Below are 72,089 nucleotides of genomic sequence, written 5' to 3' on the forward strand. Positions count from 1 at the left end.
ATGTTTGTTGGCCACGAATGGTAGAGGTCCAAACTCTGTCGCGAGAAAGACGATTTGCATGGCGGCTTGCAGTTGGTGCGATTTCACGAGCTGACGTGGTGGAAAAGTGTGATATCTGATAAGTACTTCTCTGATAGCCACAACGGTTTGGTAAGCTTCAAAGAGATTCATTGTTGGCTGATAGGAAGGTGTTGTGGTGGCTGTGGTGCGAGTCCAGGCGACGAAGTGTTATAGGGCTGACTTTAGACTAAAAGGAGCCTGAGGATTAACTCTTATGTGTTTCTTTTAGGGTAAAATTTTCTTTTAAGAAAAACTGACTTGAGAAATTTTTTTTTTCTTTTAGGGTTATCAGTTTTTGTTTTAATAAAAAATCATAAATGAAAGAGAGTTTTAATAAAAATAAGAGGGAAAGATGGGCGTGGGGAAATATAAGTGCAAGATCTGACAAAATTAGTATAATATATAATAATGGCATTTATAAATGTCACAATTTGCATACAAAATGTGGCGGTTATAAAAATGTCGTATTATAGATCAAATTATGGCAGTCTTTTGGAACCACCATATTAAAACTACCACATTTACTTCAATTTTTTGTAGTGTGGATATGCCTTGGTTCTTAAAACTAAGCGAAATGGCCAAAATAACTGCGGCCAAAACCCTTTCCTGCACTGGTGTCTGTCACTCAAGTAAAATATTCTAAAATAGTAGTGACATTTTTAAAATCATTAGCAACCTATAAGTATTGATTTGTAGACAACCAAAGCCTATTTAAAGTATAGGCTTCAATTTTACAGAGAACTGAAGTCTATACCTCTATTAATTAGATAAATATTTAAAAAAAAAATGAGATTTTTGAAATTATTGAGAACCTATAAGCAGCGATTCCCAAACATCTGAATGTTATTCATATCAGACTTTGATTTTCTAGAAAATCAAACTCTATATGTTCCAAATAAATTCAAAACTGTCATCTCATTTCTATAAACTTTGTTTTTAATAAATCCAAGGCATGTTAGACAAAAATGGTCTCTTTGCAGTAGTGAATGAATCCTCCCTTGAAAGACATTAATTTTTAGAGTTTTGTAGATATATGAATGAGCTTCCTTTGAACCTTAATTAGACATTGATTTAGACTTGAAAATCGGCCAAAGAACCTTAGAAAATTTTGGCCAAATCATGGATCAATGTAAAAAGAAGATGTTTGAAGCATGGAGTCTCACGTCTAAGAGTGCTTTTAGTCCCACATCCTTTGTGTAACCAAATAATCTCGGACAAGGTATGTATAAATAGACCCTCTAGTTCATATAACACTAAACTACGTCTGTTTTCTTTTTGTTCTTGAAGTTATTAAAATGAGAATAATCTTCTCCTCATTCTTTCCTAAGAAATCTTCTCCTTGTAGAACAATGTTCTTTCTATTAAATATAAATTATAAGCCTTTTTAGTCTAAGTTGAGATTTAGAAATGGCCATAAGTTTATATATATACAATGGCGGAACATGGTTATGACTAAGGGGAGCCATGACTCCCCCAAAAGTCTTTAATTTTATTTTTTTATATGTAATTTATATATTTTTAAATTATAATACTTATATATATATATATATATATATTTTATATATTATTATATTATATTATATTATATTATATTATATAAATATATATATATATATATATATATATATATATATATATTTATTAAGTTTTGAAATTTTTTTATCATTTTATTTATTTACATTATTTATTTCTGTATTTTTATTGTTTATAAAATAAAATAAAAATCAATTTGATGAATGTTTGTGAATAAAAAGAAATAGGATTTTGTCTCTGTATATAAGGTTCTTTTTCAGTAAATTATTAAAAAATATGAAAGTAAAAAAAAAAAGATAAAAAGATAATCGATAATCGTAGAAGAGATTGAAGAACAAATAGATTGAAAAAATGTATTATTACAATATATCTCATAAATCAATATTAATAGTCTATTATAATTTATGTATCTTAAATTTATGATTCTCTTATTCCTATTACGATGTTTCCCCAACTTAAGTTTTTCCCATATTAGTATGAACCCTAATCAAGATTTTAGGAATTCTTGTATGAAATTGGCATGAACACTGATTATTGTTTTTCTCATATTAGTATAATTATAAATTATGAAATTTAGGGATTTTGTATTTTCAATTTAAATTTGTAAAATTTTATGAATGTATTTGGGTTTCATTACAAATTTTATTACTCATAATAAATTAGTTGAATAGTCTTAAATTGGAATAGAAAGCAAAAACATTAGAAATTGAAAAGTACAACCATGAATCAATGTGAAAAAATAATTCAAGTAGCGGAAATGAAAAGTTCATTTATTTAATTAATAAAAATAATCTATATATAAAAAAGAAATTAATTTGGCACTCCTAAAAAATTTGTATCCATATTATATATATATATATATATATATATATATATATATATATATATATATATATATATATATATATATATATATATATATATATATATATATATATATATATATATATATATATATATATATCATTTCTTTTCTTTAAACAAGAAAAACAAAACATATTAGAAGATAGGATTTTCCATTGCCCTTTTATTTTAAAAAAAATATTCTGAAAACTAAAGTATAAGTTGTGATGAGATACATTACATTAATACATGGACAATATATAAGTATATGTAGAGATGAAGCAGGGAGAATAACACTACTAACAAACGAAACAAAAAGTGCAACTCATAATTAATGGTGGTTGAAGGCTTGTTGAGTCCTACTTTGTTGTTCATCTTTTTCTTCACATTTGGACAACCTTGTGTGTTGAAGAGGCTCTAAAGTGTTTGATGAGGGTGTTGTGTCCATTGCAAGGTCAAAAGCAGCAGGGTTATTGTTGAAGCTGCTCAAGTTCATAAGGTTAGTGGAAGCACATGAGTTGTTGGAATATGCTGGTTGTAGTGTTGTTGCATTCATGTTATTTGGTTGCTGTAGTTGTGTGGTCTGAAGAGCACTTGCATAGGCAAACTTACTATTCATCACTTGAGTTTGCAACATAGCTAGCTCTGCTTGCAGAGATGCTACCTGAATTGGACAAAGCTTATAGCTATTTGATGGAAGAAAATGAAGAACTACTTAAAAATATTAGAAGTGTAAATTAATTTAATAATTTTAGAGTATGGTGTGTTTAAAAGACTTTTTCCTCCAAAATGTTTCATCCTATCTGGAGATCAATTTAGACACCAAATACCTTGATAACTAATGTTAGTGATAAATTTAGAGACTAATTATATTTTTTTTTTAAACTATTTTAGTTACCAATAACTTTTAATTTATAAATTGGTTACTTTAAGGTTTAATTATTTTTTGTCCCTAAAATTATCATTATTTAGAGATTTTTTTTAGTGTTTAAACCTAGTTTTAACTATCAAATTCATTATCATGTTGATTTTTTTTTTCGTTTAGAAGAGATGTAGAGAGATTCCAACTCTAATGAGATGTAAGAAAAATCATAAAATCACCTATAATTTAAAATTTTAAGATAATAATTTTGTAGGCTTATATATATATATATATATATATATATATATATATATATATATATATATATATATATATATTGTTTGTTCTTTTTATTGATTTATACACACTACTATTCATTTCATATTTCTCAGCCACATATGATATTAATATTTTAATCGAAAGTTTGATTACATTTAGTTTTTCAACATTTATAAAATGTGTAATGCAATTCAAACCATGCTAGTATTTCTTAGAAGTTTAGTGTAGGTTGTGAATTAAGGGACAGTTATTGGGTAGGGTTATTTATGAAACCATTCTTTTTATTTCTACTTTTAATTAGAAAATCATTACCTTTATTTATACTTTAAATTCTGGTTTCCAAAGTGTGTACACAAAATACAAGAAGAACTTTTGTAAGTAGAATATAAAAGAAAATTAGAGGGATTTTTCGTATTTGAAAAGAAAATTATGTTTTATATTTTAAACTACATAAAATAAAATTTCAAGTAATTAAAGACAAAAAAATTAAAAAATAGCACCCCCATTTTTGCATTGATCTATTTAAAAGGGTAAGAAGATGCGTAATATCATTTGCGATCCAACCGCTAAATGATAACACGATCTTGACCCATCCTTTAATAAAGGAACTAAAGAAACGTTTTTTTCACAATTTACTTAAGAAAATATATTAATAATTTAATACATATAAACTGAAAATAGAAAGAATTAAACTTACTGTGACTTATATATAATTTATTTATTGTATTACCTATGTCCTTTTAATTGAAAGATCAAACTTTTGGGAAATAGAAATAACATATCGTCAACAACGAAAGAAACAAACGCATGTAATATATATTAGAGAAAAGCCACAATGAATTTTACGTGATATTGAATAAACTAAACTGAAAACGGATTTTCACGACGACTTACAGAATAAAAACGACAAATAAATGGAAACTGTAGTAACCATATTCTTGAATTCTTTTTCTAACATTTAGCAGTTTTATGAATAAAAAAATATATCCCCAACAAATAATAAATAATTATGTTTCTTTAGAGAATAAATATTTTTGTCAATGTATAAAGTTAGTTTCTATAAAAATTAATATTACATTTTACTTTTCAATTTTTCAAAATTAAACAAAAAACATTAACGTGCTTTTAGTTATAATAATACTATGCATGATGATACATGACACTCTCATTTCTATCTACTCCTAGGCCTACACACAATACCAATAAAAGTATATTTTTATTTTAAAATATAAAATAATTTTAAAAATTAAATAAAAAAGTAAAAATATTGGGGTAGAAATATTTAATGGTGTTCACATAGAATTTTCCATTTTCGTAATACTTATTAAGGGCGAAACCTAATTGCTTAATTTTAAAATAGTAAAACATTAAATACATAATTAAACTTTTATGCAGACTAAAAATAAGTATTCAAAATATGGAAAACAACAATTAAATTTAGTCCTGATAATACATACACAAGTTAATATACATGTTAAAATATCTTTTTTAATCTTTAAATATTAATGTAAAATTAAAATTCATTTATACTGAATTTTAATATTATTTGGTCCCATACTTTAAAATTAAATGTTTATAGAGTTTTTTTAACTTTGTTAAATTAACGTGTAAAACAAGTTTCTTGTTAACATTGACAAGTATCATTTCAAATGTAAACATAAGAACATCATTTAACAATGTGTTTAAAGAAACTAATGTCGTTTAGTTAAAAAGATTATTAAAATGTATTAAAGTTGGAAAGAGGAGCGAGTTTTAATTTGATGTTTACGTATGTTTAGGATTGAAACTTGTTTAACATCTATATATTTATATATTAAAACATGGTTTAGTGAGATTTAAAAGTAAAAAAGAAAAGGATACCTGTTGTTGCATAGCAAGGATGGTGGAGACACAACCATAAACCGGATCGGAGAGCCTGGCTTGAGCCTCATAGGATATGGTTGTTGCTGCTTCATGGCGGCGGTTGGATGGAATGTTAGACAAGAGCTTTGACACATTGCTAGCGCCAAAAACCTTGTGCACAGCTGCAAATTTGGCTGCCCCTTGGTCTGTGCCAAAGTGGGGTGCAAAGATGCACCCTCCAATGCACTTCCTCCTCAAGAATTTGCAAGCCCCACATGGTGTTGCAGGTGAAGACCCCTTCATTGCTTCATCTTGCGTTTGTGTTGCCATGGCACGCCTCAAAACAGGTCCTTTACGTCTGTTTCCTGATCCACCATTACTATTTCGAGCCTTTGCCTCAGCCATTCTAGTTGTTAGTTGGAGTATTATGGTAATAGATAGTAAAAGGGAATGGGATGACGTTGATGCTTATATGGTGTGTTGTGGAAGTGTGGGGGAAGTGCACGTTGGTCTTGTGAGTGGGTTATGGTTTGAGAAAGAAGACGTTTGAGGTTGGTTAGGGAGAGTATGAGAGGGACCACGTGCATGTGATGAAAATCTTGTTACTATTTGCATGTTTGTTACATTTATATTTATAATATTGTCTTAAGGATGAAATATTAGCTGTGTGAAACTTCAAAAGGTTGTCTTTGTGAAGAAAACACAAGAACTACGCTGTATTTTTTATTATTATTATTATTTTTATATTATTACTATTATTATTATCAATTATTACTATAATTATTATTATTATCAACTCTAACTATAATTATTATAATCATTATTACTATCAACTATAAGTATTATTATCATTATTATTAACTATAATTATTTTTATTATATTATTATTATTAAGAACTATAATTATTAGAATTATTTTTATTATTTTTATTGTTTTTATTATTATGGTTATTTACACATTTTACTTTTACTTATTATGTATGGATCATGTTTCAATTACTTGTCTTTTTTATTTGTTCATTTATCTTTACATTTGAACAATTATTTTATTTCAAAAAAATAGTTACTAAAATTAGTAAAATAATAAAACTGAAAAAATATTTTTTTATTATAAATAACTATTTATATTTAAAACATAATAGTTAAGAGGATAAAATTGAAAAAAATACAACCACTAATTTTGGGTAAGCCAAAATAATATATTTAAAATTTGTATATTTTATCATTACTACTAATATAACAAAACTAATATGTATTTTTTATATAACTATAACTATAAAACACACACACACACACACACACACACATATATATATATATATATATATATATAATAGATAAATTTCTTTTCTTTTAAATTATTTGAATCCATGAGTAACTAAATCAAATTCTGAAATTTTCAGCTATTTCTTTTTTAATGTAAACAACCATATTGTGTGCATGAAATTTATCTCCCTTTTTTAGATCTTGTTTCGATAAATAACTGCAAATAAAATTCTATCCAAGTAAAATATAATTCTTATTTTTGTTAAAGATTAACATAATTGAATATGGTTTATATAAATTCTTCAAATTTAAATGGTTATGACACTAGTGCAGTAAAGGCTTTTGGTCCCGGTTATTTTCAATATTCTGCCCCAGTTCCATAATTGAGGCAAAAAGGGGTAGTTTTTGGTCCCGGGTGTTAACCGAAGCATAAAACACCCCCTTTCTGCCTTGGCTCTAATCAACCCGAGGCCATATGGTCAAAAAAATTTAACAAGATCTGTCGTCCACGGATCTGTCGTTTGAACTTTTGTTCCCTTTTCCAAACCATTGATCTTCCCCTCACACTGTTAAGTGCCACCCAAAATTCCCCTTTTGCATTCCTCTTTATGTTATCTGGGGAATGCGGAACCTCCATTTACATGTGCTTGTACTCCAGAATACACACAACAACAAATTTTGCCACCATCAACATACCCACTCTAATCTTCTCCTTCTCCATATTTCGTTTTTCACCTTTTATCATACATTAACAGAGCCACCGTCTCCTTATAGGCTTCGGTTCCACTATAACTGAGGCCTATAAAGCGATGTAAAATGTCAAATCTGCACTAGTGTGAGCATCAATAATAAAATAATTAATATTTTAAAATGATTTTCTCTTAAATATGATATTGGTAACTTAGTAACAAAATTGTTAAATAATACCAAGTAAGCAAGTAAGTAAAAAATTCATAATAAATACTTTTATATGTGTTGGTGTTTTCAAATTTAATAGTTATTTGAGTTTTATTTAAATTTTTTTTTAATACTCATATTTTAAAAGAATAAAAGTATATTCTTATATATTAATGAGCAATGTATATTAAAACAATAAAAATATATTATTATATATTAAGGATTATATATATTAAAACAATAAAAGTATATTATTATATATTAATGAGCAATGTATATTAAAACAATAAAAATATTTTATATATATATATATATATATATTATATTTAAAAAAATAAAAATATGTTATTATATATTAATGAGCAACGTGAAAAAAAAAAGGGGGTCAAGGCCCTCTTATAAATCAACATAGATTCGTCATTGTAGACAATGTTAGATATATTGTGTCTTATGCTACGATGCACGAATATGATACGTGTATTAGTAACAACACATATCGGATACGTCGTTTCATTTATTTTTAAAATAATAGATACGACATATAATATATGTATATTGAAAAATATACAATAATTCTTAAAAACATGATAAATATATGAATGTCAGTGTGTGAATCCAAATTAAAATTATATGTATTAAAGCTGACAAAGATTTAGTTGCATAGTAATTTGGATAGGTCAATTCTTGTTTGTGCCAATCATATATGTTAGTATTATGGAGCTTGATTTAGTCTCACATCCTTGGTATTATGAGATGTGGTTCTCTATTTTTCTATATAAGCAACCCTGTGTAAAGCTTGATATACACACAAAAATAAAATACTTCCTAGTGTAGTCGTGGATGTAGGCATACATATTGTACATTGAACCATGTTAAATTCTTATGTCGTTTATTTTTCTCTCCTTTATTCTTTTCTTTATTGTCTTGTTCTTAACAATTGGTATCAAGAGCCAATTTCTTAGTATGCTTTATGGTTGCAGCTTTGTTTGCTCTTCCACATCAGAAAAGATTTGGCCTTTATTTTCTTGGGAATCTCAGTCTAGAGAATTAGTGGGAGCTTTGTTCGAAAGCAGCAAGAACAATGGCATTGGAAGAAGGGAAAGTAAGGATTGAGAAGTTCAATGGCATTGACTTTGGATTTTGGAAGATGTAGATAGAAGACTACCCATATCAAAAGAAGTTGTATCTACCTTTAATAGGTAGAAGCCAAATGACATGGAATAGTCAGAATGGGAATTGTTTTAGATCGGTATACACTCGATGTGATCTGCTGACATTAGCAAAGAATGTTGTATTCAACATCATGAATGAGAAAAAAAATCATAGATTTGATGAAAGCATTGTCAAATATGTATAAGAAGCCATCTGCAATTGAAAAAAATATATTTGATTTGCAAGCTACTCAACCTAAAAATTGGTTAAGGTAACTCGGTTACTAATCATATTAGTGAAATTAATACAATTATTGTGCAATTAACATTAGTGCAGGTAACATTTAATGATGAGGTGAAAGCATTAATTTTAATGATGAGGTGAAAGCATTACTTGGTCCAAAATACAAAGCCCTAAAATAAATCCTAATCTAGTATTTACAAGCAAAGAGTCTTAGCCTAGGTCTTCACATCTTTCTTGGTCCATGTGAAGTTCATCTTAGGCCTTGCATGCTTAGATGTGGCTCATTCTTCTTGTATCCACCTAGCCACTGCTCTTGTTGTAGGTCCCTTGACTAAAGGTATCTCATCAAATGTCTAAAGGGAGATCACAAACAAAAGTCCAGAATGATATCACTTGTTGGAATTGTCAGAAAAAGGGTCACTTTACAAATCAATGCAGGGCTCCAAGAAAGCACAACAAGAAAAAGAAGCAAGATGGTGATCAATCAGCAAATGCAACAACTAATGAAATTGAAGATGTACTATTATGTACTTTAGATAATTCTATTGACTCATGCATTATGGACTCGAAAGTGTGTCATTTTTATACTATACCTTCCTTAGAACTATTATCTAACTATGTTTCAGGAAAGTTTGGGAAGGTCTACCTTGTAGATGGAAAATATCTTGATATTATAGGAAGAGGTGATATTAATATCAAAACTTGTAATGGAAGCGTGTGGACTTTGAATAATGTTAGACATATTCCTGCCTTAAAGAGAAACTTAATATCTATAGGGTAGTTGGATGATGAGAGGCATTAAACCACTTTTGGAGATGGACATTAGAAGGTAATGAAAGGTAATTTTGTTTATGCTCGTGAAAAGAAGCAAAGATCTCCTTACATGATTGTAGATGATGATATGATATCAGTTGTAGAAGTTGGCAATAATTCCTCTTTGTGGCATCATAGGTTTGGGCATATGAGAGTGAGAAAGGAGTAAAGCTCGTGATTTCAAAAGGTAAAATACCTAACTTGAAGCATGTTGACCTTGGACCTTGCAAACATTATATCTTTAGAAAACAGAAAAAGGTTAGCTTCTCCAAAACAAGTAAGACGTCTAAAGTTGAAAGACTACAACTATTACGTACAGATGTTTCGGGGCCAACTCTAGTGAATTCCCTTGGAGATTCATAGTATTATTTAACTTCATTGATGACTCTACTAGAAAAGGTATTAGTTTATTTGCTTAAAAGAAAATCTCATGTTTTTTGCGTTCAAATGGTGGAAAAAAGAGATTGAGACTCAAACAGGTTTAAAGGTTAAATGTTTGAAGTCTGATAATGGAGAAGAATATGACAGTAGTCAATTCAAGGAGTTTTGTTCAGAGAATGAGATCAGAATGATCAAGACAGTTCTAGGAACACCAGAACAAAACGATGTGGCAGAAAGAATGACCATACCTTAAATGAGAGAGCAAGATTTATGATAATCCAGTCAGGACTATCCAAGGTATTTTGGGCAGACACAATAAGCATAGCAGCCTATCTCACAAATAGAGGACCATCAGTTCCTTTAGACTATTAGTTACCTAAAGAAGTATGGTCTAGAAATGAGGTAAATCTTGCACATCTAAAAGTTTTTTGTTGTGCTTCATATATTTTATTAGACTCTAATAGTAGAGATAAATTGGATCCTAAGGTAAAGCGATGTTATTTCATTGGCTATGGATCTGATATGTATGACTACAGGTTTCGAGATACCAAAACAAGAAAATTATTAGAAAGTAGAAATGTTACTTTTAATGAAAACATGTTCTATAAGGACAGGACTGCAGAATCTGTAAATGAAAATAAACAGCCAGAGCAAGTATCATTACAAGAAATTTCAAAAAGTGATGTAGTCAATAGAAGACAAAATATAGAAATAGAGTTTGTGCCAGAGCGTGAGTCAAAACCTGAACAAATAGTAGAGTCAGCAACTCGTCAAATCTTGATTAGAAGATCTAGTAGAACAATTATAGCACCACAAAGGTATTCTCCTTCATTACATTACTTGTTGTTGATAGATGTCGGTGAGCCATAGCATTTTATTGAGGCTATGTAGAGAGATGAATCTATTAAGTGGGAGCTAGCAATGGAAGATGGGATAAAGTCTCTTCAGAAGAATAAAGCATGGTCTTTAACAAAGCTACCACAAGGAAATAAGGTTTTACAAAACATGTGGGTCTGTAGGTTAAAAGAAGAACCAGATGGCGACAAAAGATATAAGGCTAGACTCGTAGTAAAAGGATTCCAACATAAACAAGGATTTGACTTCACAGAAATTTTCTCTCATGTTGTCAAGATGACTACCATCAAAGTTATGTTGAGTATAGTAGCTGTAGAAAATCTTCATTTAGAGCAGTTAGATGCCAAAATTGCATTCTTACATGGGAATCTTGAGGAGGAAATCTTTATGACACAACCAAAAAGTTTTGAAGTACAAGACAAAAAGAATCTTGTATGCAAGCTTCATAAAAGTTTGTATGGATTGAAACAAGCATCAAGACAATGGTACAAGAAGTTTAATAAGTTTACGAGAAACTCAGGATTTATGTGAAGATATATGTTGATATTTATATCATGTTTGCCTTATATGTTGACAGCATGTTGATTATTGGAGTTAATATGGCAGAAATTGATAGGTTGAAGAAACAATTGTCAAAAAATTCTGAAATGAAGGATCTTAGTCTAGCCAAACAAATTCTTAGTATGAGAATCTCCAAGAATAGATCTGAAGGTATTCTGAACTTATCCTAGGAAATATGTATAGAAAAAATGCTTAGTAGATTTAATGTTGGAAATGCTAAAACTAGGAATACACTTTTTAGAACTCACTTAAAGTTTTCAAAAAAACAAAACTTCTCAAACAAATGAAGAAGAAAGTAACATGTCTAAAGTGTCATATGCATCTATAGTAGGGAGCTTGATGTATGCTATGGTTTGCACCAGACCTTACATATCACATGTAGTGGGAGTTATGAGTAGGTTTCTATCAGATCCCGAAAAGGAGCATTCGGAAGGTGTGAAATGGATATTGAAATATTTGAAGGGTACTTCAAAGATGCATTTGTCTTTTAAAAGAAGTAATCTCACTTTACAAGGGTTTTCTAATGTAGACTTGGGAGGTGATCTGAATGGTAGAAAGAGCATAACAAGTGTCATTTTTACATTGGGTGGTACAACTATCAGTTGGAAGTCTAAACTTCAAGGAAGAGTTTCCCTTTCAACTACTGAAGTTGAGTATGTAGTTATCTCAGAAGCAACAAAGGAGATCACATGGTTGAAGAACCTTTTAAAAAAATTAGAAAGAGAACAAGATGAATCTTTGTTGTTCAGTGATAGCCAAAGTGTTATATGTCTTGCTAAAAATCCAATTCTTCAATCTAGATGCAAGCAAATTGAATTGAAGTGTTCATTTTATCAGAAACCTGAGAAATCATGGAAACTTGTTTTTGTTAAAGATTCCAAGTGCAAAGAATCCAACTAATATGTTAACCAAGATTGTCACAACAACTAAGTTGAGGCTTTATATCAAGAAAATTGATGATGAAAGCACTACACTAAGTGGTAATGTAAATCAAACTCCAAGTGAGAGAATTGAGAGTATTATGGAGCTTGATTTAGTCCCACGTCACTTAGTATTGTGAGATGTGAATCTCTATTTTTCTATATAAGCAACCGTATGTAAAACTTGATATACACACAAAAATAAAATACTTCCTAGTATAATCATAGATGTAGCCATACACCTCGTTAAATTTTTATGTCGTCTATTTGTCTCTCCTTTATTTTTTTTTTATTGTCTTGTTGCTAACAATATGTACCCTTAAGACGGTTATGAATCATGACACAATCGTTTCAATATTGTTGTTGATCTTACTTTTAATATACCATCCATTTCCACTATCAAGTATTACTTCCCTCTCGAATTTACAATAAAAAAATTATATAAGTAATCTCTCAATATTAAATATCTATTACTTTTAGTCCCTAAATTGATATATAATATAATTTAAGAATCAATTTGAAGGGTACTTTAATATTTGGCATCTAGCATTATTTCTAGTATTAAAGAAATAAACTATATAGTTTTTTTCTATATTTGGAATTATTTAGGACAGAAGATAATAGTTTAAGAATGATGTTGGTAATTTATTTTAAATTTTTCTTCTTTTTTGCTTTTGTTTTCTTCTGATAAAAGATCAAGTACATAATTTCATTTCCTTTAGTTAACACGATTTAAGCAACAAGTCACTACAAATAGTTTTTTTTTTTTCTTTAGAAGCTCAGATATTTTAGGGAAAAAATGTTACAACAAGAACTTACACTATTTTGATGCTGTAAACTGCAAACTCACCCTGTGCAAATAACTAAACATGAACCTTTGAGGCACACATCAAAACCAAAAAAGTGAAAACCTTTGTATTGACACTAATGGAAGGTCATTCGTATAGATGCTAGAGGTGAGATGGGTGAGCCATCACTACTACTTTGCGAGTCTCCTACCCATGCATCTTGGACTTGAGTTGCAAACTGCAGATTCCACAAAACATCCTCAATAGAGGGTCTCTCTGCTGGTTCTTTGACTAGGCACCTCACACAAATTTCCATCACTGTCTTCAACGATTGATCTAAGCACACCTTGCGAACTTCTGGATCTATAATGCTCCTCCTAGCTTCACCATCAGCTGTTATGCTTGCTTGCAACTATCACATGGTCCAAAGTGGAAACGAAATCATAAAAGTGCAAAGTAATGAAAAGTACTTAGCTTAATTGTGCTTTTAACCCTTCATGTTTTGTACTTTAGGTATTGAGAAAGAGCAATATTAAATTAAGTCATATTAACAAGGTGTAAAGTAAAGTTGTCAATTTAGCATAATATGTTAAGGCTGAATAGCATTTTTTGTTCTTATATTTGTAGCAATGATCCAATGCTTTCCCTTTATTTATTTTGTGTCAATGTTCTATACCTTTTAAAAAGACTCAATGTGATTTCTTTTGTTAAATTCATGTTGGGTTGTTTAGAAATAATGAATTGACATATACTAATACAATCATCCACTTTTTTGCACGTTCCTTGTTCAATCCCAAAGACAAAATTAGAGGAAAGACTTCAAGGTTGATCTAACCAAGAAATCACATTGAATCTTTTTCAAAAATATAGTCTTTTTCAAAAATATAAGGACCACGTTGAGTAAAAAATAATGAAAAGGAAAACATTAAATCATTGCTGTATATAGAGGACCAAAAATGCTATTAAGTCTATATTAAAAGTATAATTAAAAAACTTTCAGAGACCAAATTCACTATTTTGAAGGACTCAAGTTGCACAATTAAAACTTCAAGGATCAAAATGGCAGAATTACACTATCCGAAGTAAAGGTGCACTTAAGTTAAACTATTATTATCTTGCAAAGTAATAGTTTACCTTGATACCCTATGAACATGTGAAGTCAAGTTAGATGTCTAATTATTCTAAAATCCTTATTCATCCATAGTTAATTTATATATCCAAAGTCCTGATTCTTGTGAGTGAACATTTTCTTCTATATTTAATTAATATCTTAGTTATCAAATGTATTCGAATACGATAAATTCATATTAATGGGAAGCACAAGTAGGCTTGTTTAGAAATATTAAATTGATATTGTTAATGAAACCTGATGTAATCTTACAATTTAATCATTTAGTTTGATACCCTCCGGGCATGAGATTGTAAGTCTGGACTCTGCTTATTCCAGAAAACCCCTTTTCTGTTCATAACTAATTTATATCTTAAATTTTCCTCCCTGCTTTACAGTGATTTTTTTCCTTTTTTTACATTTGATTAATATCTGTGAGATCATGTGGAAAGGGTGGGTTTTACATAAAGTCTTGAGGTTTTATGTTGGATGTGTTTTCAAGTCTCTTATATGGACAATTCCGACCTTAAAGATAGTCGATCTCTCCAGTTTATTCCAGTAAAAAAATTCCAACACTTATAAGGATGTTTGCTGGATCATACCAAAGTTCTCTAATTTTGAATGATTAAAGAGAAAATAAAACTGGAAAATGTTGAATAAACCAAAATCTCCTTCATTACCAGATCCTTTAAAGTGTCCACATTCCTTGACTTTATTGTCCTTCCTAGAATGAGTTCCAGCAGGATTACTCCAAAGTCATATACATCAGACTCGTCTACCTGTTTTACACTGCAACAACATGTTTTAAATCAATGTTTTTCATAATTATGTTCGCATCAGTATCACAACACGACTTTTTTCATGCACGTAGAAAAATAAAGCAAGATGAATCCTCTTTTCCATTAACAGAAGCTGAGTACATGTAGCTCAAAACCAAGTTAAATTTCCCTACTCACTTTTTGTTAGTGCTAGGACTTTTTAATTCTCTAGAAGGATTACCTTGCCCAACCTGAAAGAATAATAAAGGTTGATTAACTGAAATCAATTTTATCAAGCAAATAAAGGACCAAACATAATGGTAGAACATGATTTCTTTTTCCTAAAAAAATGTTAAAGAAGTGGATTTTAAACTTAATTAAACTTTATAAAATCAGCTTGTAAAGTGAGGTTTCTACCCACTTATATATTGTGAATTGATCTTATCTCTAGTGGACGTAGTACTTCTAACAGAAAAGAACACAAATAATCCATACCTTCCTCATAAGAGATAACAAAGGCGGGTCATAAATTTTGATTTTTGCAACAAAATTTTGGTCAAGTAAAACATCTGAGATTTTGAGATTATTTGAGTATACACTAGGTACAATTCCTGTATGCAAATATTGGATGCCTTTTGCTACTCCAATAGCAGCTTCTATGCGTTGCGTCCACGTCAGGGATTTTTTGTAATGCCTATCTGCCACATAACATGTTAAAGAGGTGGTTGTGAGAAATGCCATTATTGTATCAATCTTCCATTGTGACTGAAATAAATGGTTTAACAAGAAAAAACATGTTAAATTTAGAACATCATGAAAGTCATATACAGATATTTTACTAACAGAATTTCATCAAGAGAAACTTCCATATCCATTCTATTTCTTGTTGGAACAATACCAGTTTTACACTATCCGAGAAACAAGTTTTAATGAATCACCTGAAATCCAGCTCTTGAGTGTGCCATTAGGAATATACTCAAACACAATAAATATGCTACTGACACTTGAATCATCCAAATAACATTCAATGCAGTGTCCAAGAACACTGACTAAATGACGATGCCTGTATTTGAATATCTGCTCTATGTAATGCACAAAATCTTGAGTGCTGAAGCTTTTGGTGACTTTTACACTTCTAATGGCAACAAGTAAGCCATCCTTTAGTTGACCTCTGTGCATCTGAAGCACATAAGAAAAAAAAAAATTATGATGAAACATAAATCAAATTACTTTCCTCGTGTCATGCAAGCTGATGGGCATGTTATGACATGAACATGTATTAGCCGCAGTATATTTGTCAAGACACTAGTGTTTCATAACTTTTAAGCTATCAAACAGATTCATTCTTTAATATGACATAACACCCTCCCCTGACTGAACCTTTTCAACTGGCTCTACATTTAAGGCAGACTAGGGTAAATAGGTTACTGAAGTGCTTATCTAAAAAGAGCTTCGTAACGCTTAATCCAATAGGCTTATGAAGAGCAAGAGAGAACTTATACCGGTCCATTAGTCCTTATCATAAGCTTAACTACCCATGTTAAATTTTAAACTAAGTGCTTATCCTATAATTGATAGACTGAAGAAAGAAACCTTTTTTCCATCTTAATTCATGAAAAACCAGAGAGCAATGCGAGAGCATATTTCCTAAATCTTATGGCTTAAAAGAATAGTTTTCTATAATAAACATAGACATTATATTTAAAGCATGGGACGTACCTTTCCCTGAGAACCTTCACCCATAAAACAAGCCGAGTCAAAGTTGTTTGTAGCTGCTACAATCTCATCAAGTGAGAAAGCTCGATAAGGAGGCAGATCCACTGTTCCGAATTTCATTGTTTGAGATATATACCCTTTAGTATAGGAAATGTAAATAGTTGTCATCTATCTTTTATATGTAAGGATAGAAAGGAATTCATGAATCAAATTTAATTCTTCTGTATGATGGAACTAAACATTTTTTTTTGAAGTTCTAGTGCATGTAATTTTCTTTTCTATTCATAACTAGAGTTTCATTTTCTGCTATATTCCATTAATGACTGCATCTCTGTTCTAAATTCTTGTCATCCTAATCTTCTAATATTTGTTACTGGTGGATTCTGATTTTTTGAATATCAAAGGCTCAAGGATGCCACACAAGGACAAAAAAAAGATGCAATAGTTTATATTTTCATTGAGGCAAGAATTGAATAAAACTCAAGCATCTAAAGTCTAAACTGAATCACCCAATTTGCTTCCAATAACAAAGTTTTAAGCATTTACAAATATAGAGTATTTTTACTTTTTATGGTGATAATATAACTTCAGCACTTTGTCTACACAAATTCCTATTCCCCATGGTAGTAGGCTATATATATATATATATATATATATATATATATATATATATAGGCTAGATACTATGTCAAAGTTCTCAAGATACTATGCAAGTTGAAAAATGCAAATATTGTATAAGGAATGTGCCTGTGTGCAAACACATACAAATGTATGCAATTCAGAGTGAGGTAGTTACTTGCATCAGAGAGTAACTTAGAGGTATATCCTGAAGCTGCATTCTCTGATATTAATTTTGTTGGAGGAGGATTCTTGGTTTTTCTTTTGACATTTTCTCTTCTGATAATAAAAAAAAGCAGTGCAATAATTGCTACTCCTCCAAAAGTTCCACATACTATCCCAAGGGAAAGAACTGCCTTAGATACTCGTTTGTGCTTCTTTCCCTCGGGTACTACTCCCACAGCTATGGCTTCAGTGTGGCAAAAGGGTAGTGCATGCTGATTTTGATTTGTCTCCTCTAGACAATTTCTGGCATACAAGGCAGTCCTATCATTGGCATTTGAGATTAAACATTTTGGTAAGATCCCAGTCAAAAGATTTGAGGACAAATCCACTGCTTGAAGTCCAGGATTGCAAGACAGATTCTCCAAAAGCATTCCTGTTAATTTGTTCCCGGAAATGTTGAGGTAAGTAATAGAAGGGAGTGACATTAGTGCTAGTTGGAATGGTCCAACAAATGTGTTTGCTGAAATGTCAAGTCTCTCAAGTTGATAGCATGAGCTCATTTCATCAGGGATGCTAGACCTGAACTTGTTGTTTCTTAGTACTAGAGTAACAAGTTTGTCACCAAGCTGGGGAAACCGGGGTCCAAAACCATTATCATCCAATTCCAGCACTTGGAGATTCGTCAAACGGTGCAAATCAGGCACTGGTCCATAAAAGTGGTTATGAGAAAGTGAAAGAATTCTCATATTCTCCAAGCTACTCAGAGAATCCGGAAGTGAACCATTGAACAAGTTGTGTTTCAAACTTAACACAGTTAAAGCTGGAAAGGAATCAAACCATTCAGGAAGATGGCCAGAAAACATGTTGTGATCTAGAATGAGTGTTTGGAGATGTGACAGTAATGAGAACTCTGGAGGGATGGAACCATATAGGAAATTTGAACTAGCATTGAAAATTTCCAGTGATGACAAATGAGCAATCTTACCAGGCAATGGACCCCATATGCCAAGAGAAACCAAAGTGAGGACTTTCAGATTGGGAAGCCTAACCAGTGTTGTGAAAAAGGAATTTATTGAGAAATTTTTAGCGAGAAGTGGAGCTCTTGATTCACCAACAATGTGCAGCTGGGTTATGGTACCATCATAGCATACAACAGTGAGAGAAGATGTTGAATCTGTGCTGCAAAAGTCTGTGTTGTTGTTCCAGCTGCTTAAAACAGCTGGAAAGTTCAATAGCCGTTGAATTCTTAGCAGGGTCTGAGAGTGAGAGGATAGTTGCTCCGAGTGAAAGATTGAAACTAAAACTGTTACCAAAACCAGAAGCACCGAAAGATGAACCCTATTTCCCATTACAGGCAGAGGAGATTTTGTTATACTCTCTAATGTGCTCTAGATCACACTCTTTTCAGAACTGAAGCTTGGTTCTCCTTTACATATCCACAGGCAGATTCTGTGCAATTCCAGGAAGGCAAGAATAAGAAAGTGGCAACAATATGTTGAACTGAAAAAATAAATGGTATATTACAATCTTTTTGCGAATGAACGAAATGATTTGAGTGAATTCACTGCAAAATTTCTGCAAGGTTGTTCAAGCCATGATATAACTCAACATTAAAAAAAAAAAGTTTACCCCCAACAAAGTAAATAAACAAATGAACGAGAGTAATGAGGGTAGCAGTGTTAAGAATACAATAGCTATCACATACGCTGCTTCTATTTTAATCCAAATCAAGCAAATCTGATTATTGCACTTTCACACATTTTCATAAGCTTCTTCCAAAAGTTTTCATTGAGTCCTCCATAACCAACTAAGAACCCGTTGATAAAATCTGAAAAATATTTCATCACATCTCATTTTTTTTTTTCAGCCAAATTCAAAATCTGAAGAACAAGCAAATCAAACAAACATACAGGGACAAAAATAGAACGAAGACAGAAATCAATAGTTTTAATTACCTTAATAACTTGCACAATCGACCCAATTGAATAGAAAAAAATAAAAAAATTCTGCCATATATTCAGAAACTCATCTATTACAAATTTCCAAAACTTGCAGTTCACACAGAAACCATTTTTCCAGGTGTCACCGTTTCTCTGCACACACCAAGACAAACAGGGGACACGGGTTGTGAAAGAAAAATGGAAATGCCAAAACTCACACTCTGCATCACTTCACAAACCAGCAGTTCATTATTAATCAACGAGTGTACAGAATTTTCTTCCATTTTTCTTCTCTTTTGTTTTATGGTCATAAAGTGAAGTCGTATCTCTTCACAAAGAAAAGATAAAGAGAAGATTCTCTGCAGAGAAGGTATATGTCCCTTTATTCCTCACCATGATAGTTTAACATGTCATGTGAGTGTTGTTGAAACAACACTTTTTTTGTAATTGCATACACTTTGAGCATATGGTAATTCATGGATAAAAAAAGTTAAAAATAGAAAAAAATTCATAGGTTAAAACTAGTCATAAATTAAAAATCATTGTTGTACAAATTATAGAAAAAAATATTTTCTTACTTTTAAAAATTTGATCATTATAAGTTTGTATAAAGGGTAAACAAATTTTTAATTACTCCATGTGGGTTTTAGTATAAAGCATTGTAATTTCTATAAAATATTAACTTTGTCTAAGGTTATTAAATTTTATAAATATTTAGAATAAAGTCTTAACAAGCATTAGTAATGAGATCGATTGTAGTATATTAATAACATTCTTTCAAAAGATTAATTAAATTAATCATGTTTCTTGTAATTCTGTGGTTAGATTTTTGTAATTTTGAGGGTAGATTTTACGAAGATGGGGTTGGACGAGAGTACTGTAACGTAAACTTTGACTGACTTTATTGTTATCGCACTTCAACTTTATGCATGACCTTTATGCATGACCCTTCATTTTACATGTACATGCTGCTTTTGGCGCTTTTTTTCTTTTTTTAATTTGTAACCGTTGGTGGAGAATCAATCAGCTGGTTTTGTATAACTGTCTAATCATTTATCATTTATATGGATATAAAAAGCAAAGAGTAAAGGATACAAACAAATCAATGGAAGATTTTATTTTTCTGATTTTAGCTGTTTCTAAGATAAAAATCTGTTTTTGATAATTTCAGGTATTTGTTTTGAACTAAAATTTTTAAATAAATCTTAACTGTAATATATCTTTTATATGTTTAATAGCTTAACATATGAACACTTATGTTCTTCCTGATTCTAGAATCATTTTGAAGATTATATGCTGCAGGAATTTGGTTTGGCCAAGAGCTTCTAAGTTGTTTAAAAAAAAAAGAAAAATTGTGCAAAAAGTTACATGTTGCATCTAGAATTAGATCATCTAAGTGTGTTGATAAGTATGACAAAATTAGTTCCATCATTCTAGGTTCTTAATCTTCTCTTCTTGACATGTGTAGTTTAGCTACATTATTATTTATATGTTTAAGTGTTTTCCTTTGTGTCTTCTTTCTAGATTTTCTTCTTTTAGTCTTCATAAAAGTTGTCTACAACATCTTTTCTTTAGTGTGCAATTTCTTGCTTTTGTGTTTCTCTTGCTTAGGCTTTAAGTTTTGTTGTTGCAAGTTTTCCTTCTTTGTTTTCCTTGAGTGGGCTAGTCAAACACTTGGAGAGGTTATTACTTTCTTCTATTTTTCTCTAAGCGATAACTTTTGTGTATTTTTGGTGTCGGTTTTACGTGTTTTATAGGCTAAAATGGCAAGTTCATCAAACACTTCAACACCCAAAGATGGAGAGTGTATTATGACCCAACTTAACAATGAATCATCTCTAGTGGAGCTACTCAAATAAATGGAAATATCTAGAAAGGAGAATGAGAGGCATTTGAGGGAAACTATTCAAAGGCTTGAGTTAAAGAAAGCCAAGAGAGAAAGGAGGAAAAGTCATTCACCATATAGCTCCCAAGAAGAAGAAAGGAGATTCTATGGAAGGAAGAGAGATAGGTGCATTACTCCAAAAAGGAAACCACCACCTAACCTGAAGATCCCCAAGTTCTATATGGAGATAATGATCTGGATGTGTACCTAGAGTGGGAGGCCAATGTGGATCAACTTCTAAGTGTATACTCACTAGGAAATCAAAAGCAAGTAGATGCCATTGTAATAGAATTTTAGGGATATGCCATGACATGGTGGCATAAATTTTGTATGGACAATTACTACTAGTACAGTAAGGGCTTTTTGCCCCGGTTATTTTCCTCATTTTACCTCGAGTCTGGAACCGAGGCATATTGGGGTGAGGCCAAAAGGTACCCCTTTTTGGCCTTGGTTGTTACCCAGAGCTGTAGGGTTCTTTTTCTGCCTCAGGTCCACGAGAACTGAAGCCATATGGTAAAAAAAAATTTTAATTAAATTTTTTGCAGCACAGCACACTCCTCTGTAACCTGCTTCCTCGCGCACCACTCATGGAAGCAACAGCACCATGCTCGAGCAAGCCGCCACCATCACAAAGCAACCTGAACGCAGACCAAACTCTCCGGCCACCATAGATTCGCGCAGCCACCATGCTTGCAACTCGCCTGAACCAGCGCATCCACTGCGACGAACGGCGAGAACGATTTCTTCATCTCAGCGGCGACGATCTGGAGGTTCGCCGAAACCAGAACACGGTGAAGGTGAAGCATTTTGACGCCGTTTCGACTCTCAGCCTGGATAAGAAGGAAGGGTTGTTGTACTTCGGGTCATGGCACAAGACGGTGAAGGTGTGGCGCGTGGCAGATTTCAAGTGCTTGGAGTCGATCAACGTGCACGACGATGCAGTGAACGCGGTGGTGGCGATGTTCGGAGGGTGCATGTTGACGGGGTCCGCGGATGGGACGGTGAAGATGTGGAGGAGGGTGATTGATGAGAAGGGGAAGAAGCTGAAGCATGTGTTGGACTGGGTTTTGCTGAAGCAGGAGAGGATGCAGCGGCGCGCGAGGAAGAAGTAGAGGGGTTCACGTTTTTGTGCCCTAATTAAACTATATGGCCTCGGTTCAATTAATAACCGAGGCATATAGCCCTATTTGGCCCCGGTTCAGTGCCACCCAAGGCCAAAGACGTAATGACTAGTGGCATTTTTAAAATTTCTAGCCACGTTTTTGGCTTTGGGTCTGTTTGACTGAAGCATATAAGCACCTTTTGGCACCGGTTTTTTTTGAACCGAAGCCTATAACCCCTTTTGGCTTCGGGTTTTTCTTGAACCGAGGCATAAAAGTTGCCTGGAATTGCAAAAATGCCACCGTGCCATTATATGCTTCGGTTCCTTGCCAACCGAGGCCTATAAGGCGAGGTAAAAATGCAATTTTGCACTAGTGTACCAAAGGCCAGCCGCTTCTTCTTGAAAGGACATTACACATTTGATGTGCGTTACTTTTGTTCCTTCCTACTATTGGAATGAGCCACCTTTTTAGGTTTCAAAGGCTTAAACAAGGTTATATGTGTGTGAATGATTACTCATGGAGCCTTTCTTGGTTAAAGTCAAACTTAGTGATGAAACTAATAAGGCCAAGGTAGTTAGGTTTGTGAGTGGGCTTAGGAGAAACATTCAAGACTTAGTAGAATCGTATAAGTATTCTTCAATTGAAGATGTTTTACACTTTGCCATCAAAATTGAATCTCAACTCAAAAGAAATGAAGGGGCAAGGAAGAGTTACTCAAACAATGACTAATATAGTTCTTCATGGAATTGCAAAGATAAAGAAAAACATGCTAAGAATCCCTCTAAGTCTCCCAAAGAGTCAACTCTTATGAACAATTTGGCTTGGAGCCTGAATTCCAATCCCTCTTCTTCACAAAGGTAAAGTGATGTTTGATGATGCTTCACTTAGACTATTCACCCTAGGGATGACAACAGGGCGGGGCGGGGCGGGGATGGGTTTTGTTATCTCATACCCATCCCCGCAAAAAAAATTCATCCCCATTCCCATACCCAAACCTAACGAGTATCAAACTTTTGTCACATCCCCATCCCCACCGGGTAACGGGTATAATCTCGTACCCATGTTCTAACTACTTCAATATAAATTTTTATAAAAGAAAAAAATTAGGGTAAAGAAAACATAATATTATCAAATATTCAATATTAGGAGGATGATTGTTTCTTCCATATCAAATACTTTGAAACAAATTATAATTGTTTACATTTTAGATTAGAATACCAAATAAAATTTCATGAGAACCAAAACATTTATTAAATTTGCAAACTACAAACATTAATGAAACTTAGTTGATAAAATTAAAAAATATTTAAAAAAATATAAAAGGAAAACAAATATTCAAATTAAAATATATTTTAAATGTTTGTTTACTTCAATTTTTTTAATTCTAATGAATCTTTTTTTATACACTAATAAAAGTTATAATACATCACTTGATCAAAATGACACAAAGAAGAACTAATAAACATAATAATAAAATTTTGACATAAATTTTGTATCTTTTGGACTCCAATATATGTTGGATAGTGACAAAAAAATATTCATAGCAATTACATTAAATTTTTATATTGTAGTAAATAAAAGTTATTTATACAATTAAAGTGAAAAAATTACAGTATGATTAATAATGAGTTAGAAAATAAAAAAATAATTAGATATAATATATCGAAATATTATTCTACATGATGAAAATAAACAATAAATAAAAATATTAAAAAATTAACAAATGTGTGTCTTAAAAATAATTTCAGAGACTATTGAAAGAAACCGCACAAAGAAAATCAAATGTATAATTAAGGGTATGATAAGATGAAAAATACCTTAGAGATCTAAGAAAACTTTTCAAATATCAACACATATACTCAATGGTTGAAAAATAACAAAAATTATTTTAACGAAACAAAAGATTTCTTCAAATTAAACAAAAATTAATAATAATAATTAGTAAAGAATTTTTTTTATATTACCTTAAATTAAGAGTATAAACATTTTCATGTGAAAGGAAAATATATAATAAATAAAAATATTAAAAAATAATAGAAATATTCAAATGTGAGGCATAAAATTTTTTAATTAACATACATTATTTTAACATAATTACATAAAAGTTATGTTAAGATGAAAAATATATTGGAGATGCGAATGAGTTTCATGGCAAACCAAATAATTAGAAGAAATAAAAAATAGAAAGTATATATATATATATATATATATATATATATATATATATGTTTACTTAATTAATTGTGAATATTTTAATAATTTAAATGGGGACAGAGATATGGCGGGGACGGGTATTATAGCGGGGATGTGTACATCCTCATACCCATCCTCATACCCAATTGAAAAAGTTGGGGATTACCCATATCCATACCTAGTCAATGCGGGGATTCCCCGTCAAAACGAGGACGAATTCGGGCAATACCCACGGAGATGAGTTTATTTGTCATCTCTAATTCACCCTTATAATTGGGGTGTTTGGTCTAGCGATCATATAGTGTGCACAATCCATTCAGGACATTCTCTATTATATCATATGATGAGATACCTCTAGCCAAGGGACTAACCACCAAAGCTAGGTTAGGAGGATACAAGAAGACTAAGCCTCCTTTGAACATGTCTAGCCCAAGTTAAAGTTCATCTAGGCTAAGGAGGATACACGAAGACTAGGACTCTATAATTGTAAATATTAGACTAGGATTTTAATCTTGGGCTTTGTATTCTAGGCCTAGTAGTATAGGATTTTCTTTGGACCATATATTGGGCCTTGGAGCATTTGTGGGCCTTAGAAGTATTTTGGACCAAGAAGAGTTGGGCTTCCTAAATAGGCCTTGGAGTGTGCACATAACATCTAGGGTTTTAACCCTAATTTGCGCCAAGCTTGGTAGACAAGTTTCTCCATTAGTGCATACAAGCATGGTGCGTGTGACTTGCTTAGGTGGCAAGTCACACCTTGCGCATGTAATCTTTTTTGCTCCAACTACAACATTTAAACCATTTTTCCCTCATTTTTTCTTGACAGCCTAGCTCTCCTTTTCTCCTATAAATAGAGAGCTCTAGGTCTTGTAAACTCATCCACGAATATAATAGAGAAACTCCGTTGAGATGACTTCATATCTTTCTCCTTTTGTTAATCAACTTAGGTTGGAGCTCCCCTTAGTGGCTTCATCTAGCCTTCTTCCTTAAGTGTTGGCCTAACTTCACTTGAGAGCACCTTTCATACACCATTGCCAAACCACTTCTTCTCATTTCTACCTTGCTTCTGTGCATCCAAGCTTCCATGGATTCTCCTCCATTCATACCCTCGGTTTCATGCGTGAAGATGGACTCATCATGTGATATCATGAGCCTTAGTTGATCACGTTTCAACATAAATTCATCATCTTTTCTTCTTTAATTTCGAGTTGTTTACCCCTTGTTCCTTGCTTATCTTGGAGTTTTACCGATTGGTTTTATGTTTTCTTGTCTTTTTCTTTTGGTTCAATTCATTCATTTCATCTTAAACCATCCATGTATGCTTTAGGAGTTCTATTTTGTTATATTTGTGAGATTTTTACATTTCATTGAGTATATTGTTGTTTTTGTTCTATTGAATTGTGTTTAATTTGAGCCTTTTTTTAAATATATTATCCATATGTTTTGTCTACTAGTCATGTTTAGTCATGACATGTCTTGAATTCCTTGTCTAGTCATTTCAACTTTTTTTTTTCTTATTTTTTTTCATTTGCGCATAATATGATGCTTATGTTGATTTAAATTTTGCTCCTAATTGAACATCTCTTCTCTCTTGAAGCCTTGAAAAGGCACTTTCACATCTAGATAACCTTTGTGCTTGCTTAATTTTTAATCACCAATTTTATTTGACAATTTTTGTGTTTTTAATTTTCTTCATTTTAGTTCATACTTTTTAATTAATCTGTAACAAGTCCTTAAAGTTAGGTTTCCATTGTGTTTTATTTCAAGTTCTTAATCTACATTTTGATTGATTTAAGTTTTCATTCTACTACTTGCTTCTTGTTTTCATTGCAAGTTCATACCATGAAGTATTATGTAGTAGTGATTCTGTTTTTGTGCTAAAATGTGTTGATAGAAAAAGAGTTAAAAAAGAAAGAAAAAGTGCACAAAATAACAAAAGAAAAGTGCCAAAAAAGAATTAGAGGTCAATGTCAGTGGTGAGTTGTGGCAAATGGTAGTCAATAATAGTAGTGGTGGTTGTTGGTGGGCAAAGACAAAGGTCATAGGAGAGATTGTTTTAGGTTAAATGAAATTTTATCGCATTAGGTAAAATGAGTTTTGTGCATTAGGTTAGATTACATAAATTTTTTAGTGGACCTAGCCTAATGTTTTACTTTATTTTTTAAACACTCATAAAACTAAGGATGCAAATAGGGTTTTGTTGTTGGTGATCTCTTCTTTCTCTCACGCCGCTGCTATGTCTCTTCCATTTGCTGCTCTTTTTTCTCCGAGCCTCCATCGCCCATTCCTTCTCTTCTCTTTTTTTAAGTTCTTTTTCTAGTTTTTTTTTTCGACATGACTGTTCAGCCACCGTAAGCTGCCATGTCAAAAGCGATTCCATGGACCACCACAAAAAACCTAATTCGTCACCGCCTTGTTGTGGTGGTGGGTTAGAAAACCGTTATAAATTTAGGTCATGATGCCGTCATGACCAAAAAATTCGATAACACTGGTCACTAGGAAAAAATATTTTAAATTTACCACCAAAATATTATAAATTTTTTCAAGGATAGATATTCAAAGAAAATTGTCAATGTTGTGGATAAAGGGTAGCCAATTTTTACTCATCCATTCAATAATTATGTATACAGAATTATCTAGGGACACAAATTTAAACTCATGTATGATGACAATGACTATGCTGTATAAGTTGTTCTTGGTAAGAGAAGGAAGAAGATTTTCGTGCCATTCCTCACAAGGTTCTGAATTATGTCACACCACAAAATAGGTCATTATGTCACACCACAAAATAGGTCACCCCTTGTCACACTAACACAAAAAAGTCTTTTAACGTTTGATATTTTCGACCTTTGACGTTTGTCCAAACACCAACGTCGTATTGGGTGACGTTAAAATAACGTCGAAAAATAAAACAGACGTCACTTAACGTCGGGGCAATAGGGATCCAACGTTATCCAACGTCGGGGCCAAAAGCAGCAGACGTCAATTTTCGCGCTAAATGGAACCAACAAACAGAGCAATTTGACTTCTGTTGGGCTCTTACAGACGTTAAATAACGTAGGCCACAGTAAGCTCAGACGTTAAATAACGTCTGTCAGAGCACCACCAGACGTCAATCTGCTCTGTTTTTTTTTTAATTTGGTTGTTTTTACAACATTCCCACACCTGAAAATCAACAAATTCCCAAAACAGTTTCATAATAATTTCAGCACAATTATGGAGTTACAGTTATATCTAATAACACTTAAGTTTCAACATATATTCTAAACTAATATACACAATTCTCATTAATCTTCTTGCTTGTTACACTAAACATTACAAATAAAATAAACACATATCAAAGTCATAAGTTGACATACAAAAATTAATAACTTTAAACTAAATGAGTTTTAACCTTTGAATATAATACTTTAAGTTGTTGGCCTCTAGGCTTACTCAATTCTAATGAAATTTTGGAAACATAAAACATATGTTAGTTTTTATAACTAAGTAGATACATAGGATTGAAAAAAATTAATACTTACTCTTGTAACATGTTTTTCAAAGCAGATGGAATCTTCCTATGGCATAAATAAAACCATACAACCGTGCATTGTCTTGGAATGATGACACATAGTTGCCAATGATACATACCGTCAATCACAAGTACTTAGCAGAAATAATTAATAATACTTCATAAAATATTACTAGAAAAAAAACATACGCATCAATGTATGGCGCAAAGTAGATCTCTCTATTTGACTCAACCATCAATGTTTGCAAATAAAGTTTGATGTGGTCATGTGAGTTTCCCGAAGATTGAATGGTTTGAGGTTCAATGAATCCATATACGGCAGATCGACCTTGGTCCACAATGAATCTATAATAAATCTACATACATAAAATAAAAATTAATGCAACAATAATATTAAAAAATCAAATACAATTAGTCCAATTTTACAAATAATAATAACTATAATTTTATTTTGTAATTTTACAAATATTATTATAAAAATTCAATTAAAAAAAGAAATAGGCCAAAAAAACTAAAAAAAAAAATAGTCTAAGATAAAAATTATAATTGCAAATAAAAAATACAAGCAATTACATACATACAATGAAAAAGAGATAACAAGCAAAATAATATCAAAACGATGCAAATGAGGATGAAAACGCATAATATTCGGTTGAAAACGCCTAAAATCAATCCACAATCAAATACCAACTAGTTTGGTGGTGAAAAATGTTCGAAACTCACCTAGAGGAGGTCAGAATAATGGTCACCGACGGGAAGGATCGCGAAACACTGCAAATGAGGATGAAAACGAAAAATATTCGATTCAAAACGCCTAAAATCAATCCATAATCAAATCCCAACAAATTTGGTGGTGAAAAACGTTCAAAAATTACCTGGAGGAGCTCGGAATGGTGGTTGTCGACGGAACAATTAGGGTTTATGCGTTTCGCGTAGAGAAAACCCAAAAATTGACGGCGGAGCTGCGTGGTCAGACATTACTTTACGTCGGTGCAGAGGGGGTCAGACGTTAAATTAAGTTGGGGTAGAGTGGGTCAGACGTTAAATTAAGTCGGGGGCAGAGAGCTCAGACGTTAATTTTTACATAACATCGGGGTACTGTGGGTCAGACGTTAAATTACGTCTGTGTTGGAATGGGCAGATGTTAAAAAAGTCAAATAATTTACAAAAATGCCACCGGTCATTTTTAACGTGAGACTTTTTCTGGACAGACGTTATATGGGTAACGTTATATGGACAAAGTGAAATATATGATACGAAAATAAAGAAAATTGTTTCCCTCTCAAGAAAGCATTGGTCTATCAAACTATACGATGCTTTCTAGACTACACAGCAAATCTCAAAATACATACTGGTCTCTCACTCTTTTAGCAATTAAGACTACACGAAATCAGCAGCTAAGAGGAAGCTGTTATTCAATTCTCAGTTAAAATTATTCTCAACAAAGCTAAAATGGAGTGTGCAGTTTGAAATCGTTCAAGTAGAAGATTATAGTGCTATAGAGATAAAATATTTTGCGACTAATCGCAGTTGGGTTGTAAATGGACAAAAACTCAAACCATGTATTGGAAGAAAAATTCGAAGTGCCCTCATCCATCAAACTATTACCACTAAACAAAAGCTAATTTAAAGAAAACCAAGTGGCGAGTAAATTTTTTCAACTCCAGAAATAGAATCATCTTCTCTTCAAAGCTAAAAAAAATTAAAACATTAAGCAAAACAGTTTCTTTTAATTAATATACTTTAAATATCAAATAGTTCACATAAATAAGATATTATTCTTATATAATATATAATACTATGGATCTCAGTCAAAAGTTTTTTGATTGAACTTCACCTTATTGAAAGACATTCTTTAAGTTTTGAAAAAGGTGCGTAAGTTTCAATATATACTAATAATATATTATAGACATACTGTAGAAAATTCAATAAAAAGAATTATACAGCTAAATTATAATACATATTTAATATCTACTAAACTATAGAGTATAAAGATATTGGTGGTTTCCTAACCGACCTGTGACAAGTATTTTGCAATGCCTGGTACGACCTATTGAATAAATCATAAAAACTAGCCTTTCCAAAAATCAAAATTCCTTTGACATTTAACATAGGTCACCTCCTTAAATAACAAGTATCTAAATCTTAAGTGTCTTCAGAGGGCAGTGTTCCAACGCAAGAAGGGCTATTGCAAAAGCATGGCAACCCCTTTGACCTTTTCCTGATTTCTCCATAGCTAAAAGTAAGCTCGTCATCTACTAGGATATCTTTTGAAGCAAAGAAGCATAGACGGGGGAACAAAGCTCCTGAACTTCTAACTAGCTTTGTGCTTAAGTTACCAGCATCACATGAATGATTTACAAATCGTGCAATGTTTCCTAATCTTGTCGCATCGATATTTAATCTCAGACATGCCTTTCCAGAAGGAAGATGTTCCCTTACAACCAAAAGAGCTGAAGAGGAATGACCCTGCGAAGCCAGTTCATCGTAGTATTGATGTCTCCTCTGGGCTTCCTTCGTTGTCAAGAGTTCACCTTTTAAGTTTACACAGGAATGAGGGGATTAAAAACAGCCATGCATAAAGAGTCAAGAAAGTATCAGCGATGATGACTTTGAAACAGTAGAAAATAGTTTCTACCAATCTTCGTATAATTCTTTAACATACAATGCCACAAACATACCATTCGTGAATATCTCATCGAAAAAAAGTGCCATTCAGTTCCTTTTTTTAGTCGAATTATTGAGTATCCAGTAAATTTGCAAATTATTACTACTCTCCAAATAATAATTGATTAGATCGCAAATCACCTGCCTCTCCCAACATACCGCTCTATCAGAAATAAACTCCACTATTCTATCAGCTCATCTATGGATTTCAAACATTCTACTCAACATTTTCATTTCGCCGTCTATATGGGTTACTGATACAATCTGTACCAGAGCTGCTGCGGGAAAACAAGAAAAATAATAGAGAAAGAAGAATGGGTAATGGAATGAGAGCAGGCCCCCAAGCCAGAGAAAAGTTCCCTTGACTCAAATTCCTATTTCCAAAATCTGACATGAAATATAACAGAACCAGACAGCACTCCGCTCTCCACTAACAGATATTAGGCGTCATACTATTTGGTCCTTCGATGAAATGTCTTAAAAGGCCTATCCCAACTACAAGGTAGACTCCTAAGTTACCACATGCAAATACCCATATTCGTTTCATCTACTAGAGCAAAACCTCTTCAAATCTTCAATACATTAAAGATATAGATTCCATATATGGAAATATTCAATCAAGGCCGCACCTCAACCATGACGCATAGTCCATCAGTAATAATTACAAATAGTATATAGCTCAGTTAATGCTAAGAACACTCGTGTCATTTGTTAAACTACAGGAAATAGACAAACATTGATCTCAAACTATTTTTGATATAGCATAAGTACCCTGTATGGAGAAAAGGAATCAATATATAAATAAAGATTTTATATCCCCTTATAATAAAAATAAAAATGATACAAAAATAAATAAAAATGTTCCTAATAATATACATATATAATCTAGTATTTTCTTATTATAAAAGATTTGCAGCTTCTCTCCATAATTTTAACATGCACCCTCAAACTAGAGCATATGATATAAGTCATGTGTTCAGCTTGGTACACATTTGATTCATCTTTGGTCTTCTTAGAGACTTGGTAAATATGTTAACCAACACTAGAATTGACAATCTAGGAGTGATGTCTCCAAACTGTACCTTTTCCCTTATGCAATGATAATCAACCCTCTCCAAGCACCTATTTTCTCCACTCCACTCAAAAGAGTGCAACCAAGATATTGCATACAGGATACCAAGCTCCTAGCCACTATTTTTATACTTCTAAAACAAACAATTAATGAACTAAAAAGTTAAAACATAAAAAAGAAAAAAGCGTTGACAAATTTCACATCTACATAGTAACCTCTTAGTTCTTGATATGAATCGCATCATTGTCCAAATGGAGACGGACTAATGCACCACTTTGCGGCAGTTTTTTTTTTAAGTTATTAGTTTGTTTAAATAATAGCCCAATTCTTTGTAAAATTGGCTGACTAAATTATGTTTTGGTTTAATCAAATAATGAGCTCTAGTTTAATTTTATTTCAAGTTGTAATAATGACCCAATTGGCAACTTAGTCATCAGCCTTTGGAAGACCAAAAGAATGCACAGCTGAATGTTTTTTGGTGACTTTTGGGTTACTGCAATTTCAGTTACAATCAGTCACTAAGTAGTGGGATCATTAATAGCTTAAATGAGATATAATTGCAATTTATGGGTCTTTTATAATTTCAATGGTTAAAGCTTCTATATAAGCGGAACCATTTTATCCATGAAGACAAGTTGAGTTTATTCAAAAATACTAGAGTTCTTCTCTTCTATCTTAGTGAGAGTGATTCTCCTAAGTTCTTGAGTGATTCAAGAACCTGGGCTATATCAAAGGACTTTTCCATCCTTTGAGTGTTGTCTCCATTGGAAAGAGTGATTTCTTCCTTCCACCTTTCATATTCACCTCTTATTCTTTCACCCAATTTTTAGAAAGAAAACTCAATTCTGCCCTGATTTATCTCGTGGTCATAACTCTCATTCTACTCATCCAAAATTAGTGATTCTTAGGCCTAAACTAAAGTTCAGAAGTGAAATTTCACGTTGTTTTGGAATCACCTCAATTGGAGTTTTATACCACAAGATATCTACGATTCTAAATTACTATCCAAACTGAAATTTCAGCAACTTTCATGTTTGTTGGAAATTCCACATCGACTAGAGATAATGTCAGTTCATAGTATATAAGTGAGGTGCAAACCTCACCTTACAAGCCGGTTTTGTGGGGTTGAGTTAGGCTTAAAGCCCACTTCTAACATGGTATCAGAGTCAAGTTAGAGCCTATCCTAGCAAACTTTCTTGAACATTCTGTTCCACCCGATATCGGGCCGCTAACGGACCACCCACTAATTTATTGTCCCACGCACGAGATGAATATATCTCAGGCGTGAGGGGGTGTGTTGGAAGTCCCACATCGACTAGAGATAAGGTCAGTTCATAGTATATAAGTGAGGTGCAAACCTCACCTTACAAGCCGGTTTTGTGGGGTTGAGTTAGGCTTAAAGCCCACTTCTAACAATGTTTACCTTTTCACTAATTTTTCAAGTTTCCTATAAGGTTCAGCCACTTTTGTGTTTACCTTTTCACTAATTTTTCAAGTTTCCTACAAGGTTCTAACCCTAAAGATCCTAAGTCAACCCTTGTGCAAATGGAGTTCACAACTTAATTACAAAAGACCCATAAATTACAATTACATTTCGCTTAAGCTATTAATGATCTCACCATTTAATGGTTGATTGTAACTGAAATTGTAGCAACCCAAAAGTCACCAAAAACCATTTAGCTATGCATCCTCTTGGTCTCTCAAAGGCTGATGACTAAGTTGTCAATTAGACCATTATTACAACTTGAAATAAAACTAAACTAGAGTCCATTCATTGATTAAACCAAAACATAATTTGGTTAGTCAATTGGGCTATTATTTAAACAAACTAATAACTTAAAAAAAAATGCCGCAAAGTAATGCATTAGTCCTTCTCCATTTGAGCTATGATGCAATTCATATCAATTAACAAATTACTAAAATAAAACGTCATTTTCTTCCCTTCCTAATGCCTGGAGACTCATTTTTTGAACAATATATAATCATTTTTTTCTGATACCATATTATCATTAAACCTCCTGGTCTACCACATGTTAATAAATAATCATATACACATAAGTAAACTCAATACATGTGTGAAAGCACCTAAACAAAATGACTATGAAAACCAAAAGGAAAAAATTATATTCACCTTACTTTTTCCCCTCTTTTCATATACTAATCAAACATAATAAAAGCAAACAACTACTCCCACAAATAGTTGATAACCTAAAGGTCCAACCTAATTCCATAAATTAATGAGAAGATCTACCTAATCAACAAAATTCAAACACAACCACCCTCATATACACATAACATAAATAAGAAGAATATCCTTAAAATCACAATAACTAACATTTACCTGAACTGAAATTAAAATTGCACAAATGACAATAAAAACTTTCTTCACGAGTTACGTTATTAATTTTCAGTAAAGAAAAGTCCCACTCAAATTCTGAGAAGACGTAAGTTGAAACCCTCAACTGTCTTTTTATATTGTAATAAAAATCAAATTCGGAGAAAACTTAAGTTGATACTCTTAACCGTCTTCAGTACTAAGCATAAGAAAACTCTAATTTTAATTGAAGATCTAAATTAAAATCACATAATAGACTTCATGTTAGATTTGTTAAAGCTTTTACAAAACAGTCTACCACCATGATTTCAACAACAGCATGGTTTTTTGGGCTATGCAATCACAACTGTAGCTGCATTGGCTCGAGTCGCACTTGCCCCAAATGTCAAGGATCACAATGAAACCATGATAGCAACTGCAATTTAAAACCTTGGTAGAGTCCTACAAGTTAACTCTATCATTGTTAATATTATCATCATTACTGGAAACACCAGAGCTGGGGTGGCCTGCGTGACCACAATTGAGTTAAGTAGTCAAAACAATAGTTGCCACGAAAAATCTGTGTTCCACAATTTTGTTAATTTAACAAATCAATAGTTATCACGATAAAAATCAGATACCACAACTTTATCATATTAACAGCATAATTAAAATTGTCTAAAAAAAATGTGTACTAAAAGAAATTATTAAGGGAGATATCATCGTATATTAGATTAGATGAATAAATCACCTGCATACTCAAACACAAACTCGCCTTTCGCGATTAACTGATCCGCATGCAACCCCCACCCTTTCCTCCTATGCCTCACAATCTTCACCCTCACCGCAACCCCATTCCGTGTCAACCGCTTCCCGCACTCAGGCCCACACCGGCACCCGGGCCCGCACTCTCTGCCAACGTCGTCCAGCCCATCCAGGCCAGCACAAGGACACTCACCGCCATCACACGCCTCGCAATCGCAGCCCGACACGGCCCGGCCCGTGCCATCGACGAAGCCCACTGAATCGGCACGAAGAAGGCGACACTGCGCGAAGGGGGAAACTGCCGAAGAGCCCCAGGGCTGGCGCAGGAGGGGGAGTGGAGAGGAGAGGACGAGGGAGCGCGTATACAGGAAGTACGCGTATGGGTGGGAATCGACCGTGTTGAGGAACGGAATCGGAAAGGTCTCGAAGGTTCTGGATGCGTCGGAGGCGCGGCGGAAGGTGATGGAGCGAGAGAGTTTGAGAAGAGGTTTGCATATGAGAGAGATGTTAGCAAGTTCTGAAGGGTTAAGGTAGGGTAGCACCAGCTCTGCGCATTGAAGCAGAGGAGGCTCTCTCACGTTGCAGCGCTTGGGGAAACCACTTTCTTCCGCCGTTATCATTTGTCGTTCATGGATTCCACCATTAAGATTCACTTGCGTATATAGGGTTATTTTTTTTCAACTAATTTGATTCTCTATTTTTATTTTTATTTTGAAAAATTATGTTTTGACAAAATTTTTTAATAAACTTAACAAAATTTCTAAAAATAAAATTAAAGTACATTAAATTTTTATTTTTTAATTAAAATAAAGTAATAAAATAATTTTTTTTTTATCTAAATAAAAAAGTTTGTCAAAATTTTGTTAAAAAAACTTTCTCAACCTATAATAGTTTTTTTAACCTTTTTTTGTATCTACTATGACAACCCTAATTATTTCAATAAGAGATAATTTTTTTTGTTTTATTCATCATGAAGTGAAAACGTTTATTCATTGTGTTTTGATGCACTATATGGTGTATTTCTTGCACCTTTTATTTCGTTGTTCATCTCTTAATGTTTGTTCCTCTTTATAGATACTAATTGTTCTTAATTCCTCCTCTTAATTGGTCGTCATATCACTTTTTTTTATTATCCTCACAACTTTATCTTTATTATCCTTTCGAGATCTAACTTCTAAAAGAATAAGTAAATTTTGTATTTTGTTGATATGATTGAGAGATATGCATACACCTTTTGGATAATGGAATAGTTGAAAAAAAATGTTTATTATCATATAGTATATCAAATAGGTATCATGTGAAAATATGAAAATAGTACATGTACCACAGAGGTCGGACAGGCCACTAACTCAAAGGACCGTAAATAGTATAGTCAGGTACATAGTAACATAACAAATGATAGGCGCTAAAAAACAAGATGGTTAAATATATGCCTCGCAGATGACAAAGTATCGATCCGCTAACTATAACACATATACCCAATGTTGCCTATATAGTGGCAAAACCAGTCAATTATTTGTCACCATCAATTAAAGAAGAGATATGCATAACTAACCAGACACAATCATGGACGACAAGTACACAGGCAAAAAAATATAATATAATGATATGTTAGGAACCTACTCTAACTCAAGCAAAAACAAGGCAAGATCTAACGAAACATATTCAAAGAGTATTGGGCTTGCTGATGAAGGATTATCTTGTTTTCTTTTAGAGTTATGAATATGGTGAAGTTGTTTAAGAAAGCTTTTTGAAAATTCTCACTGGACATTTGATGAAGGATTGACCCCAACCAAGGATGAAGGCACATGCTTAAGAAGACTAAGCATATTTAGAAAGGAAGTTCACTAATCCTTCATCCCTTTCATTTGTGTTTGTTATTTTTGATTCTCTAAGTTGACTTAGTTGAATCAACTTTAGTTGACTTGTTGACCTTTGACTAGGTTTGACTTGTTGACTATAGTTGACTTGACTTAAGTCAACATGCTAATCTATGTTTATTTGCTTTGTAGGTTAATTAGGAGTAAGAAATCAATTCTAGGTGGCGCATGGTGATTGGGGAGCATAAATGATGTGGAGGAGAGAGTAAAGCAAGGGCATAAAGCATAAAGAAAAAGGCATAAAGCAAGTGTACCTATGTACCTTTGGTCTCTTTTGTTTTTAGCACACTATGGCACTTTTTGGAGACATATAAGACACATTTTTTGTCTCCTTTTGTGCTAGAACGAAATTAGCCTTGCACACACCATAGTTAGCTCTTTTGTCTCTCATTTTTTGTAACCTTATTTGACCTAGTTTCTAGAAGCTAGGGTTAGGTTTTTGTAGAGACATCCTTAGGTATCTTTTATTTACTTAGAGGCCCCTAAACTCTTCTATATAAGGGGTGCTCCTAGACATGTAAAAGGGTTGAACATTTTGAAGTAAAAACACTCTTGTGTCTCAACCATTTGTGAGAGTTTCCTCCCTTGGGAGTGAATACTTTTAAGCCTTATCTTGCATAGCAAGTGGCTTCTAGCCTAGCCTTGTAGTGGTGTGCTTCTCACATTTTTACCATTTCTTTCCTTTCCATTTTATGTTTTCTTCTTCCTTTAATTGTTCTTGATTTTCTATGGTTTATGTGCTTTCCATTTTCCTTTTTGTTTTGAATCAATCCATCATCTTCTTCTATTGAGCTTTATGAAAGGAACCTTCACATCTAGATAGCTTGCTATCTTAATGTCTAGTAGGGATTTCACTTAGCTTTCTTAATCAACTCACACCATATTCAATAATCATAAAAAGGAACAAGATAATCCTTCATCAACATTAAGATAGCAAGTTAACTAGATGTGAAGGTTCATTTCTCAAGCTCATGAAAGGAAGAAGAGATTTGGATTCAAGCTTAAAACACACACAGATTTAACAACACTTAAAGAGCAAAATGAAAGAAGAAACAAATAAAATGGAAAGCATAGAAGATGGCAATAGATGAAGCACGCCACTCATAAGGGGGGATCTTAGCCAACCAAACCCTAGAGATGAGTGATGGTGTCGCCACTTGCAAGCAAGATAAGACAAAGGTGAGTTCACTTCATGGAAGGAGAGCTCAGTAGCAGAACCCCTCTGGTTTTTAAAGTCTCAATCAATCTAATTTACTACGTGACTCGATTCCAAGTACCCAAATAAAGACCCCTCTATAGAATACTCTTTATGGTTAGTCTACCACTATCACAAGTATCTAGCACCCAACCGTACCCTGTCCAAACCATCGATTCAAGTCTTCACAATACCGGAGCATTAACCTCTTAAACAACTTCATTCATATCTACGAACACAGTCAACAGTTCAATATCTTCACTCACGCTATCAAGCATCCTACACTGTCATAACCAAAACTCTGCTGCCATTACTCTTAGAGTACTTCCCCCATACTTTCTCATGCATAATCATATCCATCCATATTTCCTCCAGTACCTATAACATTAATCCCAAACAATTTACAACATGACTAATTTTCATCCCATAGTGCATATATCCTCAATTATTACCTAATATCAGTAAGTCATATCCGGTACCTATCCAGTCACACGTAAACAAATACTATGCTTTCCCTACAGGATCTCTTACTACAATTTTCCCTTCTCCCTTTCTACCTTTGATAACCCATCCAACATCATAAACTACTCTCCTCACAGTTGATCATCATAGTACTTCGTCCCTTTTCGAATTATCGTAAACCTCACACACTCCAAATCCTCCCTCAGTTTCTATTTCCAAAAAAAGCTCGCAGCACTGCCCCTGACCACGCTATCGCCTGGCGGCGTTTTGCTTGCCGCCAGGCGGAGCATCAGTACCTGCACAAACCAGGCTTATTCATACCTGCTACAGCGTCCACCCTCTTTCTAGTACTCATTCCCGTCACTTACATTCTCTGAGATATAACGATTTCAATCAATTTCAGACCCACAAGTTCTCCAATAAAAGTTATACAAATCAATTTCAGAATCCATAATGGTTCTCATACATACATTCACAAAATCACGAAAATAGAACGCGAACAGTGTCGTGTCGCCTGGCAGAAATTCATAGCCGCCAGGCGGATCATACCAAAACAAGAACAACACAGCAAACCTGATGTGCCGCCTGGCGGTAGGGAATGAACCGCCAGGCGGTTTCTGGAAAAATCCAGAAACCTCAATACAACAGTGCAGAAATGACGCAGTGATCATGCTATGAGTCAAGGCATCGCGTAGTTATTCAATTACAATCAAAAAGGCAAGAAAACAACTCCCCTAACCTGGAATTCGCGCTCCAAATTGAGATTCCCACTCTCCTTGCACACCTTTTCCCTTTGCTAAAAGAACCACTCTGATTCTTCTCTCGCGGCCCTCCTTCACGCACCATAATCGTTCTTTCTCACTCTCAGAGCTATTTGCACCTCTCACAGACTGATTTTCTCCTCTCCTTCTCTCTTCTCTCTCACTCTTAATGTACCCCAATTATTCTCTATTTTACTAAAACGAAATTTATTAAAAGAAATATGGTTAAGGCCATTCAATGGCTATCACCCATAAATTTTCAGCTTCCCCCCACTTAGTTCTCAACAAGGTTTGAACCCACACTCATGCATACACCAAACCAAGGCCAAACCACTCAACCAACACATGTTTCTTGATGACTCCCACAATTTTAAGGATTTATCATCATCCATACGCATTCAATATATACACACAAAAAAATGCATAATTTAAATAACACCCAAGTGGCACACATAGGACTCGAACCCAAGTCCTCACACACACTAAAGTACTCTCAACCACTTGAGCTAGTACTTTTCCATGTCATAGTTCTCCACATTTATTACTTTGAATATTCCCATTACCCGTCCTAATTAAATAATTAATTAAATAACTATTTAATTTTCCCGGGTCTTACATTACACCCACCTTTTAAGATTTTCGTCCTCGAAAATAAGACTTACCAGGAAATAGATGCGGGTAGGATTGCTTCATGCGATCCTCCATCTCCCAGGTCATCTCCTGGGTAGTCTCATCCCACAGCACCTTCACAGTCTTAATTTCCTTCCCCCTTAGCTGTTTCACCTGTGAATCTAGAATTCGTACTGGCCCAGTGTTTACCGTCAAATCCTCCCGAATCTGAAAATCGTCTGACTCCAGTACGTGCGACGGGTCTGCAACATATTTCCTCAACTGAGATACGTGGAACACATTATGCAGATTCGTCAGGTGTGGTGGTAGGGCGATCTCATAAGCTGCAACTCCAATTCTCCTCAGAATCTGATAAGGCCCAACAAACCTCGGGGTTAACTTCCGCGATTTGATGGCCCTCCCAATACCAACTGTCGGCGTTACCCTGAGGAATACATGATTCCCAGCCTCGAACTCTAGAGGTCGTCTCCTCTTGTCTGCATAGGACTTTTGTCTGCTCTGTGTAGCCCTCATTCTCTCCTGGATTGCCCTAACCTTCTCAAAGGTTTGCTGTAAAAACTCGGGACCCAACACCAATGATTCTCCATCCTGGTTCCAACACAGTGGCGTCCTACACCGCCGCCCATACAACGCCTCATATGGAGCCATACCGATGTTGGTGTGATAACTATTGTTGTATGTGAACTCCACTAAGGGAAGCATCTCACTCCAACTACCCATATGATCTAATACGCAAGCCCTCAACAGATCCTCCAAGGACTGAATGGTACGCTCCGACTGCCCATCAGTCTGAGGATGATATGCAGAACTCATCCTCAACTGAGTCCCCAACGCGGCCTGTAATGACTGCCAAAAACGAGAGGTGAATCTCGGATCTCTATCTGACACTATACTGGCCGGCACACCGTGCAACCGGACCACTTCCCTTACGTATAACTCAGCCAATCTGTCCATTGACCACTTCTGATTGATAGCAAGGAAGTGAGCACACTTTGTCAACCTGTCCACTATTACCCAGATTGAGTCGTGCCCCTTCACAAACTTCGGCAAGTGAGTGACGAAGTCCATGGCAACACTGTCCCATTTCCACTGAGGAATGTCCAACGACTCAAGTGTATCCCCTGGTCGCTGATGTTCAATCTTGGCCTTCTGACATACCAAGCACGATGCCACAAAGTCTGCAATGTCAGTCTTCATCACGTTCCACCAGAAGGACTGTTTCAAGTCGTGATACATCTTAGTCATACCTGGATGTATGCTAAGACGGCTTTTATGGCCCTCCTCTAGAATTTGTTTCCTCAACCTCCAATCTCCAGGCACACAGACTCGATCTCTGAACCTCAGGATACCATCTGTCCCAATCCGGTAGTCTTTCCCCTTCTCAGTCCCTATCCAACTCGCAAATTGCTGTAACTCAGCATCATCCTTCTGTTGGTCTCGGATAACTCCCAATACATCACTAGTCAATGTAAGCACCCCACATTTGATGCAATCATCACTCAGTTGCATACCCAGATTCATATCCCTGAGCTTCTCGATTAGCTCCAGCTCTTTCACCATCATAGCTGAAATGTGCATCCGTTTCCGACTCAAGGCATCCGCAACCACATTAGCTTTACCAGGGTGGTAAAAGCAACTCGAAATCGTAATCCTTGAGATATTCCATCCAACGCCGCTGTCTCATATTTAGCTCCTTTTGATCAAACAGATATTTCAGGCTTTTATGATCACTAAATACCTGAAATTAGGAGCCATACAAATAATGTCTCCATGTTTTAAGAGCGAACACTACAGCAGCCAACTCCAGATCGTGGGTAGGGTAGTTTTTCTCGTGCACCTTCAACTGCCTAGAGGCATAAGCTACCGGCCTCTTCTCCTGCATTAGTACACAACCCAGACCCTGGTAGGATGCATCGCAGTATACCTCAAACATCTTGCTGGTATCTGGAATAATCAAAATCGGAGCGGTAGTCAATCTCCTTTTCATCTCTTCGAAGCATTCCTCACATTTATCAGTCCATGAGAAGGGTTGATCCTTCCTAGTGAGTTGAGTTAATGGACTCACCATTTTAGAAAACCCTTCCACGAACCTCCTGTAGTACCCAGCCAACCCCAAGAAGCTTCTGACCTCTGTTACAATCTGCGGTCTCTCCCATTTCAACACTGTCTCAATCTTACTCGGGTCCACTGATATACCACGTGAGGAAATCACATGCCCCAGAAACTGCACTTCGTCCAACCAAAATTCACATTTTGATAGTTTACCGTACAGTTGGTGTTCTCTTAATACTTCCAGCACGATTCTCAGATGGCCTGCATGCTCCTCCCTAGTCTGAGAGTAGATGAGAATATCATCTATAAATACCACCACAAATTTGTCCAGATATGGTCTGAAGATGCGGTTCATATAATCCATGAAGACAGCTAGGGCGTTTGTCACTCCAAAGGGCATCACGACATATTCGTAATGTCCATATCTCGATCTAAAGGCTGTCTTCTGGACATCATCCGGTTTGACTAAGATCTGATGATAGCCAGACCTCAAATCAATCTTGGAGAATACTCCTGCCCCTCTAAGCTGATCAAGTAAGTCATCGATTCTAGGCAGTGGGTACTTGTTCTTTATCGTCAACTTGTTCAACTGACGATAATCGACGCACAGTCGAGAACTACCGTCTTTCTTCTTCACTAATAACACCGGGGCTCCCCACGGTGAAGCGCTGGGTCGGATGAATTTCTTCTCTAGCAGGTCTTTTATCTGATTCTTCAACTCTGCTAATTCAGCCGGTGCCATTCTATAAGGCGCTGCCGACACTGGGCCCGTTCCAGGGATTAGATCAATTGAGAAATCTATATCCCGGCTGGGTGGTAACTCGGGTATCTCGTCTGGAAATACATCGGCATATTCGTCCACCACCGGTATCTTACTGATCTGCTCTTCTGTACTCATTTTCTTTTCTTGGGCCACTATCACAAAACACGTCGACCCTCTCTTCATCTCTTTCACTGCCTCTCCAGACGTTACCAACTCTATCCCTTCTGTTTCTGGGAACACAATTATGTGCCGTCCACAATCAAGCACCACATGGTTGATAGACAGCCAGTCCATTCCCAGTATGACCTCCAATCCCTCCAAGGGCAAACAAACTAGATTCACCTTGAAGCGTCTGCCCTCCACCTCCATCAAGCATCCAACACAGGCTACGTTTGTTGAAACCTGTCCAGATGCGGGTGTCGAGACTATCAACTCGCATCCAAGGTCACGAGTGGACAACCCCAATTTCTTCACACAATCATGGGATATGAAGGAGTGCGAAGCTCCTGAATCAAACAACACTAACACACTGTTACCATAAAGTAAACACTGGTCCAGAATCAGATTACCTGACCGGGTGGCCTCTGTGCTAGTCATGGCAAAAACCCGGCCTGCGGCTCTCGGCCTGTCGGAAGAAGATGGCTGAGGTCGTGATGCTGGTGCAGTCTTCCTATTAGGACATCTATCGGCAAAATGTCCTGGCTGATCACAGGCATAACACTTACGAGTGCCTATGCCATTGCCTCCGCTGCGGGTGGGTCTAGTACAATTTCGCTGCAGATGTTCACCCCCGCAGTTATAGCACCTCGGTTTCCATGAAGATGCGGCTGGTCTACTGTAGGGCTTCTTCTGGACTCTGCCTTCAGCACTGTTCCTCTGGGTACGGTTAACAAGGCTGGGTCCCTTCTCCAGCTGCTCCACACTCTTGGCTTGCTCCACCAAGATAGGAAACTCTCGCACCCTCAGTGGCACGATGAAACGCCTCAGTTCATGCTTGAGGCCGCCCTCAAACTTTCTACAGCGCCACTCCTCCGTCACTGTTTGGGAGTAGAATCTCGAGAGATACTCAAATCTCTCCACGTAGTCCTGCACAGACAAGTTTCCCTGCTGCAGGGTGAGAAACTCTGCCTCGCGCTCATGTTTAGCGCTGTCAGGAAAATATTTCTCCAGGAACCTCGTCCTGAAGTTGGCCCAAGTCACATCTTCAGCTCTATTTATCATCTGTTGCTGCATACTCATCCACCAATACTCAGCTTCAGTTACTAATAGGAAGGTGGCAAAATTTAGCTTCTGCGCCTCTATGCACTCTATCACCCTGAATATCTTCTCGCACTCTCAGAGCCACGCATCCGCCTCATCCGGGGTGGCTTTCCCAGTGAATTTAGCCGGTTTGTGACGCATGAAGTCCTCCATGGTCACTGGTCTGACAGGTGGAATCATAGCCCGCGGGGGCGCTGCCACGGGCTGCATAGCATCCACCATCCTGTGGATTGCGTTAGCAATCTCATCAGCTCCGGCAGTGTTTCTACGCCTCCTGTTTGCCATTGCCTGTGCACGCCACATATTTCAGCTGTTAAAATCAAACAGCTAAAGATTAAATCATGCTCTATTAATTCTAGCAACTAACACACATCAGTCAATTTCACACACAAACGTCAGCTCACTCCCAGTTTGCCCCAAAAGCATCAAACCGTTTGCTCTGATACCAAATGTAACATCCCTAGGGATTATTACTTAAAAATAAATATTAAAATAAATAAGTACTTTAATAGCCATCTCGATAAAAATCCCAACGCGGGAAAAATTTCAATTTATTAAGATAGCGCGCCAAAACTCATAAATAAATTCATAAAAGGTTACAAGTTCCCAAAATTTGCATTTAAAATATAAATTACAATTTATCAAAACCCTAGCACTACTCCCATGCTAGCCCTCACTCCGCCATCTGAGCATCCTCAGCACCACCTGTATCAACATCTGCTCCCGTGTAACGAATTACACGATCATCGCCACACACAAACAAAAAGGGTGAGCTGAGAAAATAAAATAACAAGAATGTAAACACAAGATAGATCATTTGCCCATCTTAATCATTATCTATAAATCTTGGCCAAGACCCTAACCCCAAGACTTAACAGTCTTCAATTCATACAATTGGTTAGCCTTGGACTCGGGAATCTGATGCTCACACGAACCTGCCTGCTCGTGGTCCTGCCTCTACGAACCTCCCCGCTCGTAGTCCTGCTCTACGGACCTACCCGCCCGTAGTCCAACACATGTGATCCACCAGCCCCCGTACCTCCCCGCACGTGGCATCTCTCAACGTGAGCACGGAACATACGAACCTCCCCGCTCGTATCCCCACGTGAGAGTAACTTGATATGAACCTCCCCGCTCATATCATCACATGTCACACCATCCATGAACCTACCCGCTCATGGCACAGCATCTCCCGATCCAAGCAAGCATCATTGTCAGTCAAACAACACACCAGGAAGCAAAGAACAACAGCGTCTCCGCCTGGCTCGGCCCACACGTCGCCAGGCGAAAATGCTCCAGACCGCTTGGCGGTATTCACTCACCGCCAAGCGCCAGCGCCTCCCCAGACCCACTGTTTTCTCGTTACCGCCTGGCGGAGCACACCGTGCCGCCAGGCGCCCAACAATACAGAGACCCCTGACGCTAGTCTCACCGCCTGACGCACCTACCCGTGCCGCAAGGCGCCGTATCAGTAGCAGAACCCCTCTGGTTTTTAAAGTCTCAATCAATCTAATTTACTACGTGACTCGATTCCAAGTACCCAAATAAAGACCCCTCTATAGAATACTCTTTATGGTTAGTCTACCACTATCACAAGTATCTAGCACCCAACCGTACCCTGTCCAAACCATCGATTCAAGTCTTCACAATACCGGAGCATTAACCTCTTAAACAACTTCATTCATATCTACGAACACAGTCAACAGTTCAATATCTTCACTCACGCTATCAAGCATCCTACACTGTCATAACCAAAACTCTGCTGCCATTACTCTTAGAGTACTTCCCCCATACTTTCTCATGCATAATCATATCCATCCATATTTCCTCCAGTACCTATAACATTAATCCCAAACAATTTACAACATGACTAATTTTCATCCCATAGTGCATATATCCTCAATTATTACCTAATATCAGTAAGTCATATCCGGTACCTATCCAGTCACACGTAAACAAATACTATGCTTTCCCTACAGGATCTCTTACTACAATTTTCCCTTCTCCCTTTCTACCTTTGATAACCCATCCAACATCATAAACTACTCTCCTCACAGTTGATCATCATAGTACTTCGTCCCTTTTCGAATTATCGTAAACCTCACACACTCCAAATCCTCCCTCAGTTTCTATTTCCAAAAAAGCTCGCAGCACTGCCCCTGACCACGCTATCGCCTGGCGGCGTTTTGCTTGCCGCCAGGCGGAGCATCAGTACCTGCACAAACCAGGCTTATTCATACCTGCTACAGCGTCCACCCTCTTTCTAGTACTCATTCCCGTCACTTACATTCTCTGAGATATAACGATTTCAATCAATTTCAGACCCACAAGTTCTCCAATAAAAGTTATACAAATCAATTTCAGAATCCATAATGGTTCTCATACATACATTCACAAAATCACGAAAATAGAACGCGAACAGTGTCGCGTCGCCTAGCAGAAATTCATAGCCGCTAGGCGGATCATACCAAAACAAGAACAACACAGCAAACCTGATGTGCCGCCTGGCGGAGGGAATGAACCGCCAGGCGGTTTCTGGAAAAATCCAGAAACCTCAATACAACAGTGCAGAAATGACGCAGTGATCATGCTATGAGTCAAGGCATCGCGCAATTATTCAATTACAATCAAAAAGGCAAGAAAACAACTCCCCTAACCTGGAATTCGCGCTCCAAATTGAGATTCCCACTCTCCTTGCACACCTTTTCCCTTTGCTAAAAGAACCACTCTGATTCTTCTCTCGCGGCCCTCCTTCACGCACCAGAATCGTTCTTTCTCACTCTCAGAGCTATTTGCACCTCTCACAGACTGATTTTCTCCTCTCCTTCTCTCTTCTCTCTCACTCTTAATGTACCCCAATTATTCTCTATTTTACTAAAACGAAATTTATTAAAAGAAATATGGTTAAGGCCATTCAATGGCTATCACCCATAAATTTTCAGCTTCCCCCCACATTACCTCTCTAGTATCTACTAGGTTTTCCAATCCTTTCATATTCATGCTCAAAGGAAATTTAGCAAAAAGAAAACTATTTAGTTCTCAACAAGGTTTGAACCCACACTCATGCATACACCAAACCAAGGCCAAACCACTCAACCAACACATGTTTCTTGATGACTCCCACAATTTTAAGGATTTATCATCATCCATACGCATTCAATATATACACACAAAAAAATGCATAATTTAAATAACACCCAAGTGGCACACATAGGACTCGAACCCAAGTCCTCACACACACTAAAGTACTCTCAACCACTTGAGCTAGTACTTTTCCATGTCATAGTTCTCCACATTTATTACTTTGAATATTCCCATTACCCGTCCTAATTAAATAATTAATTAAATAACTATTTAATTTTCCCGGGTCTTACAGCTTCTAGCCTAGCCTTGTAGTGGCATGCTTCTCACATTTTTACCATTTCTTTCCTTTCCATTTTATGTTTTCTTCTTCCTTTAATTGTTCTTGGTTTTCTATGGTTTATGTGCTTTCCATTTCCTTTTTTTTTTTTGAATCAATCCATCATCTTCTTCTATTGAGCTTTATGAAAGGAACCTTCACATCTAGATAGCTTGCTATCTTAATGTCTAGTAGGGATTTCACTTAGCTTTCTTAATCAACTCACACCATATTCAATAATCATAAAAAGGAACAAGATAATCCTTCATCAACATTAAGATAGCAAGTTATCTAGATGTGAAGGTTCATTTCTCAAGCTCATGAAAGGAAGAAGAGAGTTGGATTCAAGCTTAAAACACACACAGATTTAACAACACTTAAAGAGCAAAATGAAAGAAGAAACAAATAAAATGGAAAGCATAGAAGATGGCAATAGATGAAGCACGCCACTCATAAGGGGGGATCTTAGCCAACCAAACCCTAGAGATGAGTGATGGTGTCTCCACTTGCAAGCAAGATAAGACAAAGGTGAGTTCACTTCATGGAAGGAGAGCTCACGAAAAAAATTGTGGTTGAAACATAAGGTTTATAACTTCAAATGATCAACCCTTTTACAAGACAAGGAGCCCCCTTTAAATAGAAGTTCATAGGGGTCCTTTAGCAAATACATAAACATGAAAAGGATTAACAAGCAAACCCTAATATCCTAAGCCATAGCAACTCTCGGCCAAAAGGAGAGCATGTGGTTGGTGGATGTATTCCCATGAGGATTCTAGGCCAAAAGAGGAAGGAGACCAAGTAGCCTTCTAAGGAATAAACCAAAAAGGCAAAAGGAGACAAGGTACATGTCTACTTTTGCTTTTACTTTATGCTTTTTGCTTTCCTCTCTCTTCCATATCATCCATATGCTCCAATCATCATGTGCCACCTAGCATGCTCTACTTTCTCTTAATTACCTACAGAACAAGACAAACAAAGATTAGTATGTCAGTTTAAGTTAAGCTAATCTTGGTCAAAGGTCAACTTTGGGTCAAAGTTAACAAGTTAACCAAAATAAGTCAACTAAAACCAACTTAGGGAATTCAAACTAAAGTAATGCAAAACAAAGATAAAGGTGATGGAATAGAAGACTCCCCTCTAGATATGCTTCTAGTGATCCTTCTTGAGGGAGCTTCTAAGGAGGTGGCATGGTTGGTTACGCCTTCATCATCCTCCCCTTCTTGGAGAGAATTCGACCACGAATTTTTAAACCCTACATCAAAAGGAGAAAGGTCACAAACATTGAATAAGTTACTTATGTTGTAGCTTAGGGTAAGTCTAACTCATAAGCATTGTTGTTAATCCTCCTAATGACTTGAAAGGGGTCATCCCTTCTAGGGAGAAGTTTAGACTTCCTTTGAGTAGGGAATCTCTCCTTTCTCAAGTGAAGCCATACCCAATCTCCCTCTTGGAAGATGACTTCCTTTCTTCCCTTATTACCATCCTCTTGTTGTTTCCTAACTCTCCTCTCAATGGTTTCTTTGACTTGCAAATGCAAATCTTGGATGTACTTGGCTTTGGTCTCACCATCTTGGCAAGTCCATGCCTCATGAGTGGGTAGGGGAAGGAGGTCTAAAGGGGTTAGGGGATTGAACCCATACATAACCTCAAAAGGGGAATGAGAAGTAGTGGAATGCACAACCCTATTATAGGCAAACTCTATGTGGGGAAGAAGTTCCTCCCACTCTCTAATATTTTGCACTATCATACACCTCAACATTTGCCCTAGGGTTCTATTAACCACCTTGGTTTGGCCATCACTTTGGGGGTGGAAAGTGGTGGAGAAAAGAAGCTTGGTGCCAAGTTTCCCCCACAAAGTCCTCCAAAAATGACTTAGGAACTTGGAGTCCCTATCACTCACAATGGACTTAGGCAGACCATGTAGTCTCACAACTTCCTTGAAGAAAAGATTTGCAATATAAGTTGCATCATCAATCTTATGGCAAGGAATAAAATGGGCCATCTTAGAGAATCTATCCACAACCACAAAAATGGAATCCTTACCTTTTTTTGTCCTTGGGAGGCCTAAGACAAAATCCATAGAAATGCCAACCCAAGACTTGGAAGGGATGGGCAAGGGGGTATAAAGACCATGGGGTTGGACTCTAGACTTGGCTTTCATGTATGCTATGCAACTCTTGCAATGCTTATCTACATGCCTTCTCATGTGAGGCCAATAGAAATGCTCTTTCAAGACTTCCAAAGTCTTGTTTGGCCCAAAATGCCTCATCAAACCTCCCTCATAAGAAATGAATTTTGTAACATTTGACTTCGTACTACTAAAAGATTTAGTGGAATACTTAAAAAATAGCCTAAAAAGTGAAATGAATACTAAGATAATTCGTTTATATAGATCGTTTCTAGTCCAGCCCAAATATCAAAATGACATTGCCATAAATATATAAAATAGTATTTCCATTTATTAATCAAAAAAGGAGTATTCTTTAAAACCAGAATTGATTTTCCTTGATATCTAACATAATGGATGAAAATATCCTTAAAGAAGAAGAAAGTATATGAACAATTCTTAGTAGATACTTCTACAAGATGTTTTCTTTTTTCATAGAAAAAAAATTCGCTAAAAAATCGCGAAAATGTTTTAACTGTAGCTGAGAGGATTTGTTACATAGAAAAAGAAATATAGATTCATATTCCCATACATATAAATTATATAGGAACAATAAAATTCTTCGATTCCTTTTTGAAAAAACAAGTAAAAATTCATTTGGGGAATGCAAAGTCTTTTACCCTTGAAAAGATATTGATTGAGAAGGTAAAAGTCTTTGTAAGTCCCTTGGTGGCATTCACTAAGAATGGGGAGAAATCAACATTCTTTGGATACAACTCCTTAATATGATCAAAACTAAGAAATTTAGTTTCAAGAATGGAAAGGAGGGAATGCCTTCTTGAAAGCGCATCCGCCACAATATTAGCCTTTCCTTGCTTATGTTTGATCACATATAGGAGTTGCTCTAAGAACTCTACCCACCTAGCATGTCTCTTGTTTAACTTGTCTTGGCTTTTCAAAAATTTGAGTGACTCATGGTCACTATGTATCACAAACTCCTTTGAAAGAAGATAGTGTTGCCAAATTTGCAAATCAAACTTTTGGTTGTTGGAGTTCTCACTGCCAACAATTCAGACTCCATTCCCTAAATATAGATGCTCATTCAAGAAGCAATCAAATACAATAAAAAGGCAAACAATAAAAAATAGAAAACACAAATTTTTTGAATAAAAATACTTTGAACTCAGCGAAAAACATGAAAGAGGCTACCTTGAAAAGATTTAGTTGGAATCATATTTATGAAGAATGACGCAACAGGTTTAGGTTTTCAATGAATATTATTTTCATTCAAAACCCTTTTCTTTTGTCGTTTCTCTCAACCAATGACCTCAGCTGGGATCATGGGATCACTATGAAAGAACCAATTTACTATTGCTGTCTCTATCCCAACTCTTCATAACAAAAATTTAGTCTTGATTAACGTAAATGTTAAGGAGAAACTTGTTGAATGATTCATTATTTGTCTATACATTAATTAAATGAATGTAATTATATATTAGACAAATTTATTTATATATATATATAATTATTTTATTTATTATTTAGTTAGATAAGTGCAACAATATACATTAAACAAGTTTGTTCACATATATTAGATGAGTCTATTAATATACATTAGACTACTCTATTCATTATCTAATTAGACAAGTCTTATGATACATATTAAATAAATCTGTCAACATAATAATTAGACAAGTTTAACAATATACATTAGATGAGTATATCAATATATTAATTAGACATTTTAACAATATCTCTTAAACAAGTTTGTCGATAAACTAATTATGCAAATCTAAATATACACATATTTTATATTTTTGCACATACCCTATCTTTTCTATTTTTATAAAATCTACTCTTTTTCTTTATCGGCAAAAATATTTTACATACATGTTAAGTTCTAATTTATAAATCATTTTTCACCTTAATTTTATTCAAATCTTAATCATAAACTTAAAAATATTTAGTATTTTTTTCCTCAACATCTAAATCTCTTTCAATATAATATATATTTACTAAAATAAAATAAAAAGATACAAACAAACTCTTGCGGAGGCTAAGTTTTCTTAATAATTTTTTGATTGGTTTAACAAGGATTCGAGTAAAATTACTTCATATTTACTTCAAATTTGAAAAAACAATTATCATAAAATTAATATGAAAATTAAATATAATACATATAATATTTTAGTACAAATTTGTATTAGTATAAATATTTAAAATAAATTATAAATATGTTTCTAAATTATATTCAATTCATTCACCATAAACTACGGTATAAGACTTTAATCTTATTTTATTTCAATAACAGAACTAATTATAAAAATTTAATAATAATTATAAATAACCTTGGTAATAATTTACGATGAGAAAATTTTAAAATTCTAAAAAAATTTACATAGAAAGTGTTTTCAAATTTTTTATAAACAATATTTTTTTGTTATTAAGAAGATGTCTGTGTTAGTATAAGTTTTTGAAAAAAATTATAAATATGTTTGTAATCTATTTTTACTTCACTTCATGATAAATTAAAATGCAACATTTTAATATTATTTTATTTCAATTTTAAAAATAATTTATGGAAGAATATTTACATGATAAATATATATTTAAAAAGTATTTTGGTATTGATTCAATAAATTTCAATATAAATATTTATAACAAAATAAAATAGTTAAAATGAATGGAGTTTATATGGAAAAAGTTAAAGTTCATGTGTGTACTTTGGTTATTTATAAAGTTAATTAAGAAGATTTCTATAAAAGTTATACAAAGGCCAGAGACAAATGTTAAAGAAGTCTCATGTCATCATATTAAGTCTAAGAGTATAACTTATTATATATATATATTTATCGATCATCTTTACAAACACACATTTTCTTTAAGATGAAATCTTGCATGGTATCATAGTTTATATAATAGTGAAAAGTCTCACATCCATTGTTTTTACATGAATTAACTAGTCGACGTCGACAACGAGGTAATATAAATTTAATCAATATTGTACCGCATCTAACCAAACTTGACCAAATAAATAAACAATGTATATATCAAGGCAGTCAAGTATTCAGTCTTGGCCGAGTCAGCCTAACTTGTACCGGTTTTAACCTATATCTCTAGAAGAATAACCTATACTTCATGTAACCTCAGATAAGTAGTCGGTCCAGGCCGGCTACTCTAGCAGACCCGATAAGATTAAAGCCCAGGCCGACAACTCCAATAAACTTAGTGAAAATATAATTGGACAAAATAATGATAAGTATAGGATAAGAGTAGAGGTGTCAATTTGGCCTATTATATAGGATTTGATTATGTTCTATGTGGATTGAAACAAAAAACAACCCAAAACAAAAACACCTACTGAAAAAGTCCACAAGATCTAAAAGTCCACAAAAGTTGTCGACTCATATCAATCTTTGACCTTGACCAACCTATCTAGATCCTCAATTAGAGACAACTCATTTTTATGAATGTTTATTTCGATGGAATTATACTCACCTTAATCCTAGCCCTAACCCGCTTGATGGTGGATTTTGGAGGTTGAGATTTTTTTTCAGTCCTCATTTGGAAGTTCCTAAAAAGAGACTTATTTAAATGTGGATTAGAACTGGTCCATGGGTCATTACCAAATTAACACCTCTAAACAATAAGAGATAAAAGCCGTGATTCATAAACAACTGAGTGTGACTATCAATTAAGCCCAACGAAAACATTCTTCTTGTTAAGATAACTTTCACTTCCAATCATATCTCTCAAGCATCACTTTTTCACCATTTCTACTAAAAAAGTGATCAAAACCCATATACATGTAGATCGATACAAGCAAGACAAAAAAATTGTTAGATATTTGAACCTGTGTTATCAAGTCCACTAATAAAAAGTTGGACTTGTTAATTAAAAAATAATTTACAAACTTAGATGAAAAGGATTTAAAATAATTTTACGTGCATGATATGCACAGGTAAAAAGTCTTTGAGTGATGGAGTATTAATATTGTTTCCTTCTATAAAGTAGTATTGATTCACATGAATAAATTAGTAGTTGTTATTTTAAATTTTGACATAATAAATTATTCAGAATAATCTAAAATATGAATAGTTTTTTTTAATTATCATGCTTATGAAATAGTTATATATTATTACATAATGACAATTATTGAATTTGTTATAATGTTTAAATCATAGTTACCAACTATTTTTTAATTGAATTATTATTTGTAATAATTTTAGAATTATTATGCTTATGAAATATTTAAATTATTTTTAATTGAATTAATTAGCTTGCATTTAACTAAAGAACTACATATTTCAACAATTAGCATTGAATTAATTAACTTGCCAACATAGCATGATATACACTTTATTTTATTTGTTCTGAATTTACGGATATGTGACTTTTTTTCGCTCTAACAGATTTCGGATTGAAATTTTTCTATGGTTGATCGTTTTTCATTGAGGCTTGAGTAAATATTTTTTCTGTTTGTGTTTTTTATGTACACAAGGAGTTACATATAGAAAGATTCTAACATTTGTAATGATATTACGTTTTCTTTAAGCATATAATTCCATTATTAGTGTAAGGACATTTATAAAATTTATTTATACTACATAGTTCACTACGTTTAAAGAATCCTAAAATAGATATTGTCCGAGTTTGAAATTTGGTATTTTGTAACCTTCCAACAACTACGACCTACCCTATAACCCGCCAAACCATATCCTAGCACCCTAAGTATTCACTTTTGTTACCGTATTCCAGAAGACCTAATTTAATTTAAGAAAGGGTGAAATATGTTTTTATCTCTTAATTTTTTAACTTTCAGTGAAAATTAGATTTAATTCCTCTTTGAAACTTTGGTTTAATTTAATCTCACATTTTTAAAAGTATGTGGATTTGGTCATTTTTCATCTAACATTGATGTGAAAATATGTCAACACGGTGTAAACATCAAATGTTATCCTAAATCATATTTGAAACGTCAAATAAACGTAACAAAATTAAATTTGGTTAAAAAGACTAAATTCACACATTTCTAAATATGGGAACTAAATTGAGTCAAAGTTTCGAAGAAAGACTAATTTAAAGTTTCACTGAAAGTTAAGGAATCAAAAACATATTTAATCCTTTTTTTTTTCTACAAACCTCATCCTTACATGAAAAGAAAATGGTTAATTTAAATCAACCAAAGAGTCTTTGGTGTCTGTTTATGTTTTTAATCTTTGTAACAAACTCTTAATTCAACATATATACTTTATTCTTGTAACAAATTCTTAATTCAACATAGATATTGGATTATCTTGTGATCGATATTAGAACACAGAAGAAGTTGTGACAGGTAGGGCTGGGGCAAATATACCAAACTGCACTGCACTACCAAAAGCTGCACTGAACTAAAAAAAAATAGTTAGCATGAACTGTACTGAACTAAAAAATAGTTCAGACAAACTGAACTGAACTGTTTTTTTGTCTAATAAACTAAAATGAACTGCACTGCATTGAACTGTGCTGCATTATAATATGAATTGAACAGTTGTATGAACTGCACTACGTTTGAAATATGCTTTACTAGTTAACTTGCAAAATCTCCTGATGCATTCAATGTATTTTCACTTGTATGTTAAAATCTGAAAACTGAGAATGAGAATCTCAAAAATATTCTAAAAAAGTTAATGGTCTCAACTTGATTTTTAAGATAATTATTATAAATTTGAAAATTTTGCTATATTTGTATAATTATAATATTTTGATGCAGTTAACTGAGTTCATGAAGACAAAGTCCACTAAAATATTTTTGTACCCCCACTAAAATGTGCATATGCTTTAGAAAGCAATTAATTCAAAACAAATATAAAAATAAACCACCAAACCAGATAGCGAATAGATTATAGGAGTAACTTATCAATTGTAACCCAGTAAACGGTGAGTTTGGGCATCGATGCAACAAAGCGCAGTTCTGTGAGTTTGGGCAGCGACGATGCAGTGGATAGCTTAAGACAGTAGACCAATGTGAATTCGGCAGCTTCTATTAGTGGACAACGGTTACAATTATTAGACAATTAACTGAATTTAATTTTTAGGGGTTCAGTTTTTTTAAACTGAATTATAAAATAGTTTAGTTTAGTTTTTATTAAGTGTAGTTCAGTTCTTTTAGTTTAATTTACTGTAGTTAATCCAAAGTTCAGTTCAATTCAATTAATTATGGCCAGCCCTAGTGACAGGTGACATGAAATAAAATCTTGTCAAATTCTCATGGAATTCAAAATAGGAGAAATATCTTGCAGCAAGTATTTTTCTATGTTTTTTTTTTTTTGTAATTCATAAGTTTTCATTTTGCATTTTGGAATGTTGATATTTAGAATGAAATTTAAATTTTGGTAAAAAAAATGTAGAAAATGCGAGAAATTAAGAAATTCAGTTTATGACATGATAGTTGTTTAGTGTTAAAACCTGATAGTAATTACTTCTGATAGTAATTACTTCTTTATGGGCTCAACATATATGACCGCAATCAACGCAAGGCACAAAAGACCATTGGATGAAAGATTATGATATTTATTAGAGTTTCGTTAATTACTATAAATAATTTTGGACCCAAATGTAGTGTTATCCTATCCTTATTTATATCACTTTAAACAGTAAATTAGGGTAATGAATGAAAATAGTCGGGTTTGTTATTTCTGTCTTTTATGTTCAATAATTCTTTCTAGGATAATGATACATGTTGTCTAACAATTTCCTTCTTTTAAATTGAATAATGCAATTTTGAATCATACTTGATAATTTACAATCCATTTCAGCTTATATCAATAGTGTTCATTTTATTCTTGAATTTTTACTTGAATGGGCTTGTGCCAAGTAGGTTAGGCCTAGTGCAAAGATGATTAGAATGTGCCAATATCCATATTAACCTTCATATTATTTAATAACAATTGTAATTCTGAGATGATTTCTACGATCATATGTGATCTTGATTTTCTCTTGCCCACTTCCAAAATATAATATTGGAGACAAATATATGGACATGAGTGAATTATCAATATTTGAATCTAAACTCATCTAAATACTTCAAATTTTCAAAAAAAAAAAGTTAATAAATTCATCTAAATCCATTCAATTTCTTTTCGTTTTAGGTCAAAGCAAACAAGTGTTACAAGTGAGAATTTCTCTCATAACTCTTCTTGAAATTTTTTTCTAACAAAGTCACTAATAAAAAGACTCGCTTGCCATGAGAAAAATTAATCAGTACAAAATTTTATAATTCAATAATTTTTTTAATATGAAATATCTTTTATTTTAAATTGGATACTCAATAGATTATAACTTTTACTATTTTTTTCTCTATAAAAAATATTTATTTACATTTCATCTTTATTGTTATTTAATATGGTTATTATGTCTTCAACAAATTGAGAACTATAGGGGTTGAAAAAATTGGTATATAAAAAGAACTAAAATCAAAATATTTAACTCAGAAGGTAATTTTAATAATATTACCATGTATTAAAAAAATGTTACATATAATAATAAGACATAAAAATTAAGTAAATTTATTTTTTAATTAAAAATACTCTTACAGCCCAGTGTTCAATAGGTCCTAAGGGTCTGGGCTAGGGCCCAGACCCACTTACAGCCCAAACTAAAGCCCAAGCCAGGGCCCGGCCCATGGCATAACCAAACATGATTAATACTCTATAAATACACGTGGACCCCAATAATTAAAGGTACGCATTCATTACTCCATTAATCAATTATTTGACCCTTTGAGAGCTTTGACTTACTTGAGCTTCGGAGTCCCTTCTGCAGGTAACCCCTTCTGGGTCCAAGCCGACATGTATCAACCGGGAAGAGGCCAACTGAGGAGATAGCGGACTACATGGGTAAGGTGACACTTGTGCCTAACTTATCTTGTTTGTTCTCTGCAGGAACAATTGGCGCCCACCGTGGGGCACGAGACGAACACCTTTAGTACCCATTTTTCTCCGAAGATGGTTTCCACGCGCAGTAGAGCTGGAGTGAACAAGCAGGCGGATGCTGGTCCCTTAGGACCTATTGGCATCACCCCGGACCTAGCCGCCATCCTGGACGGCCAAGCGAAGATGCAACAAGAACTAGCAGATCTGAAGAAACGTAGCGCTGATGAGATGGAGGCGCTGCGGCAAGAGAACTCTCACCTTAGGCGAAAGATCGAAGTTGATCCCACCCTGAAGGGAAAGGCCAAGGAGGCGTCTGAGGCTGCAAGGTCCCCGGCCTTCCAGCCCATAGAAGAGGAAAGCGAATACAACCCCACCCCTCACACCTTCACCACCACCCAACAAACACCCATTCCCTCCACCCATCCCACTAACTTCCCATCCACTCAACCAGGGCATACTACAGCCCCAACCCCTGCTGCTACTCTCCCCACCACCCACATCCCCTACAACATACCCACCACTGATGAAGGATTATCTTGTTCCTTTTTAAGATTATTGAATATGTTGTGAGTTGATTAAGAAAGCTAAGTGAAATCCCCACTGGACATTAAGATAGCAAGCTATCTAGATGTGAAGGTTCCTTTCACAAAGCTCAAGAGAAGAAGATGATGGATTGATTCAAAACAAAAAGGAAATGGAAAGCACATAAACCATAGAAAACTAAGAACAATTAAAGGAAGAAGAAAGCATAAAATGGAAAGGAAAGAAATGGTAAAAATGTGAGAAGCACGCCACTACAAGGCTAGGCTAGAAGCCATGGCAACCCTGAAGATGAGTGGATGTGTGCCGCCACTTGCTATGCAAGATAAGGCTTAAAAGTATTCACTCCCAAGGGAGGAAACTCTCACAAATGGTTGAGACATAAGAGTGTTTTTACTTCAAAATGTTCAACCCTTTTACATGTCTAGGAGAACCCCTTATATAGAAGAGTTTAGGGGCCTCTAAGCAAATAAAAGATACCTAAGGATGTCTCTACCAAAACCTAACCCTAGCTTCTAGAAACTAGGTCAAATAAGGTTACAAGAATGAGAGACAAAAGAGCCAACTATGGTGTGTGCAAGGCTAATTTCGTTCTACCACAAAAGGAGACAAAAAATGTGTCTCATATATCTCCAAAAAGTGGCCATAGTGTGCTAAAAATAAAGGAGACCAAAGGTACATAGGTACACTTGCTTTATGCCTTTTTCTTTATGCTTGATGCCTTTGCTTTACTCTCTCCTCCATATCATTTATGCTCCCCAATCACCATGCGCCACCTAGCATTGATTTCTTATTCCTAATTAACCTACAAAGCAAATAAACATAGATTAGCATGTTGACTTAAGTCAAGTCAACTATAGTCCACAAGTCAAACCTAGTCAAAGGTCAACAAGTCAATTAAAGTTGATTCAACTAAGTCAACTTAGGGAATCAAAAATAACAAACACAAATGAAAGGGATGAAGGATTAGTGAACTTCCTTTCTAAACATGCTTAGTCTTCTTAAGCATGTGCCTCCATCCTTGGTTGGGGTCAATCCTTCATCAACCACCCTACACACTACACATGTACCACCCTACAACCCACATTACCTTCCAACAACCCACATACCCCCTCACAACCTTTGAAATCAAAAACTACGCCGTTAAGAAAGTCCTTGTCGACCAGGGCAGCTCTGTTGACATCCTCTACTGGGCCACTTACCAAAAACTTCAACTCCCGGACACTGCTATGGTCCCTTATGACGAACCAATCTATGGCTTTTCTGGCAAACAGGTATCCACCCGTAGCTACATTGACCTTCACACCGTGTTTCGTGAGGGAACCCAAACCAAAACCATTCCAATCCGCTTCCTTATCGTCGACGTGCCAACATCCTACAATGTTCTCCTGGGCCGTCTTTTCCTCAACACCCTTGGCGTTGTTGTCTCCACCCCCCACTTGGCCATGAAGTTCCCTTCTCCTTCCGGTGACATCCTCACCGTCCACTGCGACCAGCACCTGGCACGCGAATGCTACATGGCCAGCCTACGCTCATAACTCCCAATTCAACAAACCAACCACATTGAGCGACCTCCTGGCTCCGGCATCGCCCTATTAGGCGAAGATCTAGACCCCAGATTAGGCTGAGATGTTCGTCTCAAACCAGTTGAGGAGACCTCCCCTCTAAAGCTTCCCAACGACCACTCCATCAACCTAGGCACGGGTTTGAACTCTGACGAGCGTGCCATCATCACACCCATCCTCATCAACAACACAGATCTTTTCACCTGGTCAGCCACTGACCTACCTGGGGTGGACCCTCTGATAGCATCCCACAAACTATCCATCTACAAAGAAGAAACGCAAACTTGGCGAAGAACGCCGACTAGCGGCTAAGGTTGAGGCCGACAAGTTACTGAATGCAGGATTCATAGAAGAAGCTCAGTACACCACTTGGCTTTTTAACGTAGTCTTGGTGAAGAAAGCCAATGGCAAATGGCGGATGTGTGTAGACCACACGGATCTGAACAAGGCCTGCCCTTGCGATGCCTACCCCTTACCCAATATCGACCGACTTGTTGACGGCGCGACGAGGAATAAAGTGCTTAGCTTTTTGGATGCATATTCTGGGTACAACCAAATCCCCATGGCCGTATCTGACATGAACAAGACCGCCTTCATCACGGACGATGCCAACTACTTCTATAGAGTTATGCCTTTCGGTCTTAAGAACGTTGGAGCAACCTACCAACGACTAATGGACAAGGTTTTCAGTCATCTAATGGGACAATGTGTCGAAGTATATGTTGACGACATGGTTGTCAAGTCTCCAAGCCACCACCAACATGTCGAGGACCTCTCGACAGTCTTTTCCGCGCTACGCCAATACAACCTTCGCCTCAACCCTGACAAGTGTGTATTCGGCGTCGACCGTGGTAAATTTCTTGGGTTTATGTTGACCCAACGCGGCATAGAAGCCAATCTCAAAAAATGCAAGGCCATTATCGAGATACACAGTCCCACTACCATCAAAGAGGTTCAACGCCTCATAGGCTGCCTCACAGCCATTTTCCGCTTCCTACCCAAACTGGCCGAACAAACCCAACCCATAGTCCAACTCCTAAAGAAATCCACCCGGTTCACGTGGATTGACGATTGTGAACAAATCTTCCAAAAACTGAAAACAACCTTAACCTCACCACCTATCCTCCACAAGCCGGACACTCGCCAACCCCTCCTCGTATACATCACAACCACCGATCACACCGTCAGCGCCGCGCTCGTCCAAGAAATAGAAGGCACGTAGCATCTTGTCTACTTCGTTAGTAGAACGCTGCAAGATCCTGAAACCAAATATCAAATGGTGGAGAAGTTGGCCCTATCCTTAGTCCACACAAGCCCGCCGCCTACGCCCATACTTCCAAAACCACAACATCACCATCAAAATCGACTATGCATCCTGGGCCGTCGAGCTGTCGGAATTCAATATTCGCTACAAACCCCATGGTCCCATTAAAGCCCAATGTCTCTTAGATTTTCTCAATGACCTCCAACACACACCCACAGAGGACCAGTGGATGCTTCATGTAGATGGTTCCTCAAATCCAAAAGGTGCCGGTGCTGGCATCGTGTTAGAAGGACCCAACGACATCCTCATCAAAAAATCCCTTCACTTTGCCCTCAAAACATTAAACAACCAGGCTGGATACGAAGTTATCCTCGCTGGCCTTTCCTTGCCCGCAAAGTTGGTGTCAAGACGTTAACATGTAAGACCGACTCAAAACTTATTGTAGGGCACCTAAACAACGAATTCTAAATTAAAGACCCCATCCTTCTACAGTATTACCACCTAGTCCGTGCAGTCATACAATCCGCCTTCGAACGAGTCCGTATCGAACATATCCCAAGAACTGACAACATCAGAGCCGACATCCTCTCCAAATTAGCCAGCACCAAATTAAAAATCTGCCACCGATCTCTACTACAACAAACATTATCTACACCCTCCATCACAAATACCTGCCAAAACCTAACCTACACCCTAACTGACAGCACCACCCCTCCCCAAAGCCATAACTGGACCACCCCCTATATCCAATACCTAAAAACCGGTAACCCCCCACAAGATGCGGAAAAACTTGGCTGGCTAAGGCCGCAGGTATACCATGATAGGTGATGACCTTTACAAACGCGGATACGACCAACCTCTCCTCAAATGTGTCACGACAGAGCAAGCGCAGTATATTATTAAAGAGCTACACGAAGGCATTTGCGGCTACCATTCTGACGCACATACCATGGCTACAAGAGTCCTTAGAGCTGGGTACTTCTGGCCGACTATAGAAGCAGACTGCCAGGACTATGTCAGAAAGTGCAAACCATGCCAAACACACCCATGGTGAAATCATCTAACGACAGCCGCACATGTAGTTGAGAAAAGTGACACATGTACATGTAGAAGAACTTCTCCGTGGCCCCCTCCTGCCCGTGACACACACGGTCAATAGCGCTAACCCTCTCCAGGGAAACGATATTCCCGCTTACACCCTTTGCGATGACAGGCGTACAATTCAGCCAAAAGTTCAACAAGCAAGACCACCGAAATAAAGATGATTGATTACGGACATCGGCAGCCACTCACCCATAACCGCCTTTGGCCGGCTAGTTACTCTCGGCCAACTCCTTTGGGGGATCTTCTCGGACCTCCCTCACCGTTTCCATAGGGATCCCACTTACCATACCTCCAGAATTGGTACTCTCTTCATCAACTTGCCTACCTCTACTCCTCCACGACTCCACACTCTCACTACTAGATGTAGACAACGACACGCTATCACTACTAGACATACCTTTTCTCGTGTTTCTGGAAAGATGTTGGCTGGAATTGGGAACTAGTCGGACAAGAAAACGCACACAAGATCTCTGAATACGAAATTCTCACAAATGAACCAAGTAAACCCTTGCTTGTTTTGAAATCCATATTTATAGGCCAGAATCCCAAACGGCAAAAACCCCTTCCCACTGAAACAACAACTCATACCAATCGACACCATCATTACAAGAGACATGACTCTTAAAAATGACGACACCAAAACCCCCTGATTTGACCCCTGACACCCCTTCACCTACCATCAACCTTTTATCACTTTTAGCCTTAACACTGTTCATCACACTTAAAGGCTGGGGGACTGGTGTACCACACCCAGCCGATCCCATTAGCACACCAACACATATCACCCTTGACCGACAACTCATATCGGCCAAGGCTGGGGGACTGATGTACCACACCTAGCCAAACTCGACCCTATAAGGAATAAAATGATACATATATGCCAAAGCAGTCAAGTAGTCAACCTAAGCCGAGTTGGCCTAAGCCTTACCAGACTAAACCGATAACCTAAACGTCTAGAGGAACAACCTGCACAAGGCAACACATAACCAACATAAACCGCCAAGGAAAGTAGTCGGCCTAGGCCGACTACTCCAATATACTTAGTAAAATTAAAGCCCCCCAGTGTTCAATAGGTCCTAAGGGCCTGGGCTAGGGCCCAGGCCCACTTACAGCCCAAACTAAAGCCCAGGCCAGGGCCTGGCCCATGGCATAACCAAACATTATTAATACTCTATAAATACACGTGGACCCCAGTAATTAAAGGTACGCATTCATTACTCCATTAATCACTGATTTGACCCTTTGAGAGCTCTTTGACTTACTTGAGCTTCGGAGTCCCTTTTGCAGGTAACCCCTTCTGGGTCCAAGCCGACATGTATCAACCAGGAAGATGCCAACTGAGAAGATAGCAGACTACATGGGTAAGGTGACGCTTATGCCTAACTTATCTTGTTTGTTCTCTGCAGGAACAAAAATATTTCTGGTAATAATTAGAATCAATTATATGAATAATATTTTATGATTTGATCACGATATTTGATCTTTATGTGACAGAAAATATGATTCTAGTAATTACAGACAATATTTCATTAATAATTATAATCAATATCGTGGATATTATGCAATGATTTAATAAGACCAATTCCTTTCCTATATATTTTATTATAATTAAAGACTAGGATCTTAGTGGTAGTCCAAGGGGGTCTATATAAGCACAAAATATCATGTTAGTCCTCTAGTGTTTTTTAGTTTCAATTTGATCTCGATTTTATAAAAATTAATGCAATTTTATCTTTTTCATTAAATTTCTTGAAGCGGAACAAGAATTTTTCATCAAAATTGATACTACGATTATGCCAATTACACCCACAAAGCAAATCATTCACAATTTCAGTTTTGATGAAAAATTCTTGATTTGATTCAATAATTTTAACGAAAAAGGACAAAATTACATAATTTTTTAAAATTCGGACCAAATTGAGATTAAAAAAAATTAGATGAGTAACTTAATATTTTTGAACGAAAATAGGAACCAAAAGAGTAATTCTAAAATTTTTATATAAACTAGTCAAAACATTGTATTAACTTTTTGTATGATAATAAAAAATAATAAAATTACAATTATTATTATTATTATAATTATAAAATTAGATATAAATAATTTTTGTAATTTTAGTATAATTAATTTTCATTTATAATGATTCAATTTTAAAAAATAAAAAATGATTAAATTAAAACAATAACCATTTAAAAAATAATATTAATAAAATAATTATTTTTATTTAAAAAATGTTTAAAAGATTAAATTGAAAAATAAATGTAAAAAGAAAACTTTTTCTAATATATAAATATAAATGTGTAAATATTTATTAAAATATTAAATTTTAAAAAATTTATTTTAAATCATATATTAAATTATATAAATGTAAAAAAAAATAAAAAAATTGGGGTCCATGGCCCCTTAGTTCTAACGTTGTTCCGCCTTTGCTCATGGGCATCCATTCTAACATTAGTGGATGCTTTTTCTTGTAAAGTCTAGAGAGTAAAGAGCTTCTTTTGTAAATATTAAAAAATAAAAAAAATACAAATGATCAAATTGAAAAAAATATTAAATTAAAAAGAAATCATATTTTTTTGAAAAAAAAATCATTATTTAATTTGATAAAATTCAAAAAATGTTACTAAATAGAATTTCCAAATTATTGTATGTTTCAAATAATCTTAGAATACACATACATATATATATATATATATATATATATATATATATATATATATATATATATATATATATATATATATATATATATAGTAGTAAAATAATGATTTAAAAAAAATGAAAATAATATAATATAAGATAAAATAAAATCTCTTAATTTTAAAAGTCAAAAGTAAATTAAAATATTTAAAAATGTAATAATAAAATCTCTCACATGAAATTCAGTTTCTTCACTTGTTATAACAAATACTCTATCAAATCGAGTATAATAAGCAAAATACATTAGTGCTCTTATAACATTAAAAATATGGTATTTCTTAACCAAGAAGTTCTTCATCATTGTTATGTCTAAAAGGACATTTATCAACATCTAACAACCTCAAAATTGAAGTGTAAAAATGTATAACTTGTCCATATAGAACTTTTTAAGCACTTTCATTATATAAACCTCTTGATGTACAAAAACACTTGTATTTAAATACTCAATTTGTAATCTTAAACAAAACTTTGTACTTCCAAAATCTTTTATCTCAAATTCTTTCTTTAAGCAATCAATTGCATTTGTGAACTCATTAGGAGTTCCAACGATGTTTATGTTATATGCATAAACAACAATTATGACAAATTCATTTTTCGATATTTTTACATAAATACAACGATAAGTACTTTTCTTTTAACAAGTACTTACAAGGAAAATTATACATCTTGATTGCTTTAATCCATAAAAGGGACTTGTTCAATTTTATTGAATAATCCACTTTAGAATTTGCATTGTTGGGTAAAATAAATCCTCCAGGGATTTTCATGTAATTGTCATTCTTTATAGTATTGTTTTGCGTAAAAATCGATTTGTACTCAATGAGTTTTACACCTTCAGGTGTGCGGACTACAGGTCCAAAAACCTTTTATCTAATAAGCAAATCTAATTTTGCTTCTATTTCATCTTTCCCTTTGGCCAATCATTTATTTGTCGACAATCTTGATCCTCATTGTTACTTATAACATTCATCGTTATATTATATGCTAAAACATCGTCAACGTTGACTTTGATTCCATATTATCTTATTCATGACATAATTTATTGAGATCTCATCATTTTCAACAATTTCATGCACATGTGGTTCTTCTGGAACCAAGGTTCTTCTAGAACCAAATTATTAATTATGTCAAATGAATCTTTTGTGATTTACACTTCCTCGATTAGGTCATGTCTTTTTAGCTCATTTTTTCATTCGAGGATTTTTATTTTTGGAACCAATAGGCTTACCACGCTTCAATCGTGTTATGAATAAATATCAATTATATTTGGAGCATTTAGCAGTTGGTATATGTGATTTAATTACCCTATTTGTGTCAGTTAAAAACATCTGATAATTGATTGACTAATTTGTGAATGAATTATCATTTGAATTTCGAGTTCACATTCTTTTGTATGAGGATCAAGAGAGATAATGATAATTCATTCCAACCAATATCCTTATCCAAATGTTTTCTTTCTCCCCCTAATGTTGGAAAAAACTTATTCATCAAAAATAACAGTTGATAAATCAAACTGTAAATATGTCTCATATCCAACATGTATTCTCAATCGTCTCTAAAGACTCATCATAGTCCCTTTTGGTGGGGAAATTCGATCATATACAAAAATTCTTAAATGAGACAATTAGGTTACTGACCAAAAACCAACTGCATAATAGAATAATTATGATAACTTGTTGGCTTGATGTGAATCAATCCTATAGCATGTAAAATTACATATCTCCAAGTAGTCATTGGAAGAATAGCTCTCATAAGTAATGGTCTTGCAACCAACTTTAGACGTTTTATTCATAATTCTAGAAGTCCATTTTTGAGCATGAACATATGTTCTACTGGATGTTCAACAACAATTTCCATTGACATACAATACTTATGAAAAACGTAAGAGGTAAATTCACCAGCATTATCAAGACAAATTTTCTAAAAGGGATAATCTGGGAAGTGATCTCTTAACTTAACTAATTGTGCTAATACTTTGCAAATGCTTGATTGCAAGTTGATAATAAACAAACATGTGACCATTTAGTTGATGCATCAATTAAACCATAAAATATCTAAATGATCCACATGATGGGTGCATTGGACCACCAAATCACCCTATATTCATTCCAAAAGATGAGATTGACTCATTTCTAAAGTTTTCTAGTGATGGTCTTATTATCAACTTTCCTTGTAAACATGTATTACATGAGAAATCATTGGATTGAAGAAATTTTTGACTCTTAAGTGGGTGTCCACAAGAGTTTTCAACTATTTTTTTCGCATCATGATAAATCTAGGATGGCCCAATTGATCATTGCCAAATAAGGAATTCCTTTTTGATTCGTAAACTTCTGGTTTACAATGATATGCATTTCAATTGTACTAAAACATGTGTAGTACAAGCCATAAGAGAAGATTGATAATTTCTCCAATACACAATTTTTTTATTCAACCCAAGTCCATTGATATAAAGATATTTCATATCTCCTTCATTGTTTGTCTCAATATGATATCTATTTAGACAAATATCTTTAGAACTTAATAAGTTTCTATTAGACTTCTTTTTAGGAGTGTAGTGGCTCTTTTGTAGAGCGGTCAAAAGGGGTTATAACCCGCGAGCCAACCCGGCTCATCACGATTTCGGGTCGGGTTGTGTTGAAAAAATTACAAATTTCAATACGGGTTAAAAATGAACCCAATCCACTAAGAACCCGGGCTCATTCGGGTTGAACCCGTGATGAGCCGAGTTGGCTCACCAACCCGCCAATAAATTTTAAATATTTAATATATATATATATATATATATATATATATATAATATACATATATAATATATATAATATATAATATATATATATATATATTATATTATATATATATATTATATATGTATATTATATATGTATATAATATATATATATATATATATATATATATTATATATGTATATTATATATATATATATATATATATATATATATATATATTATAGATGGGGATAAAGAAGATGTTTCAAGCGATGAAAATGTTGTGGATTTATTCATTCAATATTCTAATACTATAGTTTGATAAGTGACAATAATGATTTGATGTTAGACAGTAATTTATATTTTTATGATTTTGGTTTGTATTTGGAGTTTAACATAATTTGGGATTTTATTTGGATTGTATTGAAGTTTATTTAGATTTTAATCGAATTATAATAAAGTTTTTTTGAGATTGAAGAAAAAAAATTGTGTTTTTTTTAAATTAAGTGAGCCAGTGAGTCAACCCGTTTAACCCGCCAACCCGTGGTGGGTCGGGTCGGGTTCTAATTTTGTGTGCTCGCTAATAAATGAGTCGGGTTGGGTTGACCCACTAAGTGGCCAACCCGTCGCGGGCCGAGCCGGGTTGGGTCGGGTGACCCGTTTTGACAGCTTTACTCTTCTAGAGCCTTTAAAACATTGTTTGAGATATAAAAATAATGTTAATATTGACTTCTCAAATTAATTCTTGCACTATTAGCAAAATACAATATATTTTAGTTTATCCAATATTATTGCATATCAAAATGATCACATATATATATATATATATATATATATATATATATATATATATAATTTTAATAAACTTAATAACCTCAATTTGTTGCAGGTACCATCCAAAATTAATCAATTTGTTGCAAGTCATATATTATCAAATAATATAAAAAAAACTAAAGTATAAAATATCATATCCAAAATCTTTGAACCTTTATATATGTATAGTATAATAAAATTAGAACCATAAATCCATATCAAAACTCTTCACATTCTTACAAAAAAAAATGTATTTTATTTTAATATATCATTTAATGCAATCTTAATTTACCCATTATATTTTAATACTAATCAAGTTCAAATTTATTACCTTCCAAAAACCTACATTTTCTACACACAAAAATGCATGGTCCGTTTTATTTACTCTTATTTGAAGGTTACTTCATTGCTCCTTGTTACGTCAATGATATCGCTGTCGTTAGGCGATCAAATTACCACTACTTTAGCAACTTCAGTATTGCCAGTTAGTAGTGAACAAAATAGTTAGGGTTAAGATAACCCTGAGTCGTCTCACAACGAATACGGAATTGATCTCAAATATCTGATTCTCAAAAATGCAATTTAAAACTAGCAACTATAAAAATAGGGGGGTTTTGATATGCAAAGAAAATGACACGGAAGATTGTAAACATAGTAATAGTAAATAGGTCAATTCCACTGCTTTTTCTAAATAAGATTCTTCATTGGTTATCTAGAGATTATTGTTAAATTAATTATTGTTGTTGATTTACAAATAAATCAATGTAAAGACTCAATTCATTTGTTGGCATCCTCACTTTTAATCAAAGTACAGTCTCAATTAAAAGTGAGAATTGTTTAGATTGTCCATAGTAAATTTAATCAAAGTACAGTCTCAATTAATTTTACTATGCCTAATCATGTCTATTCCTTTGTTTCTTTACCAAATAGAAAACTTAATTAATCAAAGTAAAGTCTTGACTAATTTTAGTTAAAGTAATTACCTCTAATCAAATTAAAGTCTCAATTATTGGCAAAAACTTATTTAATCAAATGAAAGTTTCTAAACAAAATCAAAGTAAAGTCTCAATTTAATTTAAAAACCTTTTAACTCATATGATTAGCATGTATGTAGATTTAAAATCATTATTTTCTATTCGATTAAGAAGCAAAGGACATAGATAAACAAAAACCACAACAATAATCAAAATAACAAAACATATAAATTCATCTAACCTCAGAATCCATTTAAGAAATTACAGTGGAATCAACCCTTAAAAGCTTAGCCCTCCATGGCTTTGATGGAATACATGATGATATGAAAGAAAGAAAATAAAAGAAAGAATGAGAGATGTGATGGAGACGGTATCTGCCAAAACCAGAGAGTTCTAAGTGTCTAAGCTGTAAGTTGTAAATTGTCAGTTCCCCCGTTTCTGCTCCCTTAAGTCTCTTTATATAGGCTTCCACTGGACTTTGGGCTTTATCTGTCAGTTGCTAAAATCATTTATTTTTATTTTTTATTTAATTAATTAGCAACTTAATTTCTGTCCAATTTCCAATTCTGCCCCTCTTATTTAAGCATTTTTACAAAATTGACCAGAATTTGACTGCTGACTTTGACCAGTTGACCAGAGTTGACCAGTTGACCAGTTTGACTGTCCAATAGCACTGACACGTGGCGCGTCTCTCTCCAGAACTAGGGTTTCTCTCTCACACTCTTCCTTGGCTGCGCGGCTGACGGCGGCTGCTGCCGTTTTCCGGCGTGGTGGCGCGAGGAAGAAGATGGCGGAGCAAGGTTCGTGGTGGCGGCACTGCTGCAGTCGCGGTGGCGTCGCGATGATGGTGGCGCTGCTGCGGAGATGACGGCGCGAAGGCTGTGTGCTCGCAGAGATGCAGGTGTAGGCGCGGTGGAGATGGCGATGGTGGTGGCGTGTCGCTGCAGAATCGTGGTGGCCGGAAACGGCGGTGGCTGCCGTGGAGGTTGATGGTGGCGGCTAGGGTTTGGGGAAAATTAGGGTTTCTGTTTTGGGAGATGAAGATGATGACGTGGCAGAATCTGATTGGTTAATTTGGTGAGGGTAGGATTATGACACGTGGCTTGTTCTGGTTGGCTAATTTTAAGAGGTGGGGATTGCCACATGGCATGATCTGGTTTAGTGGAGTTTAAGTGGTAGGAGGGGTGCAACTTAGTGAAAACTAGGGGTGCAGAACAGGTTTTTGTGGTCCACTTGAGCAAGGAGTGTGCAAATAAAAACTGGGGGTGCATTTAGCTCCTGATTTATTCTTTTTCAGAATTTCTTGATTTTGGACTTATTTTGTAACTTTGAATATTTCAAAATCACATTATTAATCGACCAAAAATAAATTCCAGCTGCATTAACAAACGTTAAAATATCCAATAATATTTTATGCAACTAAAATCAATTTTTATGTCACTTTTACCAAACTTACTCAATAAATCCAATAATCACAAATCCTAATTAAATCAATCTTTAAGCACAGAAAATTCAATTAAATCCCCAAATTTAAATATTAAATGAGGGCAAAAATTTGAACTCATCACACACCCACACTTATCCTTTTGCACTCCTGGGCAAAATTGAACAATTTCAAAACTTTTTTCTGAGGTCTTTTATTCCATATTTTCAGTGGATTAAAGAAATGAATACCAATGGAAACAGATCAATCTTTTAGAAATCATGTTGTCATGCACAAATAAATGGACAAAATTCTGTTTTTCACACATGAGTTAATCTTTTGAGTTTACAAGATAATCAAATATGAAAGAGAAACACTCAAGTTAAATATATATTTTCTCACCAAGATTCGCTCAAGTGTTTTGGCTTGTGTTTTCACTCAAAATACCCATGCAAGTAAACACTCTCAATGCTTAGCAAGACTCTAATATTCACAGCTTTCAGAAAACATGCATTCAAAAATCATGAGGACTTTCCACAGGTTATAATGAGGCCAAGGCAAAGGTAGGAAAAAAACTTTAGGATTTGTGTGTTTTTGAAATAGTAGGGAAGAAAGAGTTATGGAGCATAGTTTCAAAAACAATTTTTTTTTTCTTTTATCCTTTGTTGCTCTTTTTCAGACAGCAATCATTTTTCATTACAACACTCTGTCATCAACAATTATTTTCCTTTTTGCCATTTTTACAACTTTGTGGGGGAAATACTCACCCCCACACTTTATTCCTCAACCAATCTCAACATAATCCACTAGCTCCTTCTTTCTCCCTAAGGACAAACATGGTCTTTTTCTTTTTAAGGTTTAACAATATGCTCAAAACAAGAAAAAGAGGTTTAAGCTCAAGGGGCTACCAATGGATCAATGTCATGGTTAGCTTATTTGGCCAAGTAGCTAAAAACAAGAAATGCCTCAATCATATCAAATCATGCATGTTCACCTAAGATGCAAAACAACAGAATCAAGCTAAACATTTGAGTACCAACAAGACACGAGCAAATCACACAAGAAAAATAGGAATGACACACGGTAGTTCATCCTTACAATAAAGCTCAAAACTCACAAGGTCAAAAACTCTTTCACAAAAGATTTAATCCAGAAACTCTCAAATCAACTCAATCAGCAAATCACAGAAACAATCCATTCATAGCACATGACTTTTATTTTCCCAGAATTATGATGGTTCCAATTAGTAAATCAAATCCAAAAATCCAATGTCAATATGTTTTATTGAAACAGAAACTTTTTTTTTTTAATAAAAACAAACAGAAAACAAAATTAGAAAAGGAAAAACAAAACAAATAGAAAACAAAAACAGAAAAGGGGGAAAATCTCCCCACACCCCCACACTTTATCCATGCATTGTCCTCAATGTATTCAATATGTATA

General features: G+C 34.6%; 3 protein-coding genes across 5 annotated transcripts; all 3 read right to left on the reverse strand.

The window, feature by feature from the left end:
• Window positions 1-2,712: 2,712 nt before the first annotated feature.
• On the reverse strand, window positions 2,713-5,824 carry LOC114180569 (LOB domain-containing protein 20). Its single transcript, XM_028066877.1, has 2 exons — window positions 5,438-5,824; window positions 2,713-3,100 (listed from the first exon to the last, which is right to left on the reverse strand). The coding sequence occupies exons 1-2, from the start codon at window positions 5,822-5,824 to the stop codon at window positions 2,768-2,770; spliced, it is 720 nt and encodes a 239-aa protein (XP_027922678.1). The 3' UTR covers window positions 2,713-2,767.
• A 7,427-nt stretch (window positions 5,825-13,251) lies between these two features.
• LOC114180290 (probable inactive leucine-rich repeat receptor-like protein kinase At3g03770) lies at window positions 13,252-19,999 on the reverse strand. 3 transcript variants are annotated; one of them, XM_028066579.1, is made up of 9 exons: window positions 19,616-19,939; window positions 19,366-19,488; window positions 17,674-19,109; window positions 16,881-17,014; window positions 16,100-16,340; window positions 15,657-15,859; window positions 15,360-15,412; window positions 15,084-15,192; window positions 13,252-13,707 (listed from the first exon to the last, which is right to left on the reverse strand). In XM_028066579.1, the coding sequence occupies exons 3-9, from the start codon at window positions 19,007-19,009 to the stop codon at window positions 13,432-13,434; spliced, it is 2,352 nt and encodes a 783-aa protein (XP_027922380.1). In that variant the 5' UTR covers window positions 19,010-19,109; window positions 19,366-19,488; window positions 19,616-19,939; the 3' UTR covers window positions 13,252-13,431. The 3 variants fall into 3 exon arrangements, with proteins under 3 accessions (XP_027922380.1, XP_027922381.1, XP_027922379.1); XM_028066580.1 differs by lacking the exon at window positions 19,366-19,488 and having other exon boundaries at window positions 19,819-19,999; XM_028066578.1 differs by lacking the exon at window positions 19,366-19,488.
• A 10,234-nt stretch (window positions 20,000-30,233) lies between these two features.
• On the reverse strand, window positions 30,234-35,785 carry LOC114182263 (histone-lysine N-methyltransferase SUVR3). The gene is made up of 2 exons (XM_028069092.1): window positions 35,100-35,785; window positions 30,234-30,829 (listed from the first exon to the last, which is right to left on the reverse strand). The coding sequence occupies exons 1-2, from the start codon at window positions 35,731-35,733 to the stop codon at window positions 30,441-30,443; spliced, it is 1,023 nt and encodes a 340-aa protein (XP_027924893.1). The 5' UTR covers window positions 35,734-35,785; the 3' UTR covers window positions 30,234-30,440.
• Between the last annotated feature and the right edge of the window lie 36,304 nt (window positions 35,786-72,089).

Source organism: Vigna unguiculata, chromosome 4, assembly GCF_004118075.2.
Source record: "Vigna unguiculata cultivar IT97K-499-35 chromosome 4, ASM411807v1, whole genome shotgun sequence".
Classification (NCBI taxonomy): domain Eukaryota; kingdom Viridiplantae; phylum Streptophyta; class Magnoliopsida; order Fabales; family Fabaceae; genus Vigna; species Vigna unguiculata.

Excerpts from the sequence above, each read along its gene's own strand:
- LOC114180569 (XM_028066877.1), bottom strand. The coding sequence starts at position 5,824 with ATGGCTGAGGCAAAGGCTCGAAATAGTAATGGTGGATCAGGAAACAGA. Across the intron at positions 3,101-5,437 it reads TCCTTGCTATGCAACAACAG|GTAGCATCTCTGCAAGCAGA; the intron begins GTATCCTTTTCT and ends TGTCCAATTCAG.
- LOC114180290 (XM_028066580.1), bottom strand. The coding sequence starts at position 19,009 with ATGGGAAATAGGGTTCATCTTTCGGTGCTTCTGGTTTTGGTAACAGTT. Across the intron at positions 15,860-16,099 it reads ACTCAAGAGCTGGATTTCAG|ATAGGCATTACAAAAAATCC; the intron begins GTGATTCATTAA and ends GTTATGTGGCAG. Across the intron at positions 13,708-15,083 it reads TGGACACTTTAAAGGATCTG|TTGCAAGCAAGCATAACAGC; the intron begins GTAATGAAGGAG and ends ACCATGTGATAG.
- LOC114182263 (XM_028069092.1), bottom strand. The coding sequence starts at position 35,733 with ATGATAACGGCGGAAGAAAGTGGTTTCCCCAAGCGCTGCAACGTGAGA. Across the intron at positions 30,830-35,099 it reads GTTTGTGTTTGAGTATGCAG|GTGAACTCTTGACAACGAAG; the intron begins GTGATTTATTCA and ends TAAACTTAAAAG.